The sequence below is a fragment of the Grampus griseus genome, assembly GCF_964374135.1.
Source record: "Grampus griseus genome assembly, chromosome: X".
Taxonomy (NCBI): Eukaryota; Metazoa; Chordata; class Mammalia; order Artiodactyla; family Delphinidae; genus Grampus; species Grampus griseus.
Genome location: NC_138999.1, coordinates 130,067,171 through 130,125,448, shown reverse-complemented (window position 1 = coordinate 130,125,448; position 58,278 = coordinate 130,067,171). Strand labels below are relative to the sequence as shown.

The 58,278-nt window shown below is 58.9% G+C and overlaps 5 protein-coding genes across 12 annotated transcripts; 4 read left to right on the top strand and 1 right to left on the bottom strand.

Annotated features, from left to right (window-relative positions):
* Positions 1-3,401: 3,401 nt before the first annotated feature.
* On the bottom strand, positions 3,402-25,960 carry IKBKG (inhibitor of nuclear factor kappa B kinase regulatory subunit gamma). 3 transcript variants are annotated; one of them, XM_082680646.1, is made up of 10 exons: positions 25,870-25,960; positions 17,300-17,501; positions 13,764-13,975; positions 9,108-9,226; positions 6,662-6,814; positions 6,078-6,153; positions 4,935-5,078; positions 4,509-4,651; positions 4,279-4,340; positions 3,402-4,010 (listed from the first exon to the last, which is right to left on the bottom strand). In XM_082680646.1, the coding sequence occupies exons 2-10, from the start codon at positions 17,484-17,486 to the stop codon at positions 3,868-3,870; spliced, it is 1,239 nt and encodes a 412-aa protein (XP_082536772.1). In that variant the 5' UTR covers positions 17,487-17,501; positions 25,870-25,960; the 3' UTR covers positions 3,402-3,867. The 3 variants fall into 3 exon arrangements, with proteins under 3 accessions (XP_082536772.1, XP_082536771.1, XP_082536770.1); XM_082680645.1 differs by lacking the exon at positions 25,870-25,960 and adding an exon at positions 20,974-21,087; XM_082680644.1 differs by lacking the exon at positions 25,870-25,960 and adding an exon at positions 20,939-21,073.
* On the top strand, positions 21,253-34,236 carry G6PD (glucose-6-phosphate dehydrogenase). 2 transcript variants are annotated; one of them, XM_082680642.1, is made up of 13 exons: positions 21,253-21,661; positions 22,518-22,645; positions 29,837-29,874; positions 29,955-30,063; positions 30,586-30,803; positions 31,610-31,768; positions 31,856-31,981; positions 32,234-32,327; positions 32,606-32,792; positions 32,880-33,115; positions 33,204-33,280; positions 33,364-33,456; positions 33,557-34,236. In XM_082680642.1, exons 1-13 carry the CDS (start codon positions 21,550-21,552, stop codon positions 33,645-33,647), a joined length of 1,668 nt encoding a protein of 555 aa, XP_082536768.1. In that variant the 5' UTR covers positions 21,253-21,549; the 3' UTR covers positions 33,648-34,236. The 2 variants fall into 2 exon arrangements, with proteins under 2 accessions (XP_082536768.1, XP_082536769.1); XM_082680643.1 differs by lacking the exon at positions 21,253-21,661 and adding an exon at positions 21,833-21,951.
* Positions 34,237-35,337: 1,101 nt separating this feature from the next.
* Positions 35,338-47,133, top strand: FAM3A (FAM3 metabolism regulating signaling molecule A). 3 transcript variants are annotated; one of them, XM_082680658.1, is made up of 10 exons: positions 35,338-35,421; positions 39,518-39,590; positions 41,621-41,734; positions 42,331-42,354; positions 44,436-44,559; positions 44,663-44,721; positions 45,066-45,116; positions 45,438-45,522; positions 45,599-45,725; positions 46,438-47,133. In XM_082680658.1, the coding sequence occupies exons 2-10, from the start codon at positions 39,578-39,580 to the stop codon at positions 46,531-46,533; spliced, it is 693 nt and encodes a 230-aa protein (XP_082536784.1). In that variant the 5' UTR covers positions 35,338-35,421; positions 39,518-39,577; the 3' UTR covers positions 46,534-47,133. The 3 variants fall into 3 exon arrangements, with proteins under 3 accessions (XP_082536784.1, XP_082536782.1, XP_082536783.1); XM_082680656.1 differs by lacking the exon at positions 35,338-35,421 and adding an exon at positions 39,007-39,183; XM_082680657.1 differs by lacking the exons at positions 35,338-35,421; positions 45,066-45,116 and adding an exon at positions 39,007-39,183.
* Positions 47,134-51,172: 4,039 nt separating this feature from the next.
* SLC10A3 (solute carrier family 10 member 3) lies at positions 51,173-54,783 on the top strand. Of its 2 annotated transcripts, XM_082681491.1 has the most exons (3): positions 51,173-51,425; positions 53,005-53,478; positions 53,566-54,783. In XM_082681491.1, exons 2-3 carry the CDS (start codon positions 53,143-53,145, stop codon positions 54,550-54,552), a joined length of 1,323 nt encoding a protein of 440 aa, XP_082537617.1. In that variant the 5' UTR covers positions 51,173-51,425; positions 53,005-53,142; the 3' UTR covers positions 54,553-54,783. The 2 variants fall into 2 exon arrangements, with proteins under 2 accessions (XP_082537617.1, XP_082537616.1); XM_082681490.1 differs by having other exon boundaries at positions 53,005-54,783.
* A 652-nt stretch (positions 54,784-55,435) lies between these two features.
* Positions 55,436-58,070, top strand: UBL4A (ubiquitin like 4A). 2 transcript variants are annotated; one of them, XM_082680670.1, is made up of 5 exons: positions 55,436-55,570; positions 55,745-55,850; positions 56,066-56,280; positions 56,395-56,501; positions 57,919-58,070. In XM_082680670.1, exons 1-5 carry the CDS (start codon positions 55,523-55,525, stop codon positions 58,028-58,030), a joined length of 588 nt encoding a protein of 195 aa, XP_082536796.1. In that variant the 5' UTR covers positions 55,436-55,522; the 3' UTR covers positions 58,031-58,070. The 2 variants fall into 2 exon arrangements, with proteins under 2 accessions (XP_082536796.1, XP_082536797.1); XM_082680671.1 differs by having other exon boundaries at positions 56,395-58,059.
* The last annotated feature ends 208 nt before the right edge of the window (positions 58,071-58,278 follow it).

The window sequence follows — 58,278 nt, the reverse complement described above, 5'->3', positions numbered from 1 at the left end:
AGACGGCAACTACAAGCCCAGGAGAGAGGCCTGGAACAGACCCCCCCTCGCGGTCCCCAGAAGGAACTGCCCCTGCCCACAGCCCTGGATCTTGGCCTCCCGGCCTGCACAACTGGGAGACGACACGTCTCTGTCGTTTGCCCCATGCACTGTGCGCACGCAGCATGGAAGCGTCGAGTCGGCCCTCGCACCATCTGCTGTCAGCCACCTGGTGTCAAAGCCCCCTGCTGCACCCACCCCAGGGCAGTAACATACATCCTCTATGTATCAAACTCATACCTGCAAATGATAGGCACCTAGGAAATACATACATGAGGAAAGCTTAATCACTGGTAATCCTACCACCACATCCATCCAAGTGGTAGCAGGGTGTGCACGGCATCTTTTGCTCTTTTATTGGGGGTCGCACTTTATACATAACTGTGTCTATTGGCTTTTTCACACCAAGGTGCTACAGAGTGTATTCCAGGTGATGAGGTGTCTGCAGTGCTGGCTGCACAGGCCCAAGTCGTCACCCCGCCTGACCGGCCCCCACGGAAGGGGGTCCCTGCGCCTTGTCGGCAGAGCACTGGAAGTCTTCATTTGTCGCTATTTTGACGTCACTTTGTGTGTAGTCTGAGTCTGTGTTGTTTTAGTCTTTCGTGAGGGAGAAAACCTTTCATATGCTGCTTATTTTATGGTCATCTGGATTCCTCTTAAGCAGGTAACGGAGTGGTGCGTGTGGGAATGACAACAGGGATGTGCTTCTGTCTGTCTGTCTCTACCTCCCAAACCCAGGGTCACGAGTATCAAGGGGCCACAGCTAATCCTACAGGCAGGCTGCTTCCCTCACGGGAGGAATCCAGCCACTTGTTCGCAAAGCCAGAGAGTGGAAGCCCTGGTTTAAAACCCTCGGTCTCTCAGGTCCAGTCGGCCCTACAGGAGGAATCAGGCTCCCTAACTCCAGACTATACTCCAAAGTTACAGTAATCAAGACAGCCTCCAGGAAGAGAGGGTTCCAAAGAGCAGTGGTTCTCGGCCAGCGCCTGGTCCCATCCCAGCCCCGACTCAGCCGGTCCGGGGCGTGGGCAGCACGAGTGTCAAGCTCTCGCCGCTGCCGCCGTGCGGCCTGCGTGGGGGTCACCGCCGAGGTGCTGGCGCACTCCTGGGGGGGGGGAGAACGTCCGCCTCGCACCACTCCAGGGTCTCCCCTTCTTTCAACCCCCTTTCAGAAAAGGGAGCTGATCAGAGAAGGGCTCCTGTGCGCCTGCCACCCTGTTAGAAGCACGAAGCCAATCCCTACACAGCCAGGAGCCAGCACAGGTTGCAGGTGGTCCAACGGCACTGACCCCTTTTCCCGGCCACGTCCACTGGCCGCAGCAGCGGTGTCCAGCTGGAGACAAGACGTCCTAAGGATCGACAGTCCCCAAGCCTGCAAGGGCCCACCCACCGCCAACTCCAGCTTTCCTCACCACCATCACCCTGGGGAACAAGCCCTCCGACAGAGCTGCAGCTCCTGGAGACGCCTGCCTTTGACTGCGTTTGTCCTAATCTGTGGGCTCCAGAAGACGCCCCTGTGCTGGGCTGAATGGTGGCCAAGAGAGATATACGTGTCCTGACCCCCAGAACTTGCGGCTGTGATCTTATTTGGAAAAAGCGTTTTGGGGGATGTGATGAAAGTTAAGGGTCTACAGATGAGGCCATCCTGGATGACACAGGTGGGCCCCAAATCCAACGACAAGTATCCTTAGAAGAGAAGAAAGAGGACACAGACAGAAGTGGAGAAGCCCACGTCAAGACGGAGGCAGATGCCGGAGAGACGCGTCTGCCAGCCAAGGAGCACCGAGGACAGCCACCAGGAGCTAGGAGACAGGCCCAGAACTGAGGCTCCCTCAGAGGCGCCAGGAGCCAAGCCCGCCCGCACCTGAACCTCAGACTCTGGCCTCCAGAACTGGCAAAGAATGAATTCCTGTTGTTTTAAGCCACCAAGCTTGCAGCCATTTGTTACAGCAGCAACAGGAAGCTAACACATTCCCCCCAAAACACAAAGTGCTCGTCGAAAACTTGCAGGATGTGGACTGAAACGCAGCACCCAGGAGCGGAGAACCTCTCTGTGCCTTTAACGTGCTCCCGAAGGACCATCTGCAACTCCATACTTGGGCTTCAGGAAGTGGGCCAGCCCCTCCCACCCCTGCAGATGCCAAGAAAGCCCCCAGCCAAGGCCTGTTTTTGGAACAGGATGCTGGCTGGGCCGTCTTCCAGCAGGAGACTTATACCCCGATCCTAGCCCACCCTGTCACTGCCGCATAGCAGGGCGGCCTGGACAAAACCCATTCCCAACCAGGGCAGCCCACGGGGTGCAGGAAGAGGCTGGGCGCTGAGGAGCAAACCACAGTTGCAGGGGTAATGCCCACAGCTTTGACATCCTCGGAAATAGCCAGAATTTTGCAAACCAACCAGGAAGAGTCCTCTGGTGCTGGTAATCTGGCAAAGATTGCTGAGTGGCTTCTGCTGGCCAGGCCGGTGTGGGGGCGGCATCACAAACTTCTGGGCTGTGATGACATACGGCCGCCACTGCTCACGCTGGGTGGCAACGCACTTGGGGAGGACAAGAGCGCACTGCAGTGTCAGGGCAAGGACAGGGCAAGCGTACGTGTGGGACATGCCCCTCGCCAGACCAAGAGGTGGTCGCAACAACTCCAAACCCAAAGCCGTGAAGGAACAGAGGATAAACGTGACTACAAAGATGACAAGCTCCAGGGCTTCCCTGGCGGCGCAGCGGTTGAGAGTCCACCTGCCGATGCAGGGGACACGGGTTCGTGCCCCGGTCCGGGAGGATCCCGCATGCCGCGGAGCGGCTGGGCCCGTGAGCCATGGCCACTGAGCCTGCGCGTCCGGAGCCTGTGCTCCGCAACGGGAGAGGCCACAGCAGTGAGAGGCCCGCGTACCGCAAAAAAAAAGAAAAAAAAAAAAAAGTGACAATCTCCAGTCCAAACACACCGGTACCAAGTCAGGAGGAAAAGATAACCGAAATTTCTATCACACACAAGAGCTGATCCCACTAATGACCAAAGAGCTGCTGTAAGTCAAGGAACAAAAGACTAACAGCCCAATAGAGAAATGGGCAAAAAACACAAACAAGCTGTCTACACCAGAAGAACTGAACAGGACCCTTCAAGCTCTCAAGAGATGCTCAAGCTCCCTCTTAACAGAGAACGGCTCGCCTGGTGGACGGCACAAGCCCACGGGCTGGACACCCATCATCTGCGGCAGGGCGATGGGGAGTGAGGGAGGAGTGGGAAAGCACGCCCAGGGTAGGGGAGCGCCGGCACTGTCTACCCCCCTGCTCAATGGTGCCGCTTCTGCGGCATCCAACCAAAAGGTACATATGACGGACACACAAGGATTTTCAGCGTGGTGTTGTTTATGACAGTAAAAAGACCAGTAACAACGCAAACGTCCGCTAGCAGCAGACAAGTTCGATCCACAGTGGTGCAGCCGCCAATGGAACAGCACACGGCCCATGAGAGCAGCACCGCACTGTGCCAGGCGGCCGGGACGAAGGGTCCTGCCCGTCTCAGCCTGGGAATCAGTTGTCTGGGAGCCCTGGCCTGGGCTCTTGGCTTCCCCAGCACAGGTGAAAGAAGAGCGAACCCCGGACTCAAGCAGACAGAACGAACAGAAAAAGCAGAGCATCGCACCTATCTGGGGCTCTGTGTGCCCTAAAAGAGGTGAACCAGCGGACGGGGACCTAAGGCCCTGCGGCTAGGTCTCGGGGCTCAGAGAAGGGGCCCACCCTCTGTCACCCAGCCCCTAATTCAGGACCAGGCAGACAGGAGAGGAAAGCAACAGATTGCACTGTCCTGGGCTGGGTGTCGGTAGGCAGCCCTACTCGATGCACTCCATGACGTGTATCTGCAGGGTGTCCATGTCAGGAGCCTGATACTGGCACTTGGGGCAGCAGAAGTTGGGCGGCTCTTCAGGGGGGCTTCTCCTCTGGCTGGGCAGGGCCACGTGAAAGGAGTGATGAGCTGGGGAAAGAGAATAGGCACTGGTGGGGGCGGGCTTCTTGTGTGTCCCCTTGCACAAACTGCAGGGAAGGGCCAAGGCAGAAAGTGCCAAGATACCTTGGTTCCAGTGACCTGGGTCCCCACCGCTAGCGCCTCCCCTTTAGCCCCGCCCCCAGGGGCGGTACCGCTGGGAAGGAGGGGCCAGGGGCTCTCTCGCTGGGCTCCAGGATCCTCAGCACCTCCTCCCAGCACCCTGCCCTCCCCAGCCCTCCCCCTGCAGCTCCCTCACCTGGGGCAGGGGCTAAGGGGGCCTGGGAGACCTCTACATGCCGCTTCCTCATGTCTTCGATCCTTTGAGAAAAGAAACCGTCCGATCAGTACGTATGAGTCAATCTCCAGCACGTACAAAGCTGATGGAAGGACGAGGCGCGAGGCGGGGAGAGGGAGGCCAGCTCCCCCTAACCTGACAGGCCCGGTACCCGCTGCCACTCCCCGTGGGTCCCGCGCTCCGAGGCCCACCTGGCCGACTCCTGACAGCTGGTCTTCAGCCTGTTGTGCTCCCTCTGCAGCTGCTCCAGCTGCGCCTGCAGGAACTCCTTCTTCTCAGCCAGCTTCTCCCGGGCCTGCCTCTCAGCCTGGAAATCCGCCTTGTAGATATCCGCCTGGCAAAGCCAAGACAGGGGCAGTGCCCACTCTCCATCAGCCACGCACTGGACACTCCACGGCAGCCACGGGGGCCGGGGGAAGGCAGAGCCCGCTCCTGTTCTCCCAGAGCCCACAGCACGAAGACAGTCACCCCAGAGGCATCGAGGCTTCCAGGAACACTGCGAGGGACTCAAAGAGCTTCCGAGAGGCCAGTGCAAAGCGCTGCCAGAGGCATGCCGGTCCCAGCGCCAGTGGCCCGGTCTGCTCACCCGCGCGCAGGCCGCAGAGGAGAGCCCTCACCTGGGCTTTCAGCACCGGAACCGTCTCCATCACAGTTTTGTGTTGCTCAGCCTCTTCCTTCAGTTTGTCGATCAGCTCCTGTTTAGCCACCAGGGCCTCCTCGGCCTGCTTGAGCTGCTGCTTGAGATCTTCCAGCTGCAATCCCTAGATGTGGGCGACGGGGAGCTGACAGGGCCTGGTCTGGCTCAGCCTTGGGGCAGGGCTGCCCCCAGGCCAGCTGCCGCTCCAGGAAGGCAGAACCGAGAGGAACGAGAGATTGGGCCCAGCCAGCCCGTGCTATGCAGGGCCCAGGAAAGGCGGAGGCTGGAGGGGACCTCGAGGTCATCTGGCACAACCGCCCCCAGGCCGACATTCCCTTCCCAGCTGGACAGTCCTCTGACCCCTCAAAGGACGGGGGCCACACTCCCTCCTGAGGCCACGTGCTGCACACTGAGCCAGTCTCATGCACTAATGCTCCACCATGTGCCCGCTAAGCCGAGGCCCGTCGGTCCTTCCGCTCTGCCACCTGGTCGAGGGTCTGCTGGTCCCTCACGGATGCCCCCCCCCCCACAGCCCCACACACAGACGCACACACACACCACCAAGCCTTCCCTCTGGAGATCAAAGGGACACGCTTTCCTAACTAACTCTTCCTCATGGGACCCACTTTTCAGGCTTTACCCTTATAAGTCTCTTCCGGGTATGTTCGGGTTTGACTACATCCTTCTTAGAATGTGATCACTAGAAGCCGCACTCAGTATAAGTCTGACGAGGACAAACTAGAAAAGGGGTATCAGCCACCTTCAACACTGGTATGGAAACATTCCCAGGGAAATCTGGGGACGCCTGGCGGGAGGGACCAGCTGCAGAGACAAGCGTGGTCCTGCCCACAGGCGGAGCATCTGGAGGCGCCGCCTAGTCCAACATGGGCTGCAAACAACACAGCCCCAGCGTCCCCGCCTCCCCACTGCCTGTCCTGAGCCATCACCCCAGAGCCCTGACGAAGCTCTAGGTCGAATGGAGGATCCCTCTCCAGAGCCAGCTGTGTGAGTCTGTTAAGGTAGGGCCTTGAGTTCCAGTACCCCTGAGCTGAGGGAGTCAGCCCCAGGCCGGCAGCCCAGGAGATGCCGCCACCATGTCCACTCGGCTCCACTCACTGCTCACCATGCTGCTCTTGATGTGGCTGTCATACTCTTGGAAGAGCTGGTGATAGGCCACCTGCAGCTGGGCCAGCTTCCTCCTACGGAAAAGGAGCTGAGGCTGGAGAACCACCTTGTGCTGACCCAGCCACAGCTCTTACTGCTTCCAACTCCACCCTCTTCCTTGTCGTCACGGCCACAGACCAGAATGTGGCTTTCAGGGTGCCTGTGTGCCTGGAAGGCCGTCAGCTCTGAGGCAAGCTTTGCTACCTATTTCATATCATTTTCCATCAATCTGGCATTTCAAAATGTACACAAAGAAATGTTTATAATAAAACAGAGCTGTCCTGTACTGGTCAAAAAAGTCAAGTTCAAGAAAAACAGAGAAAAGCAGGAGGACTGTTCTAGATTAAAGAAGACTCAAAAGACACGCCAACAAGGAGAAGGTAGGATCCCAGACGGGACGCTGTTGACATGTGGACCGGAGAGCGAACAATGTCACCCTCTGAAAGCCGGATCGTTGGGGTGTGACAACGGTAAGGGACAGCATTGGGCCCTCCCCACCGGCCGGCCCCTGGAAGGGCTCCCAGGAGGCAGCGGCCCACTCACTTCTCCTCCGAGGCAGCCTGGCGCTCCATGCGCAGGGCGGCGTCCATGCTCTGGTTCTGCAGGCGCAGCTGGTCCACCTGCACGCTGTGCTGCTGCTGCAGCGCCTCGCGCTCGTTCTCCAGCTGCCGGGCCTGCTCGCTGGCGGCCCGGACCCTGGTGAGGGCATGGGCGGTCACAGAGGGCCTGTAGCAGGACCCTCCTGTGCTCCCAGCATCCCCGCCATGCTGTGCAGAGGCAGGGACAAGTCACGGCACAGTGGGACCAAGGAGGGGGGGACAAGTCACAGAGAGGTGGGACCAAGGGGGTCCTCCAGGCATCACAGTGGACGCACTATCACTGGAAACAGGGACAACTGCAGGGCAGCCGAATGGGGGCAGGGTCGGGCTGATGGCAGCCCCCAGAGAAGCCCTTTGGAAGGCGAAGGAGGTGGTCCCAGGGGAGAGGAGCCCCAGGGAACTGCCCATTGGGTTGCGACACGTGGGCGCTGGGGGCCCTGGCCAGAGCCATCTCAGTGGATGGGCTGGGAGGGACTGGGAGGAAAGCAGGTGGAGACAGCCAGCAAAGAGAGCCTTTCTGGAAGCCGGAGAGGGAGAAGGTGAGAAATGGGGCAGGGCGGGGGGAGGTGAAGGGGAGGCAGGGTCAGTGCTCAGAGGCTCTCTGCCGACCAGTCACAGCTCCAGAAGTGGCGAGGGGGCGCAGGCCCGTCTGGGCCCTGGGGTCCGCACCTGCACGAAGAGCCTCGCGCCTGCCCACCCAGGAGACAGCAGCAGCCTCAGCAGAGAATTCCCGGTGCCCTGTCCCATGGCGCAGTGACAGCTCAGCTCTCCTCAGCCACCTCCGGCCCAGCCCGCCATCTCCCCGCTCCACATCCCTACGTCCACACAGCTCCCTGCGCGACGACAGTGGCTGCTTCTTGGTGGGGGAGGCTACTGGGGATGGTCTCTGGTCTCACCGTGTGCACGCGCCCATCCAAATCTACTGAACACAGGTCCCCATCTGGGAGCCGACAAAAGTTAGCGGCTGCCACTGTCATCAGCAGATGGAAGTGCTGCCTGCCAGGGGCCCGATGTGACAGGCCAGGGCTCAAAGGGCAGCCATGTGCATTAAGTCTGAGGCCACTTAAATGGCCACGCCGAATGATGTGAGATGCGCCAGGCTTCCTGCCCCGAGCCGTCCAGCTCAGCACGCGCATGCTCAGCCACGGAGACGGGGGCGGGGGACAGGGAAGGAGGGTGCCCAAGAGCCTACAATTGCTGGAGGAACGCCCTTGCAGGGTCATTAAGTGACCAAAGTTGGCTTCTTTCATGTGCATAGAAAAAAGATAGGCGGGGAAGACCCAAAAGCGCCCTAAAAATTACACGTGCCTTTTTGAAACCCGGAGGGACAGAAGCGTGTACGGGAAACAGCAGAATGCGAAGAGCCAGGGGCCAGCAGGCTCAGCCTTCCGCGGCCTCCCTTTCGCCGTCTTCTTTCTAGAGGGCAGCGCGCTCACACGCTGTCACCCCTGCCTGCTCCTCCAGCCTCCTTCACAAAGGCGCCCCCGACACCGCCCAGGGCACCCCGATCACCTCCCGCGCTGGGAGAGCTGGGGCCACCTCTGTCGCCTGGACCCATCTTTCTGGACGGCAGCAGCCGGGCGGCGTGAGAACCACCGAAACATCCGTGCCCTTTGACCCAATGACCCCGCTTACAGGAACCTCCCTCTGCAGGAGAGAGCGACTGGTGGACCTGAGGCTGCCAGCTTTGTAAGGGCCGGCTTGCAAGGCTGGCCCCAGGGTGGTGCCCGGGCAGTGGGCTGGTGTGAGTGCCCTGCATCAACAAGACACTTTCCCTACTGATAAGGGTGGTCCCTGTGCCTGGACTCTGGCACCACAGGGTGGTTTAGGGGGCGCACCTGCTTTCCTCTGGGAATCGGGAAGTTTGGCACGTGCCGGGCAGCGACCAGCCCTCAATGAAACCCGGGGCGCTGAGTCTCGAGTGGGCTCCCTGGGTCTCCAGGGAGGCATCTGTCACTGCCGGAGAAGGGAGAGTGCTCGGCTGGCCCCTCATGGGAGGGAGAGGGGAAGCCGAAGGTGTGGGGTTCTCCACCCCCGACCCGCGTCTTCTGTCCTTGGGGGTGCTGGCGCATGCCCTGTCCCTGTCATCAACCTCAGCCGGGAGGGCACTGGAGTGCTTTCCTGCAGGTCACGGGGGTGCTCTTCCCCACTGCCCGGCAAATGCCCCCTCAGGAAATAATCCAAACTCCAGCAAAAGGTCAGAGAGGCCAGAAGTGCCGCTGGGACTCAGGTCCTGGACACCCAGTCCACAGCCCCGCCACACACCTGCCCCACGCCCGTGTGCTCCCATCCATCCTGTCACAGAGGAGCTCTCTGGAAGCCCCTGAATGGCCTCATTCTTCTCGGGCGCCCTGACACGGCCTCCAGGCTGGCTTTCCCTCCCTACTCACCTGCCCTCCAAAGCCTGCCGCTCCTTGGTGGCGGCCTCCAAGCGGCTCTGGCTCTCCTGCAGCTCCCCCAGCAAGGACGTCACCTGGGCTTTCACTGAGGCCTTGTCCTCGGCCATCTGCTGCATGAAAAAAAGCCACCTCCTGTCGGCGATGCTTCCCTACCAGCTGCTCACCCCTGGCAGCCCCAAGCCCCAGGGCAGCTGAAAGCACTGAGACGGGTCCCCCGAGGGCTCCCCTCGCACCCTCAGCACCCCTACTCATCTCACCTCTCACCTCTGGAAGCTTCTCCCCCCCAGCGAGGCAACTGAAGCGGTGGAAAGGGATCGAGTCCCATGAGCCCCCACTCCAAGCCCCTCCTCATCCCTGCAGATGGGGCAACAGGAGACCCAGGGACACGGGAGCACGGAGGTGCCTCGAGTCTCACGAGGCTGACAAGCAGGCCGCGAGGGCTGAGCCCAGCAGGAGTCTGTGTGCCTCCGTCATCAAACTGTCCAGATCCCGGTCCCCTGAGACCTCGGGCTGCTCAAGCCAAGGATGCAGCCCCGGTCTTCTGCATACCCGGCCCCTCCGCAGTAACCCCTCAGTAGGAACCAGCAGCCCTGTGCTCCCGGCCGCACACACGGCCCCACCCACCATCCTTCTCAAGGGCAGTCTCAGGGCCGCGTCTCCTCTCCAGCTATACGCGCACGATGATGACCTGCTCCGTCTCAAGGCTTTCAGTACCCTCCACGGACTGAGGGCTTCCAGATTCCTCCCTCCAGGACAGACTTCCCTCCGGCACCCCAGCTTAGCTACCCAACTGCCTGCCCAGCTTCTCCACATTGAGGCCCGGAGGCTGCAGTAAGCTTTCCCCAAAAGGACCACAAAGCAGGGGGCTTAAGACAACAGAAACGGATTGCCTCTAGAGGCCGGGAGTCCAAGAGTAAGGTGTCGGCGGGCCTGGTTCCTCCTGAGGGCCCTTGGCTGTAGCAGCCTCCATTGTCACGTGACCATCTTCCCTGGGTGTCTGTTTCTCTTCTTTGAAACATACCAGTCATTGGATTTAGGCCCATCCTAAGCCAGTGTGACCTCATCTGAACTTGATTACATCTGCAAACACCCCATTTCTAAATAAGGTCACATTCTGAGGTCCCAGGGGTTAGGATATGGGCATTTCTTTTGGGGGAACATAATTCAACCCATAACACCCCTACACTAGACAGGAATCCAGATAATGTCTCACACTAGCACAGCACCTTCCCACGGGTCCGGTCACACTCAGGATCAAAGCCCAAATCCTTCACTGGCTTACTAATCCCACATGATTAGCCCCACCATGACTCTGCCCTCCTCAGCCCCTATCCACTCTGCCCCAGCCATGTTTGCCTCTTCGGTCTTCCCTGAACATCACAGACATGCTCCTGCCTAAGGACCTTTGCACATGCTTTCTCCACCTCTAAAACAGTCTTTCCCCAGATACCCACATGTATTCCAGTCCTGACTAGATGGCACCCCGGTGAGGCCTTCCCCATCTAGTCCATCCTCCAGTTAGCGGCACAAAACCTTGGAGTCTTCTCTACCTCTCACAGCTCACATCGGATCCACCAGGAAATCCTGTCAAAATGTTTCTTAGAATCTATTTGATGACACTAAGCAGGTAACGGTAACTACTTTAGGTGTGATGGTGGTATTGTTCTTATGTTTCTTAGAGATGCACACTGAAATATTGACAGACAAAATTATGAGGTGTCTGGAATTTGGTTCAAAATAATGGGGGAACTCCTAGGTATCTACCTGAAAGAAGTGAAAACCCACGTCCACACAGCAGCATTACTCCTAACAGCCAGAGTGGAAACGACCCAAATGTCCATCAAATGACGACTGGATAAACAAAACGCAGTCTCTCCATGCACTGGAATATCATCCAGACAGACTACAGCGTGGATGGACCTCAAAACACATGATGCTGGGGCTTCCCTGGTGACGCAGTGCTTAGGACTCTGAGGTCCAATGCAGGCGGCCCAGGTTCCATCCCTGGTCAGGGAACTAGATCCCACAGGCATGTTGCAAGTAAGAATTCGCATGTCAATAGGGAGGGTGGGAGGGAGGGAGACCCAAGAGGGAGGAGATATGGGGTTATATGTATATGTATAGCTGATTCACTTTGTTATAAAGCAGAAACTAACACACCACTGTAAAGCAATTATACTCCAATAAAGATGTTAAAAAAATTTAAAAAAGAATTCGCATGCCATGACTAAGGAGCCCACCTGCCACAACTAAGACCTGGTGCAACCAAATAAATAAATAAGTAAATATTACTTTAAAAAAAAAAAAAAGTGATGCTGAGTGAAAGCAGCCAGACATGAGAGCCACACGGTGGATCCTACTCACAGGAGACGCCCAGAGCAGGCAAACACAGACAGGAAGGTGAGCATGTGCCCGGGGCTGGGCAGTGACTGCTCGTGGGGACGGGCTTTCTCCTTGGGATGATGACAATGTTTTGGAAGCAGATGGAGGTGGCGGTTGGACAACTCTGTGACTATACTAAAAACTACTGAATTCTACACTTTCAAGGGGTGAATTTCATGGTATGTTGAGTTTTATCCTGGAAGAGCTGTTGGAAAAAACTCCAGCCTGTGGCTCTACCACTTTCTCCAGGGACGGGCACTCAGCTATGCCCAGGTTTTTGCTGGGGTCACCGTCTTATCCCCATCACCTGTTGTCCATGTGCAGGAGTTTCTCTTACGTATACCAGGGGTGCAACTGATGAGTTGGGGGTGACCTAAATTTTCAACTTGAAGAGAAAAATGCCAAATAGTTTTTCAAAGCAGTGGCACTGGGGCTTCCCTGGTGGTGCAGTGGTTGAGAGTCCGCCTGCCGGTGCAGAGGACACGGGTTCGTGCCCCGGTCCGGGAGGGTCCCACATGCCGCGGAGCGGCTGGGCCCGTGAGCCGTGGCCGCTGAGTCTGCGCGTCCAGAGCCTGTGCTCCGCAACGGGAGAGGCCGCAACAGTGAGAGGCCTGCGTACCGAAAAAAAAAAAAAAAGCAGTGGCACCAACTGATGCTGCCACCAGCAACATGAAGCCATGGCCCCTCCAATACCCGCTACTGTCAGGCTTGACAGCTAGAAATAGGGCTTTGGCAGTGGCTCTGATCGCTACCGTGAAGCCAGCATCCCATCACGTGAGCACGGGGCAGGCAGATGCTCTGAAGGCATCCTGAGAACAGCAGCCTTCTCCTTCTCACTTCTGCGCCGAGTACACCAGTTCAGGATTGTAGTGGCTTTACCGATGGCCCCAAAGTGACATGGCCACGGCCTAACCCCCAGTACCTGTAAATGGGACCTGATTTAGAGACAGGGTCTCTCCAGATGTGACCAACTTAAGATGAGATCGTATTGGAGGAGGGTGGGCCCCTGATCCAGTGACTGCTGAGAACTACAAAAGACTCGGACACTCGAGCAAACTCTAGAGTGGCTTCTTGCAGCCTAAGGTCACGACCCTAGGCCGGCCCAGCCCCCTTTTGAGTTCCTGTCTGAGAAAAGAGGGCTGGCAAAAGAATGTACTGTTTGCTCCAGCCAACACCTGACCTAGACCCCCACCATCCTCAGAGCCTTTCCTAAGAGGGCTCCCAACATGTGAATCCTTCCTCTGTCCCTTTGAGACAACCCAGGAGTCTTTCTTGGGGACCTGAGAGCCATTCCTCTGAAACGAAATCCTCAGGAAGGATAGGGCCTCGGTCTGCGTGTGTCTGCGTGGGATGGAATCCTAACTTCCAGAACTGACTCCCGGGGTGGACGCTGCTGACCTCACCGCACTGACACTGACCCACCCCGCGTGGGTTTTCACTTGAGCCCCTGCTCGCTGCCCCCACCTCACTCTCCCTTCAAATCGCCAGCAATTCTGTGCCCATCAGAAGGGTGCGCAGCACCTTCCCCTGCTGTTGGTAGTTACCAAACAAAACCTGTTTTTACCCCTTTACCTAATGGCCGGCTGAGCTGCTCTTTGACACCAGTGTCTTCATAAGAGGAGGAGAGATGCCCAGACATGCGGGGAGAAGGCCCCATGACAGTGTGTTTGCAAACCAAGGGACGCCAAGTCCTGCCAGCCAGCACCCGAGGCTGGGAGAGAGGCCTTGGCCAGATCCTGCCCTCATCTTGATCTTGGACTTCCAGCCTCCAGAACTAGGAGACAATACGTTTCTGTGGCTTAAAACTATCCAGTTTGTGGTACTTTGTCACAGCAGCTCCAGGAACCTAACACACCTCCCCAAGGGCCCCCACCAGGCAGTCTACACCACCAGGGTGATTTGGGGCGGGGCCCCAGGCCACATGTATCACCTTGACCTGCGGGGCGCAGAGACCCGGGAACTCAGGTCAGTCACGTGGGTGCCCCAGGCCTCCAGGACCAACCCCCACTCAAGTCCCCAGACCGCACCATTCACGGGAGCTTCCCTGGCGGTGGTACCCGTGCGTGCCATCACACGTGGCCCAGCCTCTCCTGGACCCGCCCTCTGTTCCTTTTATCTTTGCTGATTTCAACCTGCATCCCTCCTGGGTGACTAAGCCTAACGCCATGACCACGAGGACAATGGCTTTTCCCAACTCCAGGAGCCCCCCCCACGACCCCGAGCACAGTCCCTGCGGGTCCGGGGCGGGCAGCAGTGGCCCGCTACCTGCTGGCATGTCTTGAGGCGCTCCACCTCCTGCAGGGCCTGCTCCCTCTGCCGGTGCAGCTCCCGCTTCTCCAGGCTCAGCCTCTCCACCAGGTCCCGGGCCTCCTGGAACTTCTGCATGAGGAAGGCCTTCTCCTCCCTCTGGCTGCCCTGGAAACGCTGCAGCTCCTCACAGCGTTCCCGCAGCATCTGGTTGCTCTGGCGGATGGCATCTGCAGAGGTGGCAGGGGGCAGGTGAGCCTGGTGGCCGCGGCCTCCACCACCCCGCGGCCTCTCCCACCCTGACAGCTTCCAAACACTCCCTTCACTTCGCCAAGCGCTTTCGAAGTCAACTACGCAAATGACGTGCCCCCAGTGTCTCCAAGATATTAACCACGTCAGCTTCACTTGAAAGCATGTGTCCGGGAGTTCCCTGGTGGCCTAGTGGTTAGGATTCCAGGCTTTCGCTGTCAGGGAGTGGGTTCAATCCCTGGTTGGGGAACTGAGATCCCACCGGCCGCACATGGCAGCCAAAAAAAAAGAAAAAAGCACGTGTCAAATGCCACTTTCTTTGCAAGTGACTCTGGAACTCATCTGCCCTCTGCGTGGGTCAGAGGTGGGCCGCCCTGGGGCCCTGGGTCACTGCCTTCGGGATCAGACTCGGGGGCACAGCCACCAGAACAAACTTGCCCGTGGCACTGCTGGCCACAGACCAGGGGGGGTGGTGAGAAGCCTTGGAGCAGGCCACTTAGCCACCTCTCTGAGCCTCACCATCCTCATGTCCATGTTCAACGGGGACAAGCACACCCATCTCACAGGATGAGGAAAGGTGAACAAAAAAGCAGCCCAAGTGCCTGGTTTTCAAGACAACCTCAAGAACCAGTCCATCCTCCTTTCCCCGGGCAGTCAGCAGGGCCTAAGGAAAGGACAGCCACACACCTGGGGACACCCCAGGCAGCAGAAATCCGTTGGGAGTGACAGAACTGATCCGTGGCATGCAAAGGTTCTAGCCACCACAGAGCTGGACAAGAGGGGGCAGGCAGTAGCTTCAGGCCCCCCTCTGGTCAAAACCCCCAACGAGCTAACTGGTGCCTACTGATGGAACATTCTTTCGCCGGAACCACAGTGGCTCCTGAGCCTGGCTCCAAAGCCACCTTGTGCGCCCCACTGTCCCCTGCCTCAGGTTCCTCACCAGCCTCCACCAAGGCTCAGCTCAGCTCACACGCAACTTCTGTTTTTAACTGAGGTACAATTCACAGAACACCAAATTCACCACTTGAACTATTTTAAAGTATCCGGTCACTCAGTGGCTATAGTATACTCACCAAGCTGTGCGCCCATCACCTCTGCCTAGCTCCAGAGCATTTCCATCTTCCAAAAGAAACCTCATACCCACTGGCAGTCACTCCCCTCTGGCCCCAGACACTGGCGCCCACTCATGCTTCTCACTGGACTCGCCACATCAATGGACTCCTACACCAGGTAGAAACGACTTCTACCATGAAGCTTACCCACAAATACTCCAAACAAATCCTACGTCCTCCCTCCTGCCCCCTCCTCCATGGACACAATCACAAGCATCACAGGGGCAGACACCTCGGGCCCCAGGGGTTTGGACCAGGGCCTGATACACTGCAGCCGTATAAGCAGAAACGTGCAGAGCCCGAGCTCCCTGGGGGGCAGCTGGGGGTCCATGGTGCCTGTCTGGCCAGCCCGAGTCCCCTTTGCCAGAGCGCTGTCCTGGGGATGAGCAGAGACTACGCACATAGCTATGGAGGGTGAGCTGTCTCCCCGCCCCTCAGCCCGGCTGCCAGCTCTATGTGGCCCCAACACAGTAGGACATCTGATGACATCTGGGGATACTGATGGTTGTCTTAACTGAAGGGGTGCTATTGGCACCTCGTGGGTAGAGGCCAGGGACGCTGCTCAACACGCCACAGTGCCCAGAACAACCTCTAGATGTCTGAGCGCTGAGGGGGAGGACCCTGTCCTCAAGCAGGTAGGTCCCAGCCCTCTGTGCGTGAATCAGGGCTGTCTCCAAAGCAGGCCAGCGCTCCAAAAGACCAAGCAGCCCCTAAGTGGCCGGCTGACCTTTCCATCCTGCAAGAGAAGGCGACTCATCTTCACAGAAAAAGAGACACATATTCTGGGCACAAGTTTGGTCCCTGCCTGCAGGGCCTCAGCCAGCACCAGTCTCCGAGGCCTACAGGGCACGTGACTCATCAGCACAGGGCCCCGCGTGACATCCCATCACACCAGAGGATGCACTGTCCAGCAGAGGGGTCGGGGAGTGGTCCCATGACTGTGGCCTCCACTGCTTATGTCACATGCCAACCTGCCCACCAGCTTGGACAGTGGATGGCTGAGTGAAAATAACCAAGGCCCTGTCCTCTGGGATATGGTGTACACAAAGGCTGCGACCTTTCTAAGCCCTGAGTTGCCAACAGGAACCAGGATGAAGCAAAAGTGGCCATGTGCCCCATCACTCCCCGTGACCCACCCGGGGAGTCTGTGCCGCCCATCTCCACCTGCAGCTCTGGGCTCGGCAGTGTAGAAGGTCCTCACAGCACAAAACACAAGAGTCTCACTGAGTGAGAAGCAGGGGTGCCGCCTGGGCACCTGGGGCTACCGTACCCAAGGAGCGGCGCGCCAGACGAGGAGCCCCCGGGGCACGACCACCAGGGGGGAGGGCTGTCTCACGCGAAGCAGGCAGGAGTGGGTCACACCCCAGGGCAGCCACACCAGGTGAGGGCGCGATGAGACGGCCCCTGGGGCCTGGAGAAGCTGCCCCCGATGCAGGCGAGCACATGGACAGTGAGTGAGCGGGGGCTGTGATGGCGATGGGGAGGGGGCGGCCCGGAAGGTACTCGAACCCGGCCACCTGGGGGGTGGGTGCTGCTGGAGGACAGCCCTCAGCTCCGGTATCTTCGAGGAGCGGCCCGCCGGGCTCATGCCCCGCCCACAGAGCCTGAACGCCCCTTTTCCAAAGCAGCCCACTGGTCCTTCTCAGGGAGGCCACGCCCATTCCCAGAGCGGACCACAGCCCCTTTCCGGAGCAGGTCACGCCCCCTCCCCAGGATAGCCACGCCCCTCCCGGAATAACCTCGCTCCTTCCCAGGATAGCCTCGCCCCTTCCCACGAGAGCCAGTGCTTAATGACTGATCAGTACGGAGACACAGGGGGCCTGGCCGCGTTGGCCCAAGTGGGACAACGCAGAAGGGTCTTTCCCGCTCCAGAGCTCCTTGTAGGGCTGGCCTGCACTGCGGCCCAGCTTCTCCCTCCGCCCTCCCCTGCTTCTTCACTGCCCTGCCCTTCCCCCCCCCCAGTGTTACTCCTAAGAGAACTCTAAATAAACGTCCTGCATGCCACTCTGTATCTCAAAGTCCAATTCCAGGGAATCCCACCTGAAACAAAGAGGAAGCGTGGCTGAGCTTCAGTCTCTAACTGGCCCACCCCAGTCCCAGTCAAGGCAGAGGGGCAGGTGAGTGCGATAATCCTTCCCCCAGCAGTGCCGGGTCCCCGGACATTTTACTCCACACACCCGCTGTCTCCCTCACCTCGGAGCTCTTGATTCTCCTCCAGACAGCGCTGGAAGGTCTCAGGAGCAGCCTGCTCTGAAGGCAGGTGGAGCATGGCTGGCTTCCCCAGAGAAGACTCTTCACCCAGCACGTCCTGGTCCCCTGCCGGGCCGCCGCTAGGCTGCACCATCTCACACAGTGGACTCTTCCAAGGGGGCCTGCTCATCCAACACGTCAGGGTCTGAAACAGAGAGCCAGCAGAGGCATCACGTGAGGAGGCCTACGCAGAATTCTCCCACCCTGCAGGCCGGGGAGGAGTTCGGGCGCCACACTTTAAGCAGAATGACGAGCACTGTGCCAAGCAGAAAAGGCTGCTAAGAGGTGGCACATACTCCCATTCCAAAGGGAGGCACAGGCATTTATGTGGCGCTTGGAAAGGTCACGGTTCAGCACTGGTTGTAAACTGTGCCTAGCACTATCTCCAGGCTGTAACCTGAGGAACTTCACCAGAGAGGAGAAATCACGGAGATTATTTTTGGAGGGAGGTGCCAGTGTGCCGGGAATCCTACCCCGACACCTACACCTCCAAGCACGAGTAGAGGGTGCTGGCCCCTCACCTAGTGTACTGAGTGGAATGATGGCCCCCAATAAGGTATGTCCACGCCCTGACCCCCAGAACCTGTGACTGTGACCTGACTTGGCAAAAGGGTCTTTGCAGATGTAATAAAGTTAAGGATCTGGAGATGAGATCATCCTGGATGAGAGTGGCCCTAAATCCAATGGCAGGGTCCTTATAAGACACAGAAGAGCAGAGATACAGACGCAGAGCAGAAGCCACGTGAAGATGGAGGCAGAGATGGGAGGGATGTGGCCACAAGCCAAGCGGCACCTGGAGCCCCCAGAAGCTGGAAGAGGCAGGAAGAACCCTCCCCTGGAACCTCCAAAGGAAGCACGGCCCTGCCAACACCTTGATCGCAGGCTTCTGGTCTCCAGAGCTGGGAGAGGATAAATTTCTGTTGTTTTCAGCCCCCTGGCTTGTGGAAATCTCCCACAGCAGCCCTAGGAAGTCCAGACACCAAGTAAGAGGGGCTTCACTCAGAGCCTGATGAGTGTTCCCTGGACCTGAGGGGCCGAGGTGGACATCTAGCATCTGATGTGTACTGAAGCATCTGAAAGTGGGAGCTGGGCTCACAGCCGAAGAGAAAGTGGCAGACACAGGCTGAGCTGTTTGCGTTCTCTTGTGAACTAGAGTATAGAGAGGGAGGCTATGCTGGACAGCAGCAGCCTGGAGCCCTTTTAAGTCCTGACCAAGAAGACTGACTACATGGAGGAGGAGGCCAATCCCAACAGAAGTTTCCAGGAGTAGGGCCTGAGCTTCAGCCAGAGACTCAAACACCAAGTGAGCCTGGACGTTTCACTATTACTGATACTTACCTGAACACCCTCCTGACCCACCAGCAGTATCTGACGGATCGCTGGTCCCTGATTCCAGAACAGCCCACTCTCCTGGTTCTCCTTCTGCCTCACGGGCTGCCCCTGCTCTGGCTCTTTCACTGGACCATCCTCGTCAGCCCAGCCCTTCACATGGCGGTGCCCAGGGCTCTGTTCTGGGATCTTTTCTCTAACTCCAGTCACTCCAATACTAATTCCATCCAGACTCAAAGCTGTAACCCTCATCTTAATGCTGATGATACCCCAAATCAGAACTCCTTCCTGAACTCCAAACTAACACATCAAACTCCACATCTCCACTTGGGTATCTAGTCATCCTCTCAAAACTAATGTCTCGGGCTTCCCTGGTGGCGCAGTGGTTGGGAGTCCGCCTGCCGATGCAGGGGACGCAGGTTCGTGCCCTGGTCCGGGAAGATCCCACGTGCCGCGGCGCGGCTGGGCCCGTGAGCCATGGCCGCTGAGCCTGCGCGTCCGGAGCCTGTGCTCCGCAACGGGAGAGGCCACAACAGTAAGAGGCCCGCGTACTGCAAAAAAAAAAAACAAAAAACTAACGTCTCTAAAACTGCACTCCTGACAGTTCCCAGAAGCCAGCTCACCCACGGCCTTCCTTATTAGCAGCTGGTGGCAAATCCATCCTCCAGTTAGCGGGACAAAACCTAGGAGTCCTTCTTGAGTCCTCTCTGCCGCTCACAGCTCACGTCAGATCCATCAGGAAATCCTGTCAAAATGTATCTTAGAATTTATTTGATGATGCTAAGCAAATAATGGTAACTATTTTAGGTGTGATAGTGGTATTGTGGTTATGTTTCTTTCAAAGTCATTTCTTAGAGATGCACACTGAAATATTTGTGGACGAAATTACACTGTCTGGAATTTGGTTCAAAATAATGGGGGAACTCCTAGGTATCTACCTGAAAGAAATGAAAACCTGTGTCCACACAGGGATGTTCACAGCAGCATTACTCCTAACAGCCAAAGAGTGGAAATGACCGAAGTGTCCATCAGCTGATGAATAAACAAAATCTAGTACGTTCCCACGCTACAACATTATGCTAAGAGAAAGAAACAAGTCACAAAAGACCCATATTATATGATTCCATTCATGTGAAATGTCCAGAACAGGCAAATACATAGAGACTAGTGGATGCTTAGAGCTGGGGTAGATGGGGTGATGGGGGTGATGGCTAAAGTTTATGGGATTTCTTTTTGGAGTGACGAAAATGTTCTGGAATTAATGGTGATGGTTGTGCAAGTCTGTGAATATACCAGCAAACTGTACACTTTAAATGGGTGAATTGTAAGGTATGTGAATTATATGTCAATAAAGCTATTTTTGAAAATAATAGAATACTGTGAGGGGTATAAATTAAACAAAAGTAGCCACGAGTTGGTAACTGTTGAAGCTGGGAAGTGGATACATTGGATTTACCAGACTATTCTTTCTACTTTTGAACATCTTTGAAATTTTACATAATAAAATGATCAGAGCAGCATCGTCTCTCACCTGGATTACTACAATAACCTCCTAACAGGTCACCCTGCTCCTACCCTTGCCCCCTGCAGTCTGTTCTCCCCACCGCGCCAATCAGCGAACAATCAGCTGAACAATCAGCCTAAAAGGTGACTCTGATCACATTCCTCTTCTACTCGGATCCCTACCATGGTGTCTCATTGCCCATCGCGTAAAACTCAAAGACCCTACAACCCGCCTACAAGGCCGTGCACTATCTGGTCCCCCATGGCTTCCACTCTAAGTACTCTCCCCTCGCTCACTCTACTCCAGATATAGTGGCCGCCTTAATGAGTTCCTCGAACATGCCAGGATGGCCCATTCATCCTCAAGTCACAGAAAGGATATGAGGTCCGGGAGACAGTCACCTTTTGCAAAAGGAGCAAAATGAGGCACATGAGTTAAGATACTTAGCTGCCAAGTTATATTTGAGGCCTTTTTAAAGAACTTAACCTCAAATGCAGTCAAGTTTGATGAACAGAAAATGTCTCCGAACTAGAAGAGTCATTCACAAACTAGGGGTGTGGTCAGACTCCGTCGTGGTGGAGGAAGAAGAGGCAGGAACAGTCCCGCTCGCCGCTAAAGTAACCTGAGTCCTAAATCGGCTGGGCTCGGCCCCTGGTCTAGAAGCTGGCGGCAGAACCTGGCTGGGGCCCAACAGGAGGGGGAAGCCTGGTCGTCCGGGGGGGGGGTCTCGGAGGCAGCGGAACACCCACCGATGGTACCCTGTCTTCGGAAAAGAGGACCACACCTGTCAGCAGAGTCGGTCCGACGTGAGAAAGGCGGGAGTGGCGGGCCCCGAGCGCTCCTCGGGCCCCGATGCTCCGAGAAAGCCTGGGTTCCGCGGTAGCCCTTCCCTTCTCCCGCTGCCAAATTCCCACTTCCGGCTTCCGGTGTCGTAACTGGGATCCGGAAGTAAAACACTCAGGCCCCGACCCCGGCCGGCCGGGGAGAGGTGTGAGGGAGGCTGCCTCAGACCGAAACCCGAGCCCGGCAGCTTCGGCTGGCCCTCAGGACGTTCCCCAGTAATATGCGTCGCGACCCGCATTCCCCCTTGTCTCTCCGTCGGCTGCATCCAGCCTCGGGGCGCTTGGCCGCCCCGCCCCCGTTAGGGGAGGAGCCACGACGAGGCTATCATCTAATAGGGCCGGTTTGACCTGATCCGGCGACCGGTCCAGCGAGGGGACGGGGCTGCTGAAGGCCCCGCCCACAAACAAGGTCGAGGGGCGTGACCACGCGGCCGGCGGAAGTGGAGCCCTTCGCGAGGGCGCGGGACCTCCCAGGGCACGCGAGAAAGCCGGACTATAGGGGCGGGGTCGGGCCGGGGATGGGCACGCGGGCGAGCAGCAGAGAGCAGCACGCGGACTCTCGAAGCATCGGGGACACGGTACAACGGCGGCGGGTAAAGGAAGCAGCTCGTAGCCCGGCGGCCAGCGCAGGTGCTCAAAGGGCAGGGTGGGCCAGGGCTGGGCCCTCGCACAGGGTCCGCTGGGGGGGGGGGGGGGGGGGGGGCGGCCTGGAATGCGCGCGCACCTGCCCGCCCCTTGGCCCTCCCCGCCCCTCGAGGGAGGGGCCTGCAGAGGCCCCACCCGCGCGTCTCGCCTGAGGCTGGTCAGCTCAGACCAGGTGCCCGCCCCCGCCGGTTAAATGGGCCGGCGGGGAGTAGCCCCCGGAAACTGCCGGGAACTCCGGGGCTGCGAGCGCGACGGGTGGCAGCGTCGAAGCACAGGTAACTGAGTGGGCGGTCGCGGCGCTGCGAGGCACTTTGATTTCCCATACTTGGGAACGGGGCAAAATCGAGAGGGTCTTAGCCGATCTTACAGTCCCCTACATCCCCGCCCCCCCGCCACACTGGACACGGGGCTTGCCGGTGTCTCGCAGCGTGGCAGGAGGAGGGCTGGAGCTACACTCCATCAGCTGCACAATCTAGCATGCTCCAGCTCATTGTGGAGTTTCCGCCTGAACCCCGGGTGAGATAGTCTTAAGCAGGTCGTACAATGCTACAGCAGGGTTTTATTCAGTCCCCCAGAGCGGAGGCCCTAGAAGGAATTCATTAATGCTTTGGGTAATTTGGTAACATACACCATGAAAGAAGGTTGCCCAGAGAGTATGGCCAGAGCCCAGGGCCAGCAGTTTCTAACCTCCCAAACGTCCTGCTCCCCAGCCATTCACAGTGAGTGGTTTCAATAATCAGGCACCAGCTGGGTGAGAGCCCAAAGGACCCCTCCAGAAAGGGGCCAGCTTCTCAATGCTCTTCTGTTCTCCTGCCTTGTTAACCAGTTTTTCTTCTACCAGAGAGCATCATGGCAGGGCAGGTGGCTCTGAGCCGGACCCAGGTGTGCGGGATCCTGCGGGAAGAGCTGTACCAGGGCGATGCCTTCCATCAGGCTGATACGCATATCTTTATCATCATGGGTGCATCGGTGAGTCTCCCCCAGGCCCCACATCGTAGAATCAGCAGACTTAGAGCGTGACGTTGCTTCAGTTCCCTTCCCTTTAGGTACCTGGGCTTTCCCAACTGATTGTCGTCGGGTCCCTCGGGCTCTGCTCGGTTGGGCTCTCGCTGTTGCCCTTGCTCATGTGCCACTCCTCCTGCCACCACCCAGTATACACACACCGCGAGGCATTTCTGAAGTCCGTGTGCAGCCATTGACTGTAGACCTATGTCCTGGAGCTGGGAGGTCCTTAGAGACTGTCTGGTTGGACTTCCTCCTCCACAGGGAAAACTGATATGCAAACAGGGGAAGCGATTCATTCTGGGAGTATGTTTTCCAAACCTGTTTCTGACTTGACAGATGTCACACAGTTAGATCCAGAGGTAGGATTCGAGGCTGGGTCTCTGCCTTATCTCTCTACTGTCAAGTTCCCTGAGGAAAAACACTCAACCTTTCTTGAAATACCATCTCTTTGCCCCAGCTTCCAAGGCCTGCTGAGGAACTGAGACCAGCCCCATTGTCTAGCCAGTGGAACTGCCACTTTTCTCTGATCAGAAAGGCCAAAGAGTAGAAGCAAAGTCAGAAGTAAAGCATGCTGACCATACGTGATGAGGGTGGGGGAACAGGAGAGGGAGGGTGGGTCCTCAGAGAGCCATGACCCCTGACGGAAGCACTCTCCCCACGTGCCGTGTGGAAACAAGATCTACCCAGTGGTAAGACATGAGCAGGGGCTGGGGGGCTGTCAAGGTTTCATCTCAAAGTGAAAGTGGTCTTTTTTCTCTTTTCACTTTTCACCGTGGACTTGACCAAGAATCTGCTACCCATGATATGAGCATCTTTGCTGGTAACTTATTATATAAACCTCAAGCGAGAGTTCTACCCAAACTAGTCAGCTCTTGATGGAGCAGACATTGTCTCTCTGTGACTTCCACACCACTGTCCCCTCAGCTCTGGAGGAACTCAGTTCTTCGTTCATGTGTCGTAACACGCCACCGTGCTTTGCAGAGCCTGCCTCCTGCCAGTTTTGTGATTCTCTTCAGAACTTGGAAAAGCGAGCCAGAATGCAGGGCTCTGCCAGTGGGAGGGAAGGAAGGTCACCCCAAACACTGTCCCCTGACCCCCTGTCACCCAGGACTGGGGGGTGCCCAGGAGGAGCACACGGAGCAGACCTGGCCCCCACCCTGGCCCCGGCCTCATCCCCTTAGAGGAGCCAGAAACCTTAACACCTGGGACCTTGTCTAAGAAATAGGTTGGGGGAGACAGTAACTCAGGATTATTTTTCCTCCTTCCCCCCGTCCCCCCCCCGCCCCGTCCCCATACCGGCCTGTCACAGGATGCTCCAACAGAGGGTCCCAGGCCTCAGTAAATGGCATATGACCCCAGGCCCTCAACACTTAGATACCTCATTGAGAGCATCCAAGTTTGCTCTGTGGCCTGGGGCAGGTGTGTTTCCTTCTCTGAACCTCATTGTCTCCACTTAATAACTGAGGTCTTTTGAAACAAGTGTGGAGGGCCCTGGGGCTCTGCTGAGCTGATTCTGTGACTCCACTGCCTTCATGTGGGATGGGCTTGGGCTTAGGCAACTTTGTTTCTTTGCCAACAGTAGGGTTCCCCTTTGCTCTCCTCTGCTGTGGGAGCAATAACCAGAGGCTTCTAGAGCAGAAGTGGGAAGTGCCGCTCCAGCAGGGTGGAGTGGGGGAGGAGGAGGGTCCTTGAGGAAGAGCCCTTGTGTATTTCTCCCTCCTCCTGTTCCAGGTGCGGGGGGGTGTCCCTGCAAGGGCAGCACCTAGAAGAGCTCCCACCTAGCCCAGCTGGGAGGCTTCCTCCCTCCTCCCTCCCCCCTCCCCCCTCCCTCCCCCTCCTCGTGGGAACTGTGCTGGGGGCCGGAACCCAAGGTGAGTGCATGTGACAGCAGACACTGCCAGGCCTTCATGTTCCCAGGGCCATGGAACAGAGCCTTCCTCTCAGAAGGACGAGCGGACGCAGAGCCCCTGGAGCAGGCTGGGCTGCGGGGCCGTCCTCTGCCCCCTCTCCTCCCTGGGCCACTTACCCAACCGTCGCCCGCATGCCCAGCTTCCTTCCTGGGCGTGTCCTGAGGCTGGCTTGTGGTCTTACCGATGGGCTTTCAGCCACTCTCTTCTCCCTGCTCTGAGACCACTATCTCCCTTCTCAGGACTCCCACCCTCAGCTGGGAAGGGAGTGGAGGTACTTACTGTCCCAGTCCAGAGAGCTCTGGAATGAAAGAGCTCAGTTTCTCCTCATAGACCAGCATTGGGAGAGGAACCTGGGGCCCGGCAGATCACATGTGTCCTCTCCCAGGCCGGAGCCGCTTTCCCCCCACAGTGGATGGAGAGAGCAATCGGGGCGAGAGAAAGAGAACAGGACTGGGAGCCCCCTCGGGCAAGATTGGCTCACTGCATGGTCCTCAGCACGTCCCTCGCCTCTCTGGGCCTCGGTTTCCCCACCTGGACCACGAGGGCCGTGGGCTCGATCGGTGCTCAGGTCCCATCCCAGTGATGGGCCTGTGCACGGCATGATCTGGCAGCCTCAGCCCTCCCTCTCCTCAGGGTGTTTCTGGGCTGCCTCCCCTCTTAGGGCGATAAGATTCTTGCTGTGTCATGATGACTCTGGCACTCCCCCAAAGGCCTGATGATTCATGAGCCCCAGGGAGTAGGAGTGAGGCCCTTTTGTTGGTTTTGCAGCCCAGCCTGCCTCAGCAGCCCCAGGGTCTCACCCCAGTGGCTGGGATCCAGCTGGGCCCCAGCAGAGCTGCGCTGCACCCCAGGACCTGGGCGATCCTTGACCCGGGTGGCCCTAGTGGGACAGGGATAGCCCACCCCTTCCTGGCCTCCAGCTGGCAGCCGGCCTCTGCATTCTCTGCCGCGCCCCTCCACCCTAAAAGCCTCCGAGACCGAGACCGAGGGTTTATAAAACTGGAGACTGAGGTCAGACCTGGGCGGTGACAGGCAGGTGGCGGCCCACGGCCCTTTGCTGACAGCTGGAAATTTGAATCAGGTACTGCTTCTCCTGCTACATCACCATGTGTCCCCAGGCACGTCCCTCCCTGCTGTGGTCCTCGGGAGCCCCATCGTCGCCCCCACCATGTGCAGCATGCTCTCTTCCCACAGCGGTCCTGGCAGAGGAGCCCAGCCCAGGCTGGTGGGGAGGGTGGGCCTCCCCGGGCCCCTGCCCCCCACTGTCCTGGGTCCTACCTCGTCTTCCCGTCGGGTGAGTCGGAGCCCAACAGGCCACTGGTTGCAGGGCTGAGCTGAACAAGGCGAGCAGGTTCTATTGCTAGTTAATCCCAAAGGGACCAGTGAGAGCAGTGGGGTGTGGGGCGCCGTGAGTCAGGCAGGACGGCCCGGCGGGCAGCCTGCTGGAATTTGATCGGAAGCAAACATTCCACTTGGCCAGGAAGGCGGGAGGTGGCTGTGGGCCGTGGTGCTGGTCGTTTCTCCCGGCCAGTCCCCGACAAGCCCGGGAGGAGACGGGGCCCACCGAGCCCCGGGGACCAGAGTGGAGTCTCCCACCGGCCCGGTCCCAGTGATGGAGAAGCAGGAAGCAGGCGCCGATGGGCCCTGGGAGGAGGGGGCCGCAGCTGGGGGCTACTGGGCTCGGGGGCAGCTCGAGGCCCCGGCTGGGGGTCGGAGCCGGACCTTGATGCACTGCTGTCTCCCGTGGAAGATGGCAGGCACGTGGGGGATCAGTTCTGAGCAGTTGGCAAGACATGGGCAGGGGCAGCAGCATGGGGAACGCTGGCTTGGGAACCGCCCACTTCGGGCAGTCGGGGTCCCAGTGGAGCCTGGAGGTGGTGACCTGGGGTGGAACAGACACCTGGGCTTGTCTGCATGCAGAGGTCGGCTCAGCCCGGGAGTTGGAGGCTGAAGCCAAGGACAGGAGGAACGCGAACGTTTGAGTCTCATAAGTGGTCCGCCCCGACCTCCACCACCACCCAGGAGCCCCCCAAGTGCCTTCCTAACTGCCTGTCTAGGGGGCAGGGATTTTAATCAGGTTGGAATTGCTTCGCTTCTGGTCACGCGGCTTCCGTTCTGCAGTGGTTCATAGAACCCGTCCAGTGGTTACGTGGCTCCTAAGGTCATTTTGCCGCGAAGATTTGGGTCCTTATCTCTGGAGGTGGTTTTCCTGCCCAGGGTGAGTCCAGCGCCTCCGCCCAGCGGCCCTCCCTGATTACAGGGCGGGCGCATGAAAGGGTGGCCTGCTGTGCCCCGCAGGCTTCCTCTGCCCCCCACCCCACCCCCCCAGCCATGCCCTCGCTGGAAGCCTCTTCCACCTGAGTGGAGAATTCCTTTGTCAGGTCACCAAATTAACGCATGTTGCCGTGGCCACGGCGACTGAACTGGAGTGGAGAGAAGGGACTTTTCAGTGACATTTTAGTGAGTCTTCTGTCACTTTCGTGGGATGACCATATTGTTGCCCACAGTTACTGTGTGTTCATACCCTTGCTCTTACTTTGGAAAGTTTCACGCGCACACAAGTCAACAGCTAAGCGCTCAGGCTACCCGGGCCCCACCCTCTGCTCGGTTATTATTCTTTTCAGTCTTTTTATTTTTAGGTAAAACTTGTACACGTTGAAAGGCACCCATTTTCACTGTAAAGGTGCACACACCTTTATTAGCAAAGAGGATGTTCCCACCTCCCCAGGAAGGCCTTGGGCGGTGGTCCACCTCCTGCTCTGGAACACCGCGGCTGCCACTTCCATCACCGTGCAATCATTTTGCCTTTTCTAAAGCTTCACTTAAATGAGCTCAGGGTATTTAGTCTTGTGTCTGGGGCTGGGGCTTAGCATTATGATTTTGAGATTCACATGTGCTGGGTGGGTCACTGGCTCATCCCTTTTTTGTTTGTTTTTGTTTTGGCCTCCTGCACAGCTTGCAGGATCTTAGTTCCCCGACCAGGGATCGAACCCAGGCCCCCTGAAGTGGAAGCAGGAGCCCTAACCCTAACCACTGGCCCGCCAGGGAACCCCTCGGCTCACCCCTCGATGCTGCCTGTCCATCCCCTGTTGATGGATTTGAGCCTTTGGGTGGATTCATCTTCTTTTTTTTTCTTTTTTTCTATTCACCTTCTTAGTAGTGTATTATGGTGAACAGGAGTTTCTAATTTTGCTGAAACCTTCATTTATCCGTCTTTCTGATTACTGCTTTCTGTGTCCTAAGAAATCTGTTTCTACTCCCATCTGTTGATTTTTTAAAATCTATCAGCCTTGCTAAAATCTCATTAATTGTAATAATTTGCCTGTAGCTTGCTTTGAGGTGGTTTTCTTTTAACGGACAGACTGTCAGCTACAAAGAGGGCCAGCGTGGCTCTTCGTTTCCCGTCCTCACGTCTTGTCTGCTCTCCACCTGCCGCTGTCAGGGCTTCTGGTGGGGCATTGAATAAACAGCCAATGGCAGGCGCTCTTTTCTTGCTCCTGGCTGTTTAAAGGGGATTATTTCAACATTTCCCCACAATATATGATGTTTGTGAGAGTTTTTATAGGTGCTGTTTATCAAGATAAGGAAGTTCCCTTTTATTCCTAGTTTGGTAAGAGGTCCTATTGTGATAGATGTTGATGTCTGGAACACTTTATCTACATGTGGTGAGTTTAGCAAGGTTGCTAGATTGAAAAATCAAAAGGAGTAGACAGATTTCTTACAGCTTTTTTTCCTTTAATCTGTTAATGTGGTGAATTTCAGTGATTTTTTTTTTTTTTTTTTTTTTTTTGCTTTTCAGCATCAAACCAACCTTTCGTTTGCAGGATGACCCCAACTTGATTCTGACATATTCCATTTTTGACGTTGCATGATTGGGTTTGCTGGTATCTTCTGCAGAAATTTTGCATCTGTATCTGCGTACATGGGCGAGATGGGCTTGGGGCCTCCTGTGTGCATTTCTCAGAGGTTCCAGCCGCAGGGTTCTGGGGCCCCATCACATGGCTCAGCAGGTGCTTCCCAGGCAGGCTTTGCCTCAGACTGGTGTTCTCTCTTCCTGGGAGACCCGCTGGCAGAGCTTTCTGTGCCAGGATCAGGGCCAGGCTTGTCTCGTTGGGAAGGCTGTGGCTGCAATCCTGTCTCCTTTATAACCATTGCCTGGTCAGGTCCCTTGCTCCGTTTTGGTATATTGGATTTTTCTAGAAATGTGTCCATTTCATGTAAGTTGTCAGACATGCAGTAAGGTTGTTCATAAACCTCTCTTCTGTCTTTCCCATCGGTAGTTTTGTCCCACTGCACTCCTAATTCTTGGTGCCTGTTTAAAAAGCAGTCTTGGGACTTCCCTGGTGGCGCAGTGTTTAAGAATCCACCTGCCAGTGCAGGGGACACGGTTTGAGCCCTGGTCCGGGAAGATCCCACATGCCTCAGAGCAACTAAGCCCTTGCGCCACAGCTACTGAGCCCGTGAGCCACAACTACTGAAGCCTGTGCTCCACAACAAGAGAAGCCACCACAATGAGAAGCCCACGCACAGCAACCAAGAGTAGCCCCCACTCGCTGCAACTAGAGAAAGCCCACGCACAGCAACAAAGACCCAACGCAGCCAATAATTAATTAATTAATTATTTTAAAAAACCAGTCTTGCCAGAAGGCTGTCTGTTTCGATTAGTCTTTTTCAAGCACCAACTTTCGGCTTTTTGATCTTTTCTTTAGGTTTGTTTTCCATTTTATTCATTTTTATTTTTCATTGTTCTCTGCCTTGTAATTTGTTTGGGTTTAAAATTCTGCTGTCCTTTTTCTAACTTCTTCAATTGAATTCTGAGCTCAGCAGCTTCCAGCCGTTCTTTTTTGCTAACCTAAGCATTTAAGGTCATGTCTCATTTGATGTGTGCTACTTCCATTGCCATTCGGTTCCAGGGAATTTAGGGTTTTCTTTAGCCCATGAGCTGTTTAGAAGCGGGCATCTTGTGTTGGCTTTGGTTCTGCCTGCTCGACCAGAGACTGGGGTCTGTGGATCGTGGAACCAGCGGGTTGGTGGTTGCCTCCTGGCCAGCACGAGGTCTCTTTGCCTCGAAGTGCCCCCGGCAGTGTGCGAGCACTGTCGGGTCAGGGTCAAGGGCTAGGCTGGGCTCTAGTTCAAGCTGCTCAGGCTGTACACAGGGGCAGGACAAGGATACCCGGGTGTCCTGGGGGGAGATGATCTAGGGCATGTCCTCAGCTCCTAACCATGCCTGTTTTCTCTGCCACAGGGTGACCTGGCCAAGAAGAAGATCTACCCCACCATCTGGTAAGCTTGTTCCCCCACTGCTCACTGCCCCCCACGGTCCTCTTGCCCTCGCCCTCGCCACAGCTGTGCTCTGCCCTCAGGTGGCTGTTCCGGGATGGCCTTTTGCCCGAAGACACCTACATCGTGGGCTATGCCCGCTCCCGCCTCACAGTGGCTGACATCCGCAAGCAGAGCGAGCCCTTCTTCAAAGTGAGTGGCTTCTGGGGTCTCCATACGTGCCACACCCGCCTCCCATCGCAGATGCCCTTCCTCCCTCCCCCCAGGCCCAGCCTTTCGCCCCTGTGCCGGGGCCACTTCCTCCCTAGCGATCCTCAGCCTGGCACTCCTCCCCACCTGCTCCCACTGCTTCCTTGATGCCAGCCTGAGACCCCTGTTTCCCAGCCCCCTCTGACTTGGGCTCACCAGTTCCTCCCCACTGTACCCTGTGGCCCCTCCACCATGGAAATGCTGCAAGCCTGACTTTTCTCAACATACCATACTTTGGTGGAATGACTTTGGAGAGAGATCTGTCTCCCAGGTCAAAGTTTCCTGAACTCTGGCTTCCGTCTTAGGTCACGCGGCCCCCGCCCCCATGGGTGTGCAAAGCCGACGAGATGGGAGTGAGCCCAGTGCAGGGCTAGGATGGCTGACTTCTCAGGAAGCCCACCCTGCCTATGGGATCAGGGAGGGAGGGAGGGGCCGGTCCGACATCCTTGTGTCCGTATTTTCTAGGCTGCCCCGGAGGAGAAGCCCAAACTGGAGGAGTTCTTTGCCCGCAACTCCTACGTGGCTGGCCAGTACAACGATGCAGCCTCCTATGAGCGCCTCAACAGCCACATGAACGCTCTCCACCAGGGGCCACAGGCCAACCGCCTCTTCTACCTGGCCCTGCCCCCCACTGTCTATGAGGCTGTCACCAAGAACATCCATGAAACCTGCATGAGCCAGACGTAAGACTGCTGTTTCACCCTCCCTTCCTGCCTCCTGGGCCGACCGATCTAGGGAGTCTGAAAAAGATAGATGTCCCGTGTTTGTTCTTGCCATGAATTACCTCTCCAAAGAAGGCAATAGGAGTAAGAGTAGTTCTCTAACAGCCTTTACTGAAAATGCTACCACCCGTGTTTACCTTCCAAATCCCCCGTATGAAATCCCGTTGTCCCTGGCAGCAGTCCCGCCTAGCACCACAAGGTGGCAGTGTTGCTCCACGAAACTCTTGCTGCCGGTCGCTTACTCTAGCTTTCGGCGTTTCTCAGGGTCCCTTCGACCACCACCAGAGGGCGGCGTTGGTCCACGGGAACCCTGCTGTCTGTGCCGCAGCAGCTCAGCGCTCTGTCGTTTTTCCAAAGCCACGGCCATGTCGGTTTCACTTTGTCTCACATTAACTCTCCGTGAGGAATAAGGGATCTTTCTCCACATTAAAACCCATGGAGGTGGCTCTGCTTTTGGCATCCCCTCCCCGTTTTCTCACTAGGTCGGGGCCCAGGAGGGAGCAGAGCCAGCCAGTGGCGCTCCTTCCAGCCACCAGCCAGTCAGCTTTGAGCGTGGCGCTGAGGGCTAGGAAGGAGAGGAGGTGTTCTCCGTGCCGAGGCCGGGGGAGGGCCGGCCCGGCAGAGCTTTGCTGGCTCATCTCACTGCGGAGCGGCGGCAGGGAGGCTCTGCCCTCACTCCCTGGGGAAGGGGCTTTGGAGGGGGATGAGGGGCTCAGCCCTGGTCCCCAGGGAGGGTGTGGGAGTGACGCAGCTCTGGCCTCCCACAGAGGCTGGAATCGCATCATCGTGGAGAAGCCCTTCGGGAGGGACCTAGAGAGCTCCAACCGGCTGTCCAACCACATCGCCTCCCTGTTCCGCGAGGACCAGATCTACCGCATCGACCACTACCTGGGCAAGGAGATGGTCCAGAACCTTATGGTGCTGAGGTGCGACCGGGGCCAGGACTGGGCGCTGGGGGGCCCTGCTGCTGCCCCCTCGGACGCCCACCAGCCTTCACCCTGCCCCTCCTGCAGGTTTGCCAACAGGATCTTCGGCCCCATCTGGAACCGGGACAACATCGCCTGCGTCATTCTCACCTTCAAAGAGCCCTTTGGCACTGAGGGTCGTGGGGGCTACTTCGATGAATTTGGGATCATCCGGTGAGAGCCTGGTTCCCCTTCCTGGGAGATCGGGGGGGCGGGCATCCCGCCACCCTGCAGGGTCGCCTCTTCCTGTTTTGGCAGCAGGAGTGTCTGAGCAGTCAGGAATGGTCACGGTCTTCTTCCTTTGCCTTAAGGGGACCTGGCAGACACGGGGGATCAGGAAACAAGCCCAGTTTAAGGCCCTGAGCCCCCAGAACCTGGCCAACAAGGAGAGGCCTTAGCTCACTGTCCGTTCCTTCCTCCCACCAGGGATGTGATGCAGAACCACCTCCTGCAGATGCTGTGTCTGGTGGCCATGGAGAAGCCCGCCTCCACCCACTCGGATGACGTCCGCGATGAGAAGGTGGGTGGAGCTGTGCCCTCCCAGGCCCCTCCCCCTTCTGCAGCAACCAGCCCTGAGCCCGAGGTGTCTTGTCCCAGAACTGACCTTCTAGGCCTCAGCTTCTCCTTCAGAAACAGTGAGGGTGGGCTGAGGTGGCCCCAGAGGGCCCTTGCATGACGGAGCCTCCTGACTATCTGGGCCACTCACCCGTCCAGGAAGGCCACCCCTCGGAGTCACATGGTTCCTGGCACCTGCTGTCCTTGTTACCCAAGGGGCCCCTCTCCCTGGCTCTTCTCCAGGTCAAGGTGTTGAAATGTATCTCAGAGGTGCAGGCGAGCAACGTGGTCCTGGGCCAGTATGTGGGGAACCCCAACGGAGAGGGAGAGGCCACAAAAGGGTACCTGGATGACCCCACAGTGCCCCGGGGGTCCACCACAGCCACCTTTGCGGCCGTCGTCCTCTACGTGGAGAACGAGCGGTGGGATGGTAGGTGATGCCGCTGGGCCCGCGGTGGTGGGACCTGGCCCCCTCATCCACCCGAACAGCCCCCCAAGGCTGGCCTTGTCCCCCCAGGGGTGCCCTTCATCCTGCGCTGTGGCAAAGCCCTGAACGAGCGCAAGGCCGAGGTGCGCCTGCAGTTCTGCGACGTGGCCGGGGACATCTTCCGACAGCAGTGCAAGCGCAATGAGCTGGTGATCCGCGTGCAGCCCAATGAGGCCGTGTACACCAAGATGATGACCAAGAAGCCTGGCATGTTCTTCAACCCCGAGGAGTCGGAGCTGGACCTGACCTACGGCAACAGATACAAGGTGGGTGCCCACCTGTGGGGAGGGGGTGGCGTCCAGGGCTCCAAGGGGCGCGCGCTTCGGTGACTCCCTCCCGCCTGTCCGCTGGCAGAACGTGAAGCTCCCCGACGCCTACGAGCGCCTCATCCTGGACGTCTTCTGTGGGAGCCAGATGCACTTCGTGCGCAGGTGAGGGGTGGCCCCTCCCCCCCTTCCCCACCTCCTTCCCTCTGGGCCGCCACCCACCCCATCGCCGCCCCCTGTCCCCTCAGTGACGAGCTGCGGGAGGCCTGGCGGATCTTCACTCCTCTGCTGCACCAGATCGAACTCGAGAAGGCCCAGCCCATCCCCTACGTCTACGGCAGGTGCGGGGGCCGGGCAGGGGGAGGTGATGGGGGTGATGGGGGAGGGGGACTCTGGGGCTCAGGGTTTCCTCACCTCTCCCCCCACCTGTCCCCCTCCCAGCCGTGGCCCTGTGGAAGCGGACGAGCTGATGAAGAGAGTGGGCTTCCAGTACGAGGGCACCTACAAGTGGGTGAACCCGCACAAGCTCTGACCCTGTGCCGGGCCCACCCCCGCCCCGCCTCTCCGTGCTCCCCCGCCGCCACCACCCCCTCCCCGCCCCCGCCTGACCCACCTCGGGAGGACCCGCCTCTGGAGGACTCGGGACCACAGCCCTTAGCCTCACATTCCCGCCCGGGCTCGGGCCACGCCACCCGCCCCTGGGCCCAGTCTCATTCCTCTGCCACCCAGCACTGTGACCATCCCCACCCGAGCCAGCCTCTGTCCCCCAGACTGAGCCCTCCTGGAGGAAGGAGAAGGAGGGCTGCAGTTGTGGGCAGCAGGGGGGCAAGGTCCTCGGAGCGCAGGGGAAGGGGGCAGGCGCGGCCCAGTCTCAGCGCCACTTGACATTCCTGGTTCCCCACTGGAAGGGACCTCTGTGCTGGAAGGGCCCAGCAGCGCACCTGTGTCGGGCCTCCCGAGTGGCCTTCTGCCCCCCACAGCTCCCGCGGCCACCCTAACTCAGCACTCCACGGCCGCCCCATCTCACCCCGCCCTCAGGTGGTGCCCTCGCCACCAGAAAAGCAGAAGCGGCAGGTGGGATGCCCCGGCTCAGTCCCCTGCCATTAAATCCGCAGACAGGCCTGCCTGTCCCCTGGTTGTTTCTTTCCTGCCACCTGCGACCATGGGCCCCAGCCCTCGCCTCTCCCTGCCACCCACTTCCCTCCACCGCTGGCTTGGGCGGGAACGTGGGTATCCTTCAGTCCTGACCAAGCCCGGCCTTCCCCTTCTCTCTGCCCCGCACCCTAGAACTTCGTCACGAGACCACCTTGGGCACAAGAACAAGTCACGTTCATTTCCCCTTCCCTCCCCAGGCAGTGCCCCTGCCCCAGCCAGGGCACTCAGGAGCACTGCCGGCCCACTGAGGCGACAAGTATTTAGGAAGGAGTGGCTAAGGGATTCGGGAACAGATGCCAAGGGGGAGGGGCAAGTCCAGGGCGCACCCTGGGCACCGTGGAGAGGTGCACAGCTGGCCTCACCAGCCTCCCTTGCCTGTGTTTCCTGGGGCCCCTGTAACAAAGCACCACACGCAGGGAAGCTTAAGGCAACAGAAAGGTATCCTCTCCCAGTGCCGAGGCCGGCAGGCTGAGCTCCAGGACCAGCGCCCTCCAGGGGCTCAGCTGGCCACGTAGACCCGTCGCTCCGGTCTCTCTGTGTCTTCATGTGCATTCTCCTTCGTGTGTCTGTCTCGCTCTGTTTTCCCTTTACAAGAACACCAGTCATATTAGATTTGGGGCCCAGTCTCCTCCAGGATGACCTCACCTTGATCTGATTACGTCTGCACACACCCCACTTCTGAATAAGAGGACACTCCCTGTGCGTCTGTCCTGCCCCTGCCACCGGCTCAGCTCTTCACTGAGCTCCGGGGAGAGCAGCAGGCTGACCCAAACCAAACGAACAGACAAAAGACTCAGATGCTGGTACAGAACGAGCCAGCAGCCCGATGCGTGCCCCAGGCAGGCAGACTCCATGCCTCAGCGCCTCACAGCTGGCAGGGCTCAGGGCTCCCGTGTCGGGGACGCTCTGTGGCAGCGGGGCCAGGCCCTCAGGCCGTTGGCAAGAACCTGGCCCGTGGCTCCTCCCTTCAGCTGGGCCTGTGGCCCATCTGTCCCCACCCCCACTGTTGAAGGCAACTGTCCAGGGCTTTTCGCTCCCATCACGGAGGCCTCTCCTCAGCCTGACGCTGACAACCAGCTCTCCTTAACCCCCGCACGGCCCCCGGGGCTGGGGGCAGAGCTGAGGCTCCCGCCCAGGACTCTGCAGCAACGGTAAGTAGACGAGAAGGAACCCAAGTGGGGGCTGGCCGCCTCCTGTCCCACAAGCTAGGGTGGTGAGTCACAGCCTGCACACAGCTGCATCCTCAGGTGCCATCCCCGCTCTCCCCGACCCCTCCTGTAACCAGAGAACGTGCCGCTTCCATCCAGCTTCTGCAGGAGGGAGACCACAGAGTTCACGTAGACCTAGGTGAACGGGGACGGGGTGGCGGGGGGGGGGTGCTTTCTGGGACAGGGGCGGCTGGAATCCGGATCCTGCAGTGCCTCCTGGCCCAGGTCCATGCAGAGCAGCTGAGAAAGCCCCACGTGGACAGGACTACAGGCCAGGCTTCAGCCTGGGGGCGGGGGGACGGGCAGTGGCCTTGGTCCTCCCGATGCCTGTGGCCTGGAGAAGGGGCCGTAAGTCGCTCAGGTTCGCCGGGAGCTGATGGTGTGGGCCTAGGGACTCACGCGCCCTCCTGTAACACTTTGGCTCCAGCGTGGCTACAGAGGGTCCTGCCCTTGACTCTCTGTGGTGCAGCCACGTGCCCGTGAGGGGCAAATGAGGCTTTGCAAAAGGCCCAGGATGGCACCAGACCCCGAGATGGTGGCCCAGAATGCGGTGGCGCGGGTCCTCGGAGCTGCAGCCTGGCCTTCTGCTAGCCGCCAGGGGCGCTGTGCTGCTCCCGGGGAAGGGACAGCCGCGTCCCCGGCCCAGTCCTGGGACCTCAAACCCTCAAAATCCGGGCCTGAGGATGACCACAAACCTTCGGGATAAAAACCAAATAAACGGAGGTGCAGGGAGCCCTTCCTGACCCCGCTGGGGTCTTGGTGCTCAGAGCCCCCTCACAGAGCCCCACAGACGCCTACAGCCTTTTGGGGGACCCAGTAGAACTGTGTGCTGGGGGTAGTCCTCCCAGGACCCACGCCCCTTGGGGAACCTTCTGGCATGGCGTCACCGAGGGGGACTCTTAGCAACACAGAAGATCCATGTAGGGGCAGGAGCCTGAAGTGGAGGAGGGACCCAGCTCCTCCTGGGCCCCCAAAATGTGATAACCGCCTGTGAGAAGGGAGGGAGGAAGGGAGGGAGGGAGGGGTGGGGACCCTCCCCTCCCCATCTGTCTGAGTGTCCCCACCATGACAGAGGGCCCAGGTCAGGGCAATCAATGGACACCTCCGATCTGGGTGCTACCCTGTGGCAGTGATGAGAGGGCTCTGGTGAGGATGGTCCACTGTCACCTGACACCGGCTGCCTGTGAGTGACAGAGATGAGAGGCCTGAGAGGGACAGTAGCTGTGATCTCAGCTCTAGGAGCCTGAAATGAGGAAGAAGCATGAGGTCCCGGGTAAGGACGTTCAGCTGTCACCTCCACTCTGGAGCCGCAAGCATGAGGGACCCCGTGAGGACAGTCACCTCATCTCTGACATAGTCCTTAGGGCCTCGCTGAATTGAGACAAATGTCACAGCTGTGGGGCCCTAGGATGGGGAACAGACACAACGGACTAGTGAGGAAAGACACCTGTCACCTAAGCTCTGGGTGGCAACATTGGCGCTGAGGGCTTTCAACTGGCACTGAATCTCTGCAGTGGGACACAGCAGGAGGGCCCAGGCGAGGACAGCCAACAGTCCCCTTAGCTCTGGGCGCCTACACTGAGTGAGAGGCGTTGGGCCCAGGTTTCAGCGTTCAACTCACATTTAACTGTGGGATGCCTGGACCAGGGCGAGGCTTAGAGGCCCAACCTCAGGTAAAGGCATGACGGGCAGGCAAGGGCACACAGGTAGCCCTTCAGCGATGGCAGCCACCCTGGGGCAGAGACGTGAGGCCCAGCAGGGGGCACTCAAATGCCACTTCACCTCTGTACAGCTCCACACCACAGAGACGTGAGGGCCCAGGTGAGGTGAGTCAACTACAGGCACAAATCTTGGTAGCTACACTGGAACGGAGTGAGGGACCATGGAGGCCATTTAACTGTCACCTCAGCTCTGGACTCCTACACTGTGGCAGAGGTGGCCTCAGGTGAGGGCATTCAACTGTCACTGGAGATCTGATTGCCTAATCTAGGGTAGAGGCAAGAGGTCCTGCAATAAGACAGTCGCCCGTCACCTCAGCTCTGGGTGCCTACTCGGGGGTAGAGGCGGGAGGTGCCGGCACGGGGGCATGAGCATGCAGGCCCACGTGACCACTGTCAAGTGACAACTCCGTGCTCGGTGTCTACACTGAGAGGGGAACGAGGGATCAGCTGAGCACGCGGGCTCTGGGTGCCTACACTCAGGCAGGGACACGAGGAGCCAAGGAAACAGTGAACTGGTGCCGCAGCTGTGGGAACTACATTCTCTGCCATCTCCCGCTGGGTGCCCGCACTGGGGCAGGGCCATGAGGGTCTATGACAAGAGGGTCTCATGCTCTCCAAGTCCCCATCGAAAAACATTCCTGGAGAAACAAAGCTGCCCCTTGAGGCACAGAAGGCTTGGGATGAGTCCCAGGCCTCTGGCCCTCTCGAGCGTGGTGCCCCTGGGGTTGGTGAATGTGCCTCTGGGCCCTCAGGGGGGCTCATTAAACCAGCCTTTCCAAAATGCCTGCCCTGAGCAAGGTGTAAACACTGTCCTCTAAGAAGCAGCCGTCTGGCCACTGCCCTGTGCCTGGCAGGAGCTTCGCCTACTGGGCACCACGACTGCCAGCATTACAGGGAAGAGCGCTAAGGAGGGCACGGTGCCCAGGGCTTGGTACTCACAGATATGTGAGAGTTTGGCAAATGGTCAGTGCTATTTCTGGTCCCAAATTCCATGACAAAACTCAAATACCAACCCGTGACAGCAGCACAGGGGCCTGAAACTTATCACCTTGATCCTGTTAGGGAGAACGAGGGAGTGTTGTGAATGCCAGTGGAGAAGCTCCTGGATGCTAACCAGAGCTCTGTCACTGCCTGGCTCTATCACCTTTCTCTGTATTCTGGGTTCTTTCCTTAGGAAGGTTTCCAGAAAGCGGTGACATTGGGTCAAAGGGCACGGATGTTTCGGTGGTTCTCACGCCGCCCGGCTGCTGCCGTCCAGAAAGATGGGTCCAGGCGACAGAGGTGGCCCCAGCTCTCCCAGCGCGGGAGGTGATCGGGGTGCCCTGGGCGGTGTCGGGGGCGCCTTTGTGAAGGAGGCTGGAGGAGCAGGCAGGGGTGACAGCGTGTGAGCGCGCTGCCCTCTAGAAAGAAGACGGCGAAAGGGAGGCCGCGGAAGGCTGAGCCTGCTGGCCCCTGGCTCTTCGCATTCTGCTGTTTCCCGTACACGCTTCTGTCCCTCCGGGTTTCGAAAAGGCACACATTTGAACTTTTAAACAATGTCTAATTACGCCCCCAGATCCATCCACCCCTTCCTAAACTTCAGAAATCCGAGCGCGGGGCACGACCACAGCCCCGCCCTCAAAGCCTGGGAACGCTGGGCTCTCCCTCCTGAACGAAGCCTCAGAGGAGACCTCGGGGGCGGGGCTGAGTAGGGCCCCTCCCCATGGCAGCCTGGCAGCCCGGCCCCGCGGCTCCGCCGGAGCGTGCGTCAGGGGCGGGGCGGGGCGGGGCGGGGCGGGGCGGGGCCCCTCCCACCCGGTGGCCGGTCGCCCAGCCCCGACCGATGGCGGGGTGGCGCCTGCGGGCCGTGCTACCGCTCTGGGCCGCCATTGCCGGGCCTCTCGCTCCGCGCAGCGGAGCTCCCTCGCCTCGCGTCGCCGAGCAGAGCGGGGCGGCCGGCCTGACGGGGCTGCCCCTGACCGAGCTCGCATCCCCCCACCGCCAGGCAAGTCTCTGGCCGGCCCGGCCCGCGTCGCCGACCTCCAGGCCCGGGGGGCCGTGTGTGGGGCCCGAGCTGGGGCCTCCCACTCCCGCGTCCGGGAGAACCACTTCCACTTCCCAGGCCCAGAGGCTCCCGTGGGCACGATCGTGAGCCTCCAGGTTCCCGAGGCCCCTCCGGTCCCAGCCGGGCTTCTCTCCGCCTTCCCGAGGAGCCTGGCCATGTAGTTGGCCGAGCAAGTCGGTGCACCGACCGCGCCCGCCCCACAGCTGGGACCCAGCACGGGCTCATCATCCCTGACCCCCACCCAAACCTGCTCTTCTGCTTTGTTGCCCCCCAGAGCGCACGGTCCACAAACGCTGCACCTGACGGCTGCCCCACCCCAGCGGGAGAAGTGGACATGAGGTTGGCAGGTGGGTGGCTTCCACAGTGAACCGGAGAGAGTTGGAAAGGAGACTTGGCTGGAGGCCCAGGTGTCCAGAGGTCTGTCTGGAAGGGCCAGGGGTGGTGGCACCACTGGGTTTGGGGGGGGGAGGGTTTATACATTTATTTATTTTTTATTTATTTATTTTTGGCTATGTTGGGTCTTCCTTGCGGTGCACGGGCTTCTCATTGCAGTGGCTTCTCTTGTTGCAGAGCACGGGCTCTAGGCACGCGGGCTTCAGGAGTTGTGGCACGTGGGCTCAGTAGTTGTGGCTCGCGGGCTCTAGAGCACAGGCTCAGTAGCTGTGGTGCACGGGCTTAGTCGCTCCGCGGCATGTGGGATCTTCCCGGACCAGGGCTCAAGCCCGTGTCCCCTGCATTGGCAGGCGGATTCTTAACCACTGCGCCACCAGGGAAGTCCCTGGGTTTTGTTTTTGAAACAGAGGACTCTGCACAAACACTCATTCTATGACCTTGAGCAAATCCTTTCACCTCTGAGGACTTCAGTTCCCAGCTCTCTCTTTTCAGCTGTGAGATGAGGATTATAATAGATTTCTCCCAAATGGGATAACTGGCCGCTGTTTGGAAAAAGTTGTGGGAGAGAGCTCCAGGGAGCACGGCGGCTGGGTGGACAGGGAGAGGCAGTGGTCTTAGATGAGAAGCTGACCATAGTGGCCCTGAGGTTGGATGTGAACCCAGTGCCAGCCCTACTGTCGCCTGGACAGCTAAGATGAAGGCGGCTTGGGGGTGGACTTCATACCTTCTAAAATTGAAGCATTTGCATGTACCCCGGGGAAGCTGACCCATGAGGAGCTGGCTGGGAGAGTGGGGCCTCAGGAGTGGTAGAATACAGCCAGTGCCCGTGAGGGTTAGTTCAAGGCACCTCTAGGTAGGGTCGAGGCAGGAGGGGAGCCGGAGAGTAGGGTAGAGGCAGAGAGGACACTGGGACAGGAGCTGGGGAAAGTCCAGCTTTTCAGGGGAGGGTCAAGGAGGACAATCTAAGCCAGAAGGACGAGGAGCATCCAGGTGGGGCTCAAGGGCGCCGTCCCAGAAGCCAGCCGAGCAGGGTTTCCGTGGGAGGGCCACAGCCTGCGCGGCCACCTGAGGGGTCAAGGGACATTAGGGCCAACAGGTAACCCGGGGCGCTGGCATCAAGAAGGTCCCAGGCGGCCTTGGCCGCAAGCCGTCCTGCGGGGGTAATGGAGGCAAGGGCAGAGTGGAGCAGGTTGCGAGACGGGGAGGGAAGTCTGTGGAAGAAGCCAGCACACAGGACTTTGGAGAAGCCGGCAGGGAGAGGAAGGGAGGGTGCAGAGCCCCACCGCTGGCTGCGGATGTGATTCCGAAGGAGGCCTTTCCTCCCGCGGTTTCTGAGGATGGGAGGTGTTGAAAGTAGAGGGGAAAGGGCCTCCCTGGTGGCGCAGTGGTTGGGAGTCCACCTGCCGATGCAGGGGACGCGGGTTCGTGCCCCGGTCCGGGAGGATCCCACATGCCGCGGGGCAGCTGGGCCCGTGAGCCATGGCCGCTGAGCCTGCGCATCCGGAGCCTGTGCTCCGCAGCGGGAGAGGCCACGACAGTGAGAGGCCGGCGTACCGCAAAAAAAAAAAAAAAAAAATAGAGGGGAAAGAGGGAGACAAAGTGACCGCTATGCTAAGAAAGCCGAGCAGGGTGGAGAGCTCGGTGCCCAGCTCACAGCAGGAGGACTGCCTGGCCTTCCAAAGGAGTAGGAACCTCCACCGTCACCATCACAGGAGAAAGGAGGGCAGGATGGCAGGGACTCAAAGACATTGGTAGCCTCAGAAGCAGGAGGTTAGGAGGCCCCTCCACACCGCCAGGGAGAGCCAAGCTGAGCCTTGGGGTTGGAGCTCAGCTTCCTCCTTCACCCGCCAGGAGCTCCCACCTTCCTGGTCTCCACTCGCTTCTTCCCAAGTGCTTGGGGAGATCCGATCATGAGAGGCCCTGGGGTCGTTCGGGAGCTCGCTGGCATCTGAGGAGGCCTTGCCCGTGTCTGTCATGCCTCTAGGTCCCCTCCGCATCATGGCCCTGGTCATCTCCGTGGGCCTCACCTGGCTCGTAGCCAGCATCCTCCTCGGTGGGCCTGGCGGCGGCTTTCCTCGCATCCAGCAACTCTTCGCCAGTGAGTGTGGGACTCTCCCTCGTCCCGCTACGAGGTCCCCGGCGCGGCCACCTGGGCCTGCGGCCTGAGGCTCGGGGTGGAGGTGGCGGTGGCCTGGGTTTTCTGTCTCTTCCTGGCAGGGCACCTGTAGCTGCCCTCGGTCCGCCTCCTGGCATCCGGCACAGCCTTCCCCCTACCACCTAGTTGCTTCAGCTGGAAACGCCAATCCCCGCTAATTAGAATCCTTTGTTCACTGGGGCCCATGTGAGGGGCAGGGGGGCTTTTGCTGAACACTGGGGATGACTCCCAAGTTGTTCCCTGCAGGCTTTCTGCTGGGTTCTGAGATGGGGAGGGGACTCGACACCTCGTTACTGGTGACACATCACCTAAGTACTTTTTGCAATTCTGATCTACCCTTTTCCTGGAGCAGAGAGCTTTGCATCTGAACATCATTTAGACTTGAGCGGGAACGTACGTGGCAAGGTCAGCCTGGCTTAGCCCTTGGCCCCTGAACCTGACTGCCCCTCCACCTTGACTTCACAGTATAGGAGCAGGCTTCCTTGCTGCAGGCCCTAGGAAAGGTCCACACTAACAGAAACAACTCTCTGTACCCACAGGCCCAGAGAACTCAGTGACTGCAGGTAAGGCTCCTGTCACCTCCCTGCTCCTCCCTTGTGCCCACCCCTCTTACCACTTTTGTGACACTCGTGCCTGTCCCCAGCCCTCCAGGCTTTCTCTTCTCCATTCATCCCTCCCCAAACTAGCTGTCACAGCCCACGAGCTGCTTGCATGCTGTGAGCCTAGAAAACAAGTTACCTGCTTCCAGAATACACTAGGGGGACAGGCATAGGATAGACATTCCCATTCCAAAAGGGAGAAATTGGAAGGTATAAAGGGGTCATCAGTCTCAAGCAAGTCCCAAACCCAGCAGGGCAAATCCATTCGATTTCAAAGCATAAGAAGAATACCTGGGCCTTTGGTGGGGGTAGGGGGGATCTGGAATGTAGGGGACGATCCTACCCTCCCTCTGGGCCTGAGCCATCTCTGGCCTCTGCAGCCATTGCTCTGCCCTTGGAATCATCCTTCCTCCCTTCTGTCCTTTCTGTGTCCCTTTCAGTCCAGGCTGGCAGTGTTTCTACTGGTATAAAATTCTCAAAAACTTTGTTGATCTCCTGTGCAATTCATGAGGGTCTAAGCTGTAAGACACGAGAATCCTCCAGATCTTTCCTGGATAACCTCACCTCTCCATTCCTAGCTTCCGCTGGCGTGCTTGAGCGGGCCCACAGGCCACGCGGCCCAGCTCTTCATGAACAGTTGTCCAGCCACACCCGTGGTGTTCTCTCCCAAGCCTGCTTTCTCGTTTTTTGCAATATGATTAGCCTGAGAATCTTCTAGATCTTCACATTCTGGTTCCTTCATACTTAACAGTTACATCCTCAATTTATGTCTCTTCCCTTACATGTTACTTTGAGCAACAAGGAGAAACCCTCAACACTGCGCTTGGAAATCTCCTCAGCTCAGTCTCCAAGTCCAGCATTTACAAGTTCTACCTTCCACAAAACAGTGGAAAACAACTTGGCCAAGTTCTTTGCCACTTTATGACAAGGATGGCCTTTCCTCCAGTGTCCCATAACATGTTCCTCATTTCTGTCTGAGAGCTCACCAGAAGCACTGTTAGCATTCACATTTCTAGTGACAGTCTGGTCCCGATGACATGTGCCTTATCTCAGACCATAGAAGCTCTCTACTGCTCTTCTCTCTTCTTTCTGAGCCCTCACCAGAATCACCTATAATGTCCATATTTCTACCAACAGTCTCTTCAAGGCAATCTAGGCCTTTCCTAATATGCACCTCAAAATTCTGCAGCCTCTACCCATTACCCAATTGCAAAGCCATTTCCACATTTTTAGGGATTTATCATGGCAGCACCCCACTTCTTGGTATCAGAATCTGTATCAGTTTCCTGGGGCTGCCGTAACAAAATAGCACAAACCAGGTGGCTTAAACAACAGTTCCGGAAGGTAGAAGTCTGAAATCTAGGTGTTGGAAGGCTACACTCCCTCCAGAGGCTCCAGCTTCTGGTGGCCTCAGGTGTCCCTGGACTTGTGGCCGCCTCCCTCCCATCTCCGCCTCCATCTTCACAAGGACTTCTCCTCCATGTGTGTGTGTCTTCTCTTCTTTTATAAGAACACGTGTCATTAGATTTAGGTCCCACCCTATTCCAGGATGACCTCATCTTAATGAATTATAACTTCAATTACCTTATTTCCACAGAGGATCACGTTCTGAGGTCCTGGGAGTTGGGACTTGAGAACATCTTTTGTGGGGACACAGGTCACCTCGTAATAGAGACCAACCTCCTTGTGCACTCTCCATGGGGTCCTTGCACCTGCCCTCCCAGCAGCTTTTCCTTCCCTCCTGTCCTCTGCTCCCGGTGGGGCCACAGCCCAGGCCAGCCCTCCTGCCTCCTTTCTCTTCTCCCACCAGTGGCCGAAGAGCCTCCCTGGGGTCCCTGTCACTTTGCCCTGAGGCCAGCCCCAGTGGGATACAGAGTGTCCATGGAAGTGTCCCTTCCTTGGCCTGAGCCACGTCCCCACCCCACGCCAGTCCCTTGGTCTGTGGTCACTCATTCCTCCCTATGGGCTGGTCCTGACCTTCCCCTCTCAGATCTCGGGTGCCCCCAGGGCCAGGCCCATGGGTCACCCCTGTTGTCCCTACCCAGAGCCGAGGGCCAGGAAGTACAAATGCGGCCTGCCTCAGCCGTGTCCCGAGGAGCACCTGGCCTTCCGCGTGGTCAGCGGGGCTGCCAACGTCATTGGACCCAAGATCTGCCTGGAGGACAGGATGTGAGCCCCTCAGGCGGGTGGGGGCGGGGAGGGGAGCTGGGTCTGCGAGGACCGGGGTCGAGCAGGGTAGACGTGCCACTGGAAGGCTCTGTCCCCCTGCTAGGCTCATGAGCAGTGTCAAGGACAACGTGGGCCGGGGACTGAACATCGCCCTGGTGAACGGTGAGTTGCCCACGGAGCAGAGAGGCAAAGCTGAGCCGTGACCTGCCGCCCTCCTCCCACCCCGCCACCAGGGATTCGCAGGGGGGCCTGGGAAAGGGTCTGTGCGAGCTGAAGGCTCCACAGAAGAGGTGACCCGATGGACGAGAGCGTGGCAGCAGTGAAGAACTGGAAGTTTCCAGGAGGTGGGAGGCTGCTTCATGGGGAGCCCCTGGAGGGCCCCCAATACTGAGCAGAAGCTCCACAGCCTCGGGTGGGTCCCAGCAGTCTGAACGAGGGGCACGGTGGGCGTGAAGATGGGGGGAGGTGAAAAGCTTCCAGCAGCACCCATCCTTCCCTCCGACCAGGGGTAAGCGGAGAGCTCATCGAGGCCCGCGCCTTCGACATGTGGGCGGGAGGTGAGTCAGGCCGCGGCCTCTGCCTTCTGACTGTGGGCGGAATGACGGCATCTTCCCCCTGAAAGCTGCTCCTTCTGTCTGCTCGCTGGGGAGTCTTGAGCACTTCCTTGGGTTCAGAAAAGCCAGGGAGAAGGACAGGTGTATGGTCAGGGCTTCAGCCCTGGCTTCTTATACCATTTGGTCCCTGCACTCACTCAGCAGCCCTGGCCGGGATGCGTCCCTGGCCTGATCACTGCTTTAGTTTCCTCATCTGGAGAACAGGGGTTGGTGAGGGAGGGGTGCTCAGTGGTGCCTGATGCTCCATGGGAACTGTCCCCCTAGACGTCAATGATCTACTGAAGTTTATCCGGCCGCTGCATGAAGGCACCCTGGTGTTTGTGGCTTCCTACGATGACCCAGCCACCAAGTAAGTAATGGCCGAGGCTGGCCGAGGCCTCACCCTTCTGTGGTCATGGCTCATATCTCTTCCTTCTGTGGGGCAGGATGAATGAAGAGACCAGGAAGCTTTTCAGCGATCTGGGCAGCAAGAATGTCAAGGACCTGGCCTTCCGGGACAGCTGGGTGTTTGTAGGGGCCAAGGGTGTGCAGAACAAGAGCCCCTTTGAGCAGGTATGGGCACAGGCCCTGGGACCCCCACTGCCCGGCACAGGCCAGTCTGCCCTCCCCTCCTGCCTGCATCCTCTGAGGTCCCCTCTGTTCACGCCCAGCACCCACACACACAGCAGCCCACACGTCTTTAAGATGCTCCTGGGACTTCTCCGATGTTTGGGACTCTGCGCTTCTGCTGCAAGGGACACGGGTTCAATCCCTGGTCGGGGAACTAAGATCCTGCATGCCAGGCTGCTCAGTCCTGTCCCATCCCCCCAAAACCCAGCACCCCAGTTCACACTGCACACCCTGCTCCCCACAGCAGAACAAGGCAAACAGGCTGTTCCACCAGTTTCTGGAAGGCTCCGGCTGCCGAAAGAGCAGCTCAGCCCCCAGAGAAGAAACGCCCCCTCTGGCCTCGCTCTTCCCGGAGCTTCCAGCGGCTCCCTGAGGGCTGGGTGAGGGCAGGGACACACTCCCCCTCCTTCCCTTCCTAGCGTGTGCCAGGCCCACCTAAGTTCAAAGAAGGTGATCCCCCCCTCCACCTGCGATGGGGCAGGCCAGGGCAGCTGCTGCCATCTTTAGATGAGAACGCTGAGGCGCTGGGACAGACAGGTGGCGGGTGCCCGAGGCTGCACGCTTGGTTGACCCTGGCACAGGGGGACAGGGAGTTCTGTCTGGCCCTGGTGCCCGAGGGCTGAGCCCGTGCCTTCCTGCCCCCACCGACCCGCAGCACGTGAAGAACAGTAAGCACACCAATAAGTACGAAGGCTGGCCCGAGGCGCTGGAGATGGAAGGCTGCATCCCCAGGAGGACCACAGCCAGCTAGCGGCCAAGCTCGAGGACCAGACTAAGCGAGGCTGTGTGTACCCAGTCAGGAGGGGGCGCCGGCACAGCGCCGAGGCCCGACCCCACGCCCAGCCAGGGGCACTCCTGCCCCAGCACGGCAGGGCTCCGAGGCAGTGACTGGTGACCAGACCATGCCCAGTGGTGGGGCTGCGCTGCGGCCCCATGGCGCTTTGTCCTGGGACCCCAGGTACCCGTCTCCTTTTCCTAAAGCGCTCTGCTGGCCGACACCCACCCAAGTCCCAAGCGCCTGAGGCCCCCAGTCTGGTAGCAGCTGCCTGGCAGGTCGGGGCATCTTCCGGAGCCTCTCCATTCCAGAGTGGCTCGCTGCTCTGCAGGCCAGTCCTGTTTCCAGTGTGATTCGTTCTGCTGAGCCGAACGCGGTGGCCACTCCCGGCGCCTGGCTGCCTCCTGCCTTGCTCTCGCGGGAAGGGGTGCCCGCCTGGGAGCCAGGCCGGCCGGGCAGTGAGGTCGCCGGCCCGATGGCGGTTCCCAGCGTGGCGGGTGGCAGCTCCTGCGGTTTGTCTGTCAGAGGGCCCGCTTTCTAAATGACGTCTTAATAAACTGGTGGCCCCCGAAGGAATGAGATGCATTCAGAGGGGAGTCGGGTGGTGTTGTCCTTGAGATGTGATTCAGGTGGTGAGCAGAGGGGCTCCCCTGTGGGCATCCCTGTAGCCTTGCCCTTAGACACGGCACAGGCCTATAGGGACAGGGATGGGGATTAAAACCAACCCAGGAGCTTCCCCCCTCCCCGCAGCCTCCCGCGAGAGCTAGTGTGTCTCCCCCGCAGTGCTCAGCGTTAGATGCCTTTGAAATCAGGCCAGCAAGAGGCCGAGTCACGTGGGCTATTTGGCATTTCTCACAGATTGCAGTTATATTTCCCTGCAAGGGGTGAGAACCAGTAAGAAACTATAAGGAGTTTTCTGGAAAAGTACATGAGGGTGCAGAAATGGTCTGGGGTCACAAAAAGGAGAGAAGGCGGTTGGGACTTCCCAGATGGAGGAATCGGGGCGCCAGCCAGGTAGGCTGAAGGGGGCCGTGGCCGGGGCAGTGGACCTGCGAGTCCCCCCTCTAGGGGTTAGGTGCTGCGAGAGTGTGAACACGGCATCAGGAAATGAAAGTATTTAAGGAGGTGGCAGAAGAGGAGAGAGAGGCGAGGGACGGCCCAGGACGAGAAGCTGTGCTTGTGAGGCCATAGCCACGACTGCAAAGGACCAGGAAGTGGAGACGTGAGGACGGCCCAGGTCGCTTACCTGGAAGATGGTGTTCACGGAAGCTGAAACGCAGCCTGACCCTGTGCCGAGAGCTTTACGTGTCTTCATTTTTAAATAGACTTCCTGTTTTAGAGCAGTTTTAGGTTCCCAGCAAAGTTGAGCAGAAAGTCCAGAGTTCCCACATACCCAGCCTCCACTGACACGTCATCACCACCCAAAGCCCAGGGTGGACATCAGGGTTCCCTCTTGGTGTCATACAGTCTGTGCGTTTGACAGTGTTTATAATGACGAGTACTTACCACTAGAGTATCATACATGTATTCATTTTTAAACCTTCTATTATGGACATTTTGAACATCCTCCAAAGTAGAGACACTAGTCTGATGAATCTACATGTACCCAGTGGGGCTGCCACAGTGATCATCGTGTGGCCAGTGTTTCATCTGCACACCCTAGCGAGCAATGCTGCTGGTTGCTGGTGAGCCCCATTTACGGAAGATAAATGGTCCCTGGTGTGCTCAGGAAAGTTTCCCTGGAGCTGGGAGGTTAGAAGCCAGATGAATAGGGCCCCACAAGGTTAGTCGCTTGCCCCAAATGAAACGCATCTCAGCGAAGGGCCGCACCGCAAGGCTGGGAGGTGCCTCTGTATTATACAACTGCTGAGCCAGCTGACCTGCCCCAGACCTTCACTGCGTGCGCCAGAGCCACACAGATGGAAACGGCAGGCCAGCTTTATCCCCCACGTGGCCCAACACAGGTAGGATGCTGACAGTGGTGTGCAATGCAGCCCGCCCGACCTTCCAAAGCGGAGGTACATCTTTACATCCTGCGGTCCTCTTCCGCCAGGGTTTTGTCCCCCAGGCCTACCCTCAGGAGTTAAGACATCGTCAGTTACAAATGACAGGGTCCCAACCCAACTGGCATATACAAAAATAAATACATAATGACGGGGGGGGGGGGCTTAATGTTCCTGTAACAGACCCCAACGCCCATGGGTGATTCCAGCTCCAGTAACGTCCTTAGGATACAGGCTCTCCATCTCTCGGCTCCGCTTTTCTTTGTGTTTGCATCCTTTTCAAACATGCTGTCTTCCCCAGGCAGGGGGAGTGACAGTAGATGTCCCAGGTTAGCAACCCCAGCAAGAAAAGAGCTCCCACCTTCCCAGTCGTTCCAGCCCAAGTCCCCAGGCACTACCTCTCATAGGTCCAGATTGGATTATGGGTTTATCCTTGTCTCAATCTGTGTGGCTCTGATTGGCTACCTCTGGGCCTGTGCCCACCCTAGAGGCCAGTGTTGGGGTCATCCTCATGCAAACCTTGTGTACCGAGAATGGAGGAGGGATGGCCCCCCCAAAGAAAACTCGGGGGCCGTGACCTGTTGCTGGGCATGCAAAAACACCAGTTGTCACTACATTTCCCGGTAAATACCAAATGCATCCCATACTTGTGCTTGTATAGAGTACGCCTTCCATGCGTGCTGATTTATCACACGGTCTACTTGGAGACCCCTGCCTGGAGAGCAGGAGGTAGGCACACTTTTCAGGGTCATCACTGTGGCCCTGTTAGCAGGACTGTGGCAGGTCTCCCATCTGAAGTGCACGGATGTTGTTTCAGCTGTCACTATCGTTTGTGCCATCTATTCTGTCGGTCCAACTGACTTCTCTTTTGGAACTAGATATCCTTGACTGATTCGTAGAGACCTTCCTTCTCCTCTGGGGTAAATTATTAATCCCCTAAACTAACTACAAACATTCTCTTGTCTTTAATTTAGCCACGCCTGTTTTCCTCCAGGGAAGGCCTCTAAACTCCCTCCTGTCGGACAGCCCACCAGCCCGCTCTGGCTTTTCAGGGAAGACTGAAAGGACTGATGGTAGAGCGGGGAGCAGCCTTCTAACTACATTTGCTCTCCTTGACCCCTGGCACCAATTCCCGTGCAGCTGGAATATAAAAACACAGGTTTCCTCAAGGGCTAACACATCTTTTAGGTTTTCCATCCCCAGTCCTTCCAGCTGACCCATCCCCCTTCTCCCTCTGGCCAGTTTTACCCCATCCTCAGGCAGCGACAGCACCACTGCTCTTTTGCAAACTGCAGTCTTCCACACAGCATGTGCCAAGTTCAGCCCTCTCACCTGTGCCAGGCTGCTTCCATCAGGACAGCTCAACCCATTTGAGAGGGACAGTACAGACTTTCTGGGACACCAAGTCCACACACACAAATGGCTTATGAACTGAGGCTAAAGAACAGCCTAGAGCTATGGCCTCTGAATGTTTCTGGATCATTGACATAAATCAAACCCAGAGTGTGTACCCTCACCATGTTTGTGTCTGCTTACATGTCACACGCATGTACTAATCTGAACTTTATAGCACACGTACACAACTAGAATTTTTAAACAAGTAAAATGTATTTAAATAAGGCTAAATGAAAATAGGTTTTTATTTAAATGATTACAATTATTTATTGGAAAAATTAAATAGAAGAGATGCTACGGGTCTTTTTGGACATTCTCTACGATGTGTCTTATGAACCTCCTGGGGGCAAGAACCTGCAAGTTTGGGCACCACTGGCCTCCATCACAGCCCTGACAAGAGGTCTTCCAGAGCAGTGGGCAGCCCTCGTCCCGCTGCCTGACCGCAGGTGCCCAGCAGCCTCTGGGAACATGTAAACCCCCGTCATTCTACACTTGCTTGCTTACTGTCTTCCCACGTCCACATTCTACGTCCTCACCACCTTTTTGCCCTTCCTTATGCCATGTGTGTGCGTTCCTTTTCCGTGAAGCCTCCGGACCTTGCTGGTGGCCCCAAATAGTTTTGAGAGGTTTAAAAGTTCACTGATATTACACAGTGTGGAAATAGGCGCTCGGTCGACGTTTGAACGAAGGAAGGTGGAACAAGGCCGAGCCCGGGCCCCGGAGTCTGGGTCGGTCGGACCCGGCTCTCGGGCTACAGGACTGGGCGCCCTGAGCAGGACCGTGGGCGAAACCCTGACCCCAGTCTCCCGCCACCAGCAGCAGCCCTCGGGCGTCCTAGCTCAGCTAACGTCTAAGCCTGTGTCCCGGTGCCCCCAGAGGTCACGGCGTGTTTGGGAATGACTGGGGTGCCTACGCGGAGCGAGTCGCCCCGGCGGCGGCCGCACAAGGCTGGGACCCGCGGCTCGGTGGCCACACGAGTCCGCACCCGGCGCCGACCGACCGCCACCCGGAAGGCTGACAAGCCGGCGCGCGCGCGCCACCTCGTCGCTCCCAGACACGCCACATCCGGTCGGGACCCGCCCCGGCCGCCAGAGGTGAGGAGGCCGCCGCGGGGTGGGCGGGGCGGGGCCTCGTCGGCTCGGGGCGGGGCCCCGGCGGGCCGAGCTCGCAGGCGTCCACCCGCCCTGCCGGCCGCGGAGGCAGGTGAGAGCCTCGGTCTGGGAAGGGCGGTTGGAAGGCGGCTTCTGGCCCCGGCCGGGGAAGGGCCACCACCGCGCGTTCGTGAGGCCTGGCGCGGCCGTGGGGACCGGGAGTGGCGTGAGAGACCCCGGGACTGCCCGGGCGGGTCGCCGGCCTGCAGGCTGCGGGGCTGCAGCGCGAACCCGGCGGCGGCGCGCTCCTTCTCCCCCCGCTCCCCGATTCCTGCCCGAGCTCTGATTGTGCCCCATCCGCCAACTTCTGGACTCCCAGGTAGGGAGGAGACCCGGGTCAGCACTGCCAACTGCCCTGACACCGAACGCTTGGCCCGTGTGGAAAAAGCCACCGGCCCGGGGTTCCCTCGCCTGCCTAGGGGCGCATCTGCCCAAACTCTAATGGTACCTCAAGCAGAAATAGTGGGGATCCGGGCCAGACCCCTCACGCAGTGACTCAAAGCCGCCAGCGGTACTGGAAGGACGGGGTGGATAGCCCTTCGCCTCCTCTGCCTCTGAGCTGGCTCACAGCACCCGGCGCCTTCAGTGCCGGGCGCCTTCACCCTTTCCCTGTGACTCCCTCTGGTTTTCCTGCCTCCCTCTTCAGTGGTGGGACTCAAGGCTGGATCAGGGCCTCCAGGGTAAGTGACGCAAACCCCAAGCCAGGAGAGGCCATGGCATCCCAGGGTGGCACAGCGGAACTTCACCACCTACTTCCCCTGCTCCCCCGGCGTCGGTGAGGGGGGGGAGGGGGCAGGACCCAACCCTGATGGGATCTAGAGAAGCAGGGGCCTCTTCCGAGACTGGGACAGCGTAGGATGTGACTCAGTCAACAGTAATGATGAAAAATCACTGTGCCCTCATCCTGGTTGCTCCAGTTCCTGCAGGTGATGTGGCAATCGGCTGCTGGCTGCCCAAACTGAGGAGTGGAAGGAGACAAACGTACTCCTTTCCCCCTGAGGCGCCCTGCCCTCCTAGAAACACTCCTCCTGTCACTGGTAGTTCCAGGCTCTGCTAGGGCCATGTGTGGGCAGGGGAGGAGTCCCTGGACTTTGGCACAGTGGCTCTAGGAGCTCAAATTCTGGGACCGCCAGGGGAGTGGGAGCTCTGACAGAAGGAGGAGAACCCCCGGTGGACACGTGGCCCAATCTGATCCCTTCCTGCTGCCCCTTCCGGCAGCTCCCCTGGGGAGAGGGGACCTGTGCCCTCCCAGAACCCCCATCGCACCCCTGTCAGCAGGAAGGGTAGGCCAGGTGGCCATGCACAGCAATGCCGTTCATGCGCCAATGGTGAACATCAGCCCCTGGGGCCTTTGGCCTGGTGGCCACCCACTGCCCCCCACCCTTTGCCGGCTGCTCTCTGCCTGGCAGATGACACTCAAATGCCCTAACCTGCTCTCAGCGGGCCGGCTTCCTTGGCATCCCTGGGCAGTCCTTCAGAGATTTCGTCCCAGTGGTGGTACTGCTGCAGCTGCGTCTCAGAGCAGGTGGGGCACAGGCTAGTGGTGACAGGACTGAGGATGGCTCTCCCAGATCCTCTGGTATCGGGACATCTCCAGATGGTCACTGTGGTGGGCAAACCCAGGGAAATCAGCGCGTATCAGCGGGCTGAAGGCGAACTCCGACCTGTAGGTGGCCCCTCTGGGTGAGGGATGAGAAGCTTGAGGCAGTTGCGACTGGGATGGGGGCAGCCGAATGGCACTCAAGGGCCAGCACTAGGCCTTCCGTTTCCATCCCCAGGCTCGCGGCAAGGGGCGCTGCCACGTCTCCGAACAGTGGGCTTCCAGATCCTGCGCTCCTGGGCTCACAGCTGCTCGCCTTCACCAGCCACCTACCTCTCTGTGTCCCTTCTCTCCTCAGGAAGAGCTCTGCTATCAAGGAAGGCAGCACAGGGCCAGGCCTTGCCCATGGACCCTTCTCAGGACAACCCGACGGCACCCGCAGAGCTGCTCTCCTAAGCCGCAGGGGGCCCGGGCTCCCCACCTTTTGGGAGGAGCCATGGTGTTTAGCAGGTGGCTGGGCCTGGGGGGTGGCAGTGTCTGCACGGGCCCCCGAGGCATGCTCAGGGCCAGCCTGCTGCTTCTCAGCCTGCTCTGGGGGGCGCGGGGCACAGCCAGCGCCAGTCTCAGCGCGGCTGTGGGCCGTACCGTGCCCCTGACAGGGCGCCGCTACCTGAGCATTGGGGATGGCTCCGTGACGGAGTTTGAGTTCCCAGAGGAGAGCGAGGGCATCATCGTGGTCTCAAGCCAGTACCCGGGCCAGGGCAACGGGACGGGGCCCAGCCCCGTGCTGAGGGTCACCTCCCTGGACACAGAGCTGCTGACCATCAGGAACGTGAGTGCCATAGCCTGGGCTGGTGGGGGCGGCTTCGTGGTGAGCATCCACTCGGGCCTGCCTGGGCTAGCGCCACTCCACCTCCAGCTCCTGGACCCCTGTGAGGCCCCGCCCACGCTGGTTGAGGAGCGGAGAGATTTCTGCATCAAGGTCTCACGTGCTGAAGACCCTGCCGCCCTTGGCACTGACTTGGCCCACTTCTCAGAGAACCCAGTACTCTACCTGCTCCTGCCTCTTATCTTTGTCAACAAGTGTTCATTTGGGTGCAAAGTAGAGCTCGAAGTTCTGAAGGGGCTCCTGCAGAGCCCCCAGCCCATGCTGCTGGGCCTCCTGGGCCAGTTTCTGGTTATGCCCTTCTATGCCTTTCTGATGGCTAAGGTCTTCATGCTGCCCAAGGCCCTGGCTCTGGGCCTCATCATCACTTGCTCGTCGCCCGGCGGCGGGGGGAGCTACCTCTTCAGCCTCCTCCTTGGGGGGGATGTCACCCTGGCCATCTCCATGACCTTCATCTCAACAGTGGCTGCCACCGGCTTCCTGCCGCTGTCCTCGGCCATCTACAGCCGCCTGCTCAGCAGCCACGAAACACTCCACGTGCCCATTTCCAAGATCCTGGGGACCCTGCTGTTCATCGCCATCCCCATAGCAGCGGGCGTGCTGATCAGGTCGAAGCTCCCCAGGTTCTCGCAGCTGCTGCTGCAGGTCATCAAGCCCTTCAGCTTCGTGCTGCTCCTGGGCGGCCTCTTCCTGGCCTGCCACATGGGGGTCTTCATCCTGGCGGGCGTCAGGCTGCCCATTGTGCTGGTGGGCCTCACAGTGCCCCCGGTCGGCCTCCTGGTGGGTTACTGCCTGGCCACGTGCCTGAAGCTGCCAGTGGCCCAGCGTCGGACTGTCAGCATCGAGGTCGGGGTGCAGAACAGCCTGCTGGCCTTGGCCATGCTGCAGCTGTCCCTCCGCCGCCTTCAGGCTGACTATGCCTCCCAGGCCCCCTTCCTTGTGGCACTGAGTGGCACCTCAGAGATGCTGGCCTTAGTTACTGGCCACTTCATCTATAGCAGTGTGTGTGCAGTTCCCTGAGGCCCCCCGGGTCAAGCTTTCGCCACCCCTAGCCCCAGCCTCCACCCACGGCCCCCACAGTTCTGTGTACCAAAGGCCTTTAGTTCTCATGCACTCTATGCACTCAGAAAAATCCAGGCTTATTTTTTTTACTCGTTTTTTATTCTCCAGCTTTCAGTGCCAAAGAGGCCATGCTGAGTTCAGTAGGTGGGCACTGCCTAGAAAATATATTTCAATAAAAGAGAGAAGCAAGCTTGGGTCCCTTCCAGTCTTTGCCCTCTGAGGCCGGCGGGCGGCGGGGGGGGGGGGGGGGGGGGGAGGGTGTGGCTGGGTAAGTGTGGGCCAGGGTGGAGGGCTGGCTTGGGTGACACGGTGACCTCTGCCCAGACTTTCTCTCTCAGCCCTTCTTACCCATGCATCCCCTCTGAGAGTTGGGTCTCTCTGTTCCAGAAGGAGCGGTGGGAAGATGAGAGCGGAGGACTGGCTCCCCCGCCCGCTCCCAAGCTCAGCTGATTTTCCATAGGCCGACTAGAAAGGAGGCAGCAGGAGGGCCGCGGGGCGAGCTCTGCAGGGCCGGGTCATCAGCGGACTCCTGAGAGGCAGGGAATCGGCCTCAGCGCCGACCTGTTCCGCCCTCGGGCAGTGAGCGGGGGCGAGCGAACCCCTGGCCCGCCTTCTCCCCAGAGTCCCAGCTCCCCGACTCCGCCGACCGGGCCCGACTAGTTCCTCCGCCCCTTCTCATCCCCGCGGGCTTCCCGGCTCAGTCGCCGCGGGGCCCGGGTCCGGGCCGGTCCCCGTGCTCCGGGGTGCGGGGGGGGGGTTGCGGGGGCGCTGGGGAACGCGACACGGGGGGCGGGGCCGCGACGCCAGGCGCGCCCCTCGCGCGACTTCCGGCAGCGGCAGCTGGTTCTGGCGCGCGCCCGGGGCGGCGGCGCGCGGCGGGGGTCTGTAGGGCTTCGCGCCGGCCGGAGTGGACGCCGCCGCGGCCGCCATGCATCTAACAGTGAAGGCGCTCCAGGGCCGCGAGTGCAACCTGCAGGTAGCGCCGCCGGTCCCCGCCGCCGTGCCGGCTCACGCGGTTGGCCCCTGGGCGCAGGGCCGGGCCGAGGGCGGGGACGAACCGGGCGGGCTGGCCGCTCAGGGGAAGCCAGGAGAGCCGCCCTCCGCGGGGGCTGCGGCCTCACCGCGTGCCTCTCACCCTCGGCCCGGCCAGGTGTCGGAGGACGAGCTGGTGTCCACGCTGAAACATCTGGTCTCCGAGAGGCTGAACGTCCCCGTCCGCCAGCAGCGGCTGCTGTTCAAGGGCAAGGCCCTGGCAGGTAACCGGGGAGAGGAGACGCCCGGGGAGCCCCGCGGGAAGTCAGGGGATGGGGCGTCCGGGCCGATCCCGGGCAGCAGTGGAGTGGAGGGGGCTCTGGCCACTTGACCCCCGGGGAGGCTGCATCCTCAGCCGGATGCCGCGGCGCTCCGCCTGGCCTCCCCGAGGCCTTTCCCACCACCGCGGGCCACAGCTCCATCAATCTCTCTCGGGCAGATGGGAAAAGACTCTCCGATTACAGCATTGGGCCCAATTCCAAGCTCAACCTAGTGGTCAAACCTCTGGAGAAGGTGTTACTGGAAGAAAGCAGCGCGCGGACAGTGGCCGAGGCCCCGCCCCCACCCCCGGCCACCTGGCCTCTAATCTCCAAAGTCCTGGCCCGTCACTTCAGCGCCGCAGATGCCAGCAGAGTCCTGGACCAACTCCAGAGGGTGAGCAGGGTCGCCCGGGACTTCCCCGTCCCAGCCAGCCGCTCGCAGCCCCTGCCCCTATCCCAGTGTCCCCCTGACCCGCGCCGCTGAATCCTCCTGGCCTTCTCTCCTCAGGATTATGAGAGGTCCCTGAGCCGCCTGACGCTGGATGACATCGAACGCTTGGCTGGCCGCTTCCTGCACCCTGAAGTGACTGAAGCTATGGAGAAGGGGGTCGCCAAGTAGGATTCTCGGAGTGCGGGGAGGAGCCGGGCCAGGCCACAAGCTGCACGTAGCATTAAATGTGTTCTCATGTTGCAATTCGGCTCGTAATACTAGCTGGCGGGTGCGCGGGTACCCGTATCCGGCTCTTGACCTGGGTTTGCTCCCACGTTTGGCGCTAGTGCTGAAGTGGGAGAGCCACAATCTGAGTCCAGCCAGCTTCTAGAAGTGCCTCAGGGTGAGAGGGTTGTTTAGGAGGGTTCTGAGGGGTGGGCTTTGGCATTCCGTGTTCAGCCCACTGAGGATGAACCCTCGAGCAATACCTTTCCAGGCCTGAAAGGGGAAGCAGCTGGCCCCTGCTGCCCAGTCCTGTCACCTCGCCTCTGGCAGGTCTGACATTGGCAGGTCAAGTGACAGCCAGCCTTGGGCCCCCTCAAGCTGCTGCCACCAGTGTGCACTCGATGAAGGGAAAGCGTGTTGGGGGGTCTGGGACGTCACCCAGCTCTGGAGTGTTACCTTGGGCAAGTCCCTGTGCCATGTTGGTCCCTAGCCATTGACTCTGCACAGTGAGGGCCACTCCTTAGACCTCAGTCAGTTTCCTTTACCCCCAGCTCCCCCGGGGTCGGGAGTCTGCAGCCATCCTCCCCCTTGTGTCCCAGATACAAAGTGAGGCCAAAAGCTGAGTGATGGCCAAGCGTGGCCCAGAGATGGGATGCCCTGGCCCTTAGTGTCACAGCTTTTCTCTGGGCACCCCCTCTGCTTGTCTCCTCCTGGACACGGGCGGTCCTCGACCCTTAGAGATGACAGGTGATGGGCTCGAGGTTACTCAGCCAGGCCCCTACACCCTGCGCTCACCCACAGCCTGAAAGTAGACCCTTCCCCCGCCGCGTGTGTACAGGGACTTTCACTGTGCACACCACTCACTGCCTGACAAGGAACCTTGGGGGCCAGGGAGGGGCAGAAGCCGCTGGCGGGTGGGCCCTAGAGATCATCGAGGCACCTGCTCCTTGGAGGAGGGCGCCTGGGCCGCCCTCCTGCCTGGGCCTCGTGGGGTAAGCGCCGGGTCCCCGGGCTGGGAGGACGGACAGAGGCCTGACGGGCAAAGGCTTTGAAGAACAGATGGAAGGCCCTGGCCCCGCCCCGCAGCAGGGCCCGTGTGACAGACTTGCCTGCACTCTCATTTCGCTTCCGTCAGGAAGGTTTATACTGACACTTCGAGTCGCACTAGAGGTGAATGTGAGACTTTGATCTGAAAGGAGCTGTATTAGCTGGGCGGCTTTTGGTTTCCAGTAATTGATTTAACCGTAGAGGAAGTTGGTTTAAGCAATAAAAGAAATGTATTGGTTTACGAAACTGAGAAGTCCAGGGGTATTGGCAGCAGATAAACAGTTTCACCAAATACCCAGTTTCTTCCTACCTCCCCTCTGCACTCTGCAGCGTCTGCTTCATCCCAGGCCTCTGCCTCAGGATCAGAAGATGGTTGCCTGCAGCTTCCACCAAATCCCTCGATCACAGCCAGCAAGGAGCACCTTCCCGACCTGTAGCGTAGCTTCTTTCTCAGATGCCCCCGGCAAATAAACGCTGTCCTTTCGTTGGTCAGAACCGGGTGGTGCCTCCATCATTTTGGCGGGGGGGGGGGGGCTTGGGCGGGAGAGGGGGATTCTCAGCGAAAGCCAGGTCCTCGGGGAGGGCTGACCGGTGCAGTGCAGGGGAGTGACACACGCAGACGCATGTTGCAGACAGACCCTAGAGGCGGTTGTTGAGTCCCTTGTGCCAGTGCCTCCCGGCTTGGGGGTG

Coding starts and splice junctions, on each gene's coding strand:
- IKBKG (XM_082680646.1), bottom strand. CDS start 17,486: ATGAGCAGGCCCCCTTGGAAGAGTCCACTGTGTGAGATGGTGCAGCCT. Junction 6,815..9,107: donor CGGCAGGCTTTGGAGGGCAG/GTGAGTAGGGAG, acceptor TGCCCTCACCAG/GGTCCGGGCCGCCAGCGAGC. Junction 4,011..4,278: donor CCCCTTAGCCCCTGCCCCAG/GTGAGGGAGCTG, acceptor CTCTTTCCCCAG/CTCATCACTCCTTTCACGTG.
- G6PD (XM_082680642.1), top strand. CDS start 21,550: ATGGGCACGCGGGCGAGCAGCAGAGAGCAGCACGCGGACTCTCGAAGC. Junction 29,875..29,954: donor AAGATCTACCCCACCATCTG/GTAAGCTTGTTC, acceptor CTCTGCCCTCAG/GTGGCTGTTCCGGGATGGCC. Junction 31,982..32,233: donor GATGAATTTGGGATCATCCG/GTGAGAGCCTGG, acceptor TCCTCCCACCAG/GGATGTGATGCAGAACCACC.
- FAM3A (XM_082680656.1), top strand. CDS start 39,022: ATGGCGGGGTGGCGCCTGCGGGCCGTGCTACCGCTCTGGGCCGCCATT. Junction 41,735..42,330: donor CATCCAGCAACTCTTCGCCA/GTGAGTGTGGGA, acceptor CTGTACCCACAG/GCCCAGAGAACTCAGTGACT. Junction 45,117..45,437: donor CTTCGACATGTGGGCGGGAG/GTGAGTCAGGCC, acceptor CTGTCCCCCTAG/ACGTCAATGATCTACTGAAG.
- SLC10A3 (XM_082681490.1), top strand. CDS start 53,143: ATGGTGTTTAGCAGGTGGCTGGGCCTGGGGGGTGGCAGTGTCTGCACG.
- UBL4A (XM_082680670.1), top strand. CDS start 55,523: ATGCATCTAACAGTGAAGGCGCTCCAGGGCCGCGAGTGCAACCTGCAG. Junction 55,851..56,065: donor CAAGGGCAAGGCCCTGGCAG/GTAACCGGGGAG, acceptor TCTCTCGGGCAG/ATGGGAAAAGACTCTCCGAT. Junction 56,502..57,918: donor ATGGAGAAGGGGGTCGCCAA/GTAGGATTCTCG, acceptor TGCACTCTGCAG/CGTCTGCTTCATCCCAGGCC.